Below are 72,089 nucleotides of genomic sequence, written 5' to 3' on the forward strand. Positions count from 1 at the left end.
GCCAATTTCGAACAGTCTCAGTCGAAGATTAAGGAACTTGAAGACGTTTAGAAACAAATGAAAGAGGATCATGCAAGACAAATGGAAGAAATGAAAAAAATGATTGAAGACATGATACAATCACAGAGAGGAGACCCATCGAATTAGATATGATTACTACATTATTTAGTTGTCTAATATGTTGCTATTCTGCAGTTATGGTAGCAAAGTAGTTATGTCTTAAGTAGCTTTAGAATAAATAATTGTTGGCTATCCTGCAGTTATGGTAGCCAAACAACTGGATTTTGATGTGTTTTTTAATGTGTTGGCTCTTCATCTTACTCGATTTGTGTGTTTTTTATGTTTGAAAGGTTCCATGTTTGACGTGGGGGATGGGTAGAGTTTCATTACACCTGTCTTGTCGTTGAACTTGGAGTTCTTGTGTGTTTATGAATGTTTACGAAGTTTAATGTGTTGTTGGGAGGGGGAAGGGGGGAGGGGGGAGGGGGGGAAGGGTTGAGATTGGGTTAAACCATTTTGGGGACAAAGTTTGAGTTTTATGTGTGTTGGTCCTTGTTTACTCGTTTTCTGTATTTTTTTATGTTTGAGAGGTTCCATGTTTGTCGTGGGGGGTGGATAGAGTTTCATTACACCCGTCTTATCGTTGAACTTGGAGTTCTTGTGTGTTTATGAATGTTTACGAAGTTTAATGTGTGGTGGGGATGGGGGGGGGGGGGGGGGGAGGGGGTGGGTGAGATTGGTTAAACCATTTTAGGGACAAAGTTTTAGTTTTATGTGTGTTGGTTCTTGTTTACTCGTTTTGTGTGTTTTTTATGTTCGGAAGGTTCCATGTTTGTCATGGAGGGTGGGTAGAGTTTCATTACATTCGTATTGTCGTTGAACTTGGAATTCTTGTGTGTTTATGAATGTTTACGAAGTTTAATGAGTGCTTGTAACTCCCGACGCATTAAATAAAACCGTCGGGAGTTTCAGAACTCCGGATGCATGGAATAACCGTCAGGAGTTCGAAAACTCCCGACGCACTTTAAAACGGCGTTGGGAGTTAGTCGGGGAACTCCCGATGAACATCTAGGGCGTCGGGAGTTCTAGAACTGTCGACACCGTACTCCCGACGGGTTTCTCCCTACCAAACTCCCGACAACTCTTTATTAGCCGGGAGAGTCTCTCCTGACGCATTTTCCACACTTTTTTGACGAATTGTGACATCGGGAGAAGTCAAATTTCTTGTAGTGAGTTATAACAAAATATGAGAGAACTCATCATCTTTCTATACATCAGGATTCAATATATATAAGCATACGTGGAAACCCTAACTTAGAATAATAAATTATAATAAATGACAAAAGACTAATAAACTCCTATAACTACACATATACTATAACAATGTCAATAGCAATTTGCGTGCATCTTGGAAAAATCTCACAATGAAACTTTGACTATATTAAATCATAGGTAGGTGACTACCATAAATTATTTTATGCTAGTTAATTTTGAAATTAATTTTTAATGAATTCAAGCAATTACAAAACAAACAATTCTTTTTAATTGCAACAAAAATAGGAAGATTCGAACCACAAATCTCTTGATTACAAATACATTTGTATTTCAGTTGAGCAAATAATTTTTCTTAATCATTTACTTGCTACGTATATATTTACATTGAATATTTAGAATAGCATGTAGGACATTAACAATTTAACATCTTGCTGAAACTATCATGAAAAATTGAACAATGGAGACCAAGGAGGAGTTCTGCATGGTTTTCAAGGGCTTAAAAACACTTTCTTTTTTCTTATGAAGACTTGTTAAGCACTTCAAACATCCAAACATACTATAACATTCAAAAACTAACAAAAAAAAAAGTATTATTTATTTATTATTTTCTTGATTTTGGATCTAGTATTTATTCAATAAGAAAATATTATTAAATTTGTATTCGTCTAGAAATAAATAAAAATAAAACTTTTAATCCATTGTCCAATTGAACCATTTATTATTCATGATTAAATACTGTTTGATATTAGCCAAAGACCAATAATCTTTGTTATAAATTTAGCGTAAGCAACCATTACATTCATTTATTAGTCTTAGTTAGTTGGACGTACTAAAATAAACTATAACTAAATGTTACTCAATTATGAACTTGAATGTTTCTTAGTTAAAGAGTTTTTAAGTAAAATAACTTAGTACAGGTTTGTTTGAATTGGCTAGAAAATAAATATCTTTTGAGAGAAAATTATTTTTATTTAAATTATTTTGATAAAAACGGTTTAAAATACATTTTTAAAAGTGTTTCGAATTTTATTTTGCAACAATTATTTTTAATTAAACATTTGAAAATTAAACCAAATACATCCTAAATTTCGCTTAATCTACATGAATTATAGTATTATGCTCAAATCAACAAACTACAAAGCAATAAAGTAGGTTGTGACTCAATCACATGATGTACAAAAAATACAAAAGTTAGCATGGATAGCTCAATAAAATGAACAAAATTCACTAGTTTAGGGTGTATATGAGTTGGGTTAAATTTAGTTGAATTGTGAGATTTTTTTGACAACCTGAAAACTCAAACAGGATCTCCAAATTTGGGTCAGGTTGTGTTCTCAGATTATTATTTCTATTCTTATGAATTTAAAATAATTAAATTTATGTACGACACTTGTCTAATAACTAAAATATCATAAAACTCAAATGTCAAATACGAATATTCGTGATATTTATTACAAACTTTAAACAAAAACTAAAAACATTAAAGGTCCACAAATTCGTCAATCTTAAAATAAATTTATATATTTTTATTAATATATATGTAATTTGGTTTGGTTTAGGTCAACTTTGAAAAAATTTATTCAACTTGAGATACAACTCAACCCAAACCGAGAATAATAGAAAAAAAATTAACCCAATCCAACCAAAAAATAAAACTAACCTAATCTAAGGATTGAAATATTTGATTTCAACATCGATATCTTAAATTTTATGAATATAGATAGAATAATATATATATATATATATATGTATATGTATGTTTGTATGTATATGTATGTTTGTATGTATGTATTTGGTTAAATTATAATAGATACCCTTAAACTTTCACTTTTGATTACAAAATAATACCTCAATACTTTCAAAAGTTGCAATATTACCCTTGAACTTTCATAAACGTTCTAAAACTATCCTTAGAGTATAAATTATTTAGAATTTGGACGAAAATTGAGATGTAAAATAGTGCAATAATAGGTGACGTAGAATGAAAATTTGAATCACCACATCGTTTTAGGTTATCCTCACACGGTTCCAAGTCCCAATTTCTATTTGAAATTCTATAAAATTTATATTCCAAGGGTAGTTTTGAAATATTTATGAAAGTTGAGGGGTAATTTTTTGTAACTTGTAAAGGTATAGGGGTATTTTTGAAAGTTCAAGAATATTTATTATAATTTAGTCTATATTTTTTTACACAAAAGAATAGTGAGATTTGAACCACCTATCTTTTGGTCGTTAATATTTTAAACATAGAATATAAGGAGGATTAAAGTTAAAAGTTAAAAATTGGAAGTAACCCTAATTTAGAAAAGTGGATCTCGTAGTTTACCCTAATGGTAACAATATATATAATATATTAAGTATATAAAACTTGAGGAGCGGTTTTCGCGGCTAAAGAATCACATTCTAATAGATAAGGGTTGGGGATAGAGGGTTGGTAGTTGGGGCTGACTTTCTCTACTCCCACAGCTCACAATTCTCTTCTAAAGTCCAGCCCCAAATGCCCCAATATATAATTTTTTTTCTTATTATTTTTTCAAAAATAATTACATAATAATAAAAAAGAAAAATACAAATTGCTTTTTTTTTTTGAGACGATCCTTCGATAAATAAATAAATACCCAAAAGAAAATAATAATAATAATAATAAAAATATAACTGCATCTTCAACTCGAGCTTCCATTTTGGCTTTGGTGCTGAACGAGTCGAGTTTTTGCGAGCGCTCTGCCACACCCAATTCCCCATTTCTCAACTGCTTTGCAACTCTCTCTAGCCGCCGCCGCCGCCGCCGTCGTCGTCTCCGTCGTCGTCGTGAAGAAGGATAATGGAGTCCACCGAGTCTTCATACGTCTCGTCTCCGGAGGCTCCTGCGAAGCGATCTCCACCGCCGCCAAAATCTCCAAACTCGGGTATCTGATCTGATTTCAATCGATTTTTTACTCTCATTTTCAACAATTTAATCCCTACTCTCACTGTTTTGTATGATTTTTTTTTTTTTTGTATGCTTGGTGTTGTTCATGTATGTGAGTGTTTTTGTTTCAGATCGGTTTGTTTGAGGAATGATGCAATTGCGTGTTTCTTTTTTTGTTTTTGTTTTTGTTTGTTTTACCTTCTTATTTTTCTCCTTTTGTTTTGAATTTAAACCCTAGCTTTAGGCGTTTTGTTTGATTTATTTGTGACGGCGGAGGGAATGAGAAATCGTGCAATTTCGTCCTCCAATGGCCTGGACTCCTGTTTCTTCGTCTGGAAAGCTTAGAAAATGAGAGCGTGGCTTCAGGAAGGGTATTTTTGTTTTTGGTGTGGGGGAAGGATTTGTCTATGGAGATTTATCACAGTTGACCGAATGGTTTGGGAAGCAGTTGTCATTTTATTGAAGTGCCACTGCCACCGACTCACCCGTCTGTTGCCAAGTACCGCACTGCGTCTCCTGATGTGTGTCGTAATTGTCAAAAGTTCGGTATCTTTGGTGATTGGACAGCGAGTAGAAAAATGAGTAGTCTCAAGTTTGTTCAAGCAGAGCATTCTAACTCTCTTTCGACCATTGGTTCTTCTATAATTTCAAGAAGGCAGCTGAATGTTGAATGCTATTTGGTCGTAACAAACCTTTTTTTTTTTTCGTGTATTTTTCATTTTAATTCTTGAAATTGCTCCAATGAGTATATGTGCGTCAATTTCTTCTAATAGGGATTGGAATGAAGATAAAACCTTTCATCAATTCTTTTTCAACATTGATGTTTATCATTTTGTCTTTTGGCAAAAACGCAGTAAAGGGATTTATAAGTGACGTTCTTTATTACAATTTACACTGGTAATGTGTAGGTTTCTTTATGATATATGACTATGATTTATATCAAAGACTTTCGTTCTGTCACATTTTCAACCTTCTTGATTACGTTTTGAATAAGATCTCTATAATCTATATACTTTTCCAATTGATAGTACATTGTGCCTGAACAATTTTGTGGTTAAATGTTTCCGTTTCTGCCTGTGGATATTGTCTTACTCATCAGAATTGCTATTGTCAGATAATATGGAAAAGGCTACATACATAAGGTTTCTTGTATCGAATGCTGCGGCTGGTTCTGTAATTGGGAAAGGTGGTTCAACAATTAATGATTTCCAGTCACAGTCTGGTGCACGAATCCAATTGTCAAGGAATCATGAATTTTTTCCTGGAACCACTGATAGGATCATTATGGTATCTGGATCAATTAATGAAATATTGAAGGCCATGGAACTCGTTCTTGCTAAGTTGTTGAGTGAGGTAATCTCTATGCAGTTCAAGTTCACCCTAGAATTAACTGTTCTATTATTTGTGATTGATTAAAATTTTGTTTACTGGTAGCTTCATGCTGAAGAAGGAGATGATGTTGAACCAAGAACAAAAGTGAGACTAATTGTTCCCCATAGTTCATGTGGAGCTATAATTGGCAAAGGAGGATCCACTATAAAGTATGATGCCGATATTTCTTCTATTACCATTTTATTGGCTACTAATTGCTTTATAATTTATTAACTTACACAATTTATTATCATTTTTAATTTGGTTAAATTACAAGTTTAGTTGAACTTTTAGGATTGTTTATAGTAATAGGTTCCCAAGATTTAAAAAGTATCTAACTGTTCCATAAACTTTTAATTATGAGTTTAACAAGTCCATAGATTTTCAATTTTGTGCCTTTAGGTTTGCGAATTTTAAAGAATGTCAAATAGGTGCTTTGCCCTTTGGGCACAAAATGGAAGTTCAGGATCCTATTAGACACAAAATTGAAAGTTTAAGGACCAATTAAACACAAAATTGAAATTTTGGGGCTTATTAAACAACTTTTTAAATTCTAAGGACCTATTAGACATAATCTCGAAAGTTTATGGAGTAAAGTTTACCTTTTGATTTTAAGGTTTTACATGTATGTGTGTAGATATATGTATTATAAAGCAGAAAATAAATAATAGCTAAGTGAACATTTTTCTCAAGACACCTGGAAAGTATTTTCTTTCTATATTTGTATTAAAGGTTCACTTTCCTTGTGAAGATTGTTAAAGAACCGTGGCTTGTTTATCTAGGAGTTTTTCCTTTTAACACTATGTCTTGTCTATATAAGAAACTTTGTAGAATTCAGATTTAGATCCTACTATGCTTGTTCTTATTTACAGCTTTTACTGAAAACGAGGTACACATTCTCATCATAAGCCATTGCTTTCACATTCATGTCCAGGAAGAAAGTACCACCTGATAGAATCGTGCTATTTTCTATTTGGAATCCGCATAATTTTTAAACCTTCTAGACAAGGTTGTATAATCTTATATAGACCAGATTCTATTCAAGTAAGGTCACTATTTTGTTCTTGTTTTTCTTTTTTAAGAAATGAAGTCATATTAAGAGAAAAAGAGGGGAGAATATATCCCAGGGGCGGGAGGTAGAGTGGACCTCCTCCCAAAAGAAACTAAAGAAAGCTTTCCAACTGTTTAAAGATTGCAGAAGGATTGTAATTTTCAAAAAATATTATTAAAAGGAAAACTCCACCAAAAAGTGGGAAGCTATACACTTCTACAGAAAGACCTGAAAACGGAGGACGTATCTTTGAAGGTTCTCTAGTTTCTTTCCAGCCAATATTTACCTTTTTGAATAACTTTGACCTTGAGAAAAATTCGAGGAGCCAACCATCAATCGTCTTTGGCAAACGGCCATCCACACCAAAGATGTTCATAAGGGAATTCCACCCAGTGACAACAAAGGAGGAGTGGAGAAACAGATGATCGAAGTATTTAGACCTAGGGCTGAGGAAAACTGAGCCTGACTTTTACAATTTCTTTGAACCCAATCTTGAGTATTTAAACCTCTATTGACCAAAGACAACAAAGTGACTGCATAATGTGTTCATTTTTATCAACTCATAAATGGTGCATGTTAGATGTTGATATTTCCTCACAGGAAGCAAGTAATGGTGCTGTAACACTGTTGTATAACGATTTCAGAAATACTGCAAGTAACTTTTGATTTGGATAATAAAATGGATTACCTTAGATTTTCAGATCATGGTTAAAGAGTAAATTTTTATATCAGAGTAAGTGTTATGCTAGTGAAGTTAAAAGATATATATGGGGAGAGAGAATACTCAGAAATAGATGATCTCCGCTTGTTGAGATTCGAGATTTGAGGATGGAATAGAAGTTTAAAGGGTGAAAATAACTATTTCCTCTAAGATGGTAATGAAATGGTCTTGTCTATTTCTTTCCTTTCACCCATTGATTCGATGAGTATCCATCTCCTACACATACGGGATATGCATAAAATGATTCCACTTTACTTAATTCAGGAAAATGAAAGTTCCAGAATTTTATGAAGAAAATTTGTCGCATCGGATAATTGACCAGTATATAAATGAGAAAAAGAAGAGCGAAAAGAAGAAAAGTAATGGGGAGAGTTACCATAACAAGGGGAATCTGAAATTTACACATATAATGGTTTATTACTCTGTCACCTTCTTTCTTTGGCTAGAAGGTGACCTATCCTTTACCTTTTGAGAGCATCAAACAATCATTCAATTGTCTTCCTATTCAGTTTGAAATTTTTGCCAAATGTTTGGTAATTTCTTAATGATTGTTTTCATCTTTAACTACCATGAGTTGGCCAAGTGGTAAACTAAAAAAATCCAGGTAAATAATAAAAGACTTGGAAGGAATGAGTTCAAGCCATGGTGGCTATATTCCAAGGATTTAATTATTTCAATATCTGACGAGTTACCTTTGCAACTAAATGTTGGTGGATCAGATGGTTATCATGTGAGAATGGTCAAGTTATGTGCATGCTAGCCCAAACGTTCATCGTTCATGGATATAAAGAAAAATGTTTGCATCTTTGTCTTGCCCAGTGGCTTCTTCTTTATCATTTTTCATTTGTGCACAATCATGTATTTGAATTCCAAATTTCATAATTTTTATGAGGGAAGTTTATGATTTTTGTGTGAACAAAATATCATTTGATATTTGGAGTGACAGGCCAACTTTTGCTGTTGCTGAAGTTTTGAGCCTTTTGAAATATCTGATCATCATACTCCCAGAAGACAAAATTCTCCTTACTTCATGTGGTGGTTATTAGTCTTTGATGACATTTTTCATCTCATATATTTCTTTTGCAATCTTTATTTTTAAAACTTGTCAGCTATTATTATTATTTTTGATAAAAAACAGAACTTGTCAGCTGTTACTGGTTTGGTCAAATTCCAATGATCTTTGGTGTTCCTTGATTTGTTTTGTATCTATGCCTCCTTTGTAATTAACGTAAGTACGGTCAATTCCTTGCGAACTCCCAATGGAGGTACATTGTTAGGATATATCTTGAGGTAACTTTTCATCAAATCGATTGAAGATCAGTCCTATTGAAAACTTGTATCCTGTTATTTATGGTTGCCAACCTCAAAAATACCATAAAAGTGCTTTTTCCCCCCTATTTTTTGGATGCTTACATACTTCTACGATTATCCAGGTCATTCATTGAAGATTCTCAAGCTGGCATTAAGATATCCCCCCAGGATAATAACTATATGGGATCCACTGATAGGCTGGTGACGCTGTCTGGAACCATAGAAGAACAGATGCGAGCTACTGACTTAATTGTCTCAAAGCTTTCTGAAGACCCACATTACACCCAGTCAATGAATTATCCATTTTCATATCCGAGTAGGTCTTTGTTAAGGTTTTCTATTTCATTGTGGTATCATATTATTCCCAACAAAATCTATTAAATGGTGACTTGCATTTCGTGGTTCACAAAATGTTCATCTTATTTGGGGCACTTTCTTTCATCTGCTATATGCGATGCTGTTGCCTTATCTTGGTTTATGACGTGAGTAATTTATGTTTTATGCAAATCAACAAGTAGTGTATTTATAGGTTTAAATCACAGCATATGGTATGTTAGAAGAAATGTATTGTTCGGCCTTTTCAGTAAAGAAAACCAACTTGTCCTTGTTATGAGTGGTCAAGTAATAAGAAATGTCCGATAGATACTGCTAAATGCTACTCTTTTTTTTCTTTTTCTTTTTTTTTTGCATTCCATCATTTATTTCCAATCTCGTTCATTATCTTTTTTTCTCCAACTGGAAATATAATTATTGGAATGTCAAATTGTAAAAGTTTGATGTAGTATAAATATGGAATTCTGAAGTTAAATACAACTCAAGGAGTTCATTTTAGGCTTATACTTTTGAGTTTTGAGGAACTTCAGTGTTCATAGATTTGGGTCAAAAAAGAGCTGGGATAGTAGTTCATGACCTTTTGGATTCATTCACGAATTTGAAGTGCAGCAAACCTTTCAAGTTTCTAACCTACCACGTATACCAGACTAGAGCCAATGGTAAAGTCTGGTTTCTATTATGAAATGATGGCGGGTCAATATGTATTATTGTTATACATTTTATTTTTTGGGGTGGGGTTGGGGGTTTACTTGTTACAGAGAGCTCATAGTTACAAAAATTATCTAAAGAATTCCTAGGAGGAAATGGAAGCACTGTACACCCAAACAAGCCGCACTTCTGATTCAATTGCTGAAGTTGGTGTATCAGCTTATGAACTACGAAGGGAGCTGATTACAGAGTATTGTGTTGTCCTAAGATTTAAGGCAATTGTTGAGAGGTCCAAGTCCTCTTGTCTCAAAGAGAGAGAGAGAGAGAGAGAGAGGTCCAAGTCGAACTGAAGGAAAATATTTGTACTTAAGAAAAGAAAGGAAAAGATGAATGAATAGTTTTCCCACTTGTAAATTCTTTCTGTTTTTGTTATTTTCCTTATTTAATCTTTTACTTGCTTTTGCTACAGCCTCATACAATGCTATGAACTATGGATCCAACGGAGGAACTGGAGGGAGGTTTCAAAACAACAAGGTTTGTCCATCAACTGTAGCTTTGCTATCACTACTACTGCTGTCAAAATGAGTGATCTCTGGAAATAACTGGTTTGGTGTTTTTATCCACACACACACACACACACAAAAAAAAAAAAAAAAAAAGAGAAATAATTAACAAATATTGTCTGAACAACATTGCCATGCCATGCGTAATATTAACTAATATGGTTGATATTGACGGTAAAACAACTGAAATCCCAACAACGTGATGCTTCTATTATTTAATGAATTTCATGCATTTAAGAATTTCAACCCCTCTCTGAGGACTTCAAAGAATCTAGATACTGGTTTTCTCTTTTAACAACTATTTTTCTCCCGCCCTCCTCCTAACTGCTGAAAAAAAATGTTAACAAACTGCATAAAATTGGGACTTTATGCAATTGCATATATATATTGGATATTTTTATCCTCCTCTGTGACTATATGATATTGCTGACATAAGATCTTCTGAAATTGTCCAGGAGGAACGGAATAACTCCTTGACTATTGGCGTTTCAGACGGCCACATCGGATTAGTTGTTGGTCGTGGTGGAAGAAACATACTGGAAATTAGTCAGGTTTCAACACCTCCACCTCCAACACTTCCTGTTTTCGTTCCGTGCATGTGGTTGATAACATCCAGGTCCACAAATGTAAACTCCATAAGTTATATTACTTCTTTACATTCAAAAGCTTTTCTTATTACAGGCAAGTGGAGCCAGAATTAAGATATCTGATAGGGGAGATTTCATGTCCGGAACCACTGACAGGTACAGAATTTCTTTTGGTATATTTCCTCACTTTAATACTGTGGGTCTGCTAGTTCTTCATGGTAATGGTTGCATAGTTAATGGGGGAAAGAAATAACATGATATTTTTTAGAAGGGTTGAAAAGACCCGCAGAGGAGTTTTGGTCCCTTGTCAAATATCACGCCTGTCCTTGGGTCTCGTATGTAAAATTTTGTATTAATTATCCATTAGGTCTTATCTTTGTTTAACTGGACCCCCTTTTTAGGTTAACATCCTTGTGGTATTTTTTCCGGGTTAAATTATAAGTTTATGGGCTGTTTGGACAACCAACTTATTAAGTTAGTGGAAACAACTTCAATAGTAAACACTATTGAACTTGCACATTTATAGAGTAATTCCATCTTTGGTTTTTTTTTTTTTTTTTTTTTAATATATTTCACATTACCAAAGAACTCCATCTTCCTCTCTATTTCTACTTCTACTTTTCACATCTGCGCTAAGTAACTCCATCTTACTTCTTAATCTACTTTTCACGACTATCGAGAAACTCTTATAACTCTAAGTCCCCACATACAAAGTTACTTTACTAACTCCAACATTAATCTTAACCCTACGACTTTTTAGCTGGCCCCCTTAATCTTTGAACTTTAGAAAATGTAAAATAAGTCTTTGAACTTTTAGTTTTGTGTCTAATAAGTTTTTTTATAAATTTGAAAATTGTAAAAATTCAAGTTCAAACATTGAATTTGTAATTTTGAAAGTTTTACTCTATGCATACTTTCTTTGTCCATACTTTGCAGGAAAGTAACAATTACAGGGTCACAAAGGGCAATCCGTGCCGCTGAATCAATGATTCTACAGAAAGTAGCATATGCTTCAGAGAGGGTTAGCCTTTAAAATCCATTTAACGATGCTTTCTTTCGAAAAATTTTCGTTCATTACAATTCTCTTACGCAATGTAGCATACTTTTCTTATCGAATCGATGCAGGTTCTAGCACAGTGATAGAATGGCGAAAGATCTGAATGTTTGTAGTAGAAGCAAGGCCGGGAGATTTTCATTTTTACTATTGAGGGGAGAGAGTATGTTGATGGCAATGGAGCGGAGAAATAGAATTCAGATTTCATGAAGCGTCGAGAAGATATGCCATCATTTGATTGAGCCAAATAGAAAGATTAGCAGTTTCAAATTTGTTTATACAATTGTAGCCTTGAATTTGTTTTTATATTTATGTTTGAGTTTTTATCTTTATTAAATTGTTTGAACATGCCTTCTCTTCAAAACAGATTGTAGCTTTTTAGGATGTCCTTATTTTGATTTATTGGTGAATTCTTTAGTCTTGAGTTGTTTTTTTTCTTTACTTTGGGGTTTTCTGAGGATTTTGGTTCTTGTATGTGCTGTGTTAACAATAATCATATATGCATATACCTTCCAAGTGGGCTTCTGGGCCTGATTTTGGGCCTCATGAATTTGAGCCCAACTTTAGGAGTCGTTTTTTATTAACGGGGGGAGCTTCTAATTTTCCTCCCAATTTTTTAAAAAATTAATTGCTTGTGTGTGGTTGTATATATGAATTTCACCCCATCCATCAAATTTTTTTCTCAATACCATATTCATTTAATTAATAGTTATGTAGATAAAATTCTTATTATCATTTACGGGTGGATAGCTTAAGGCATCGTTTCTAATTTTTTTTTTTTTTTTAATATATTGTTTAATTTCAATCAGATTAAACAGCCTTGTTGAGAAAATGTGAGTTTTTGACATGTTGAAAGGGAGTGTCGGTTTTTAGTTTTAAGACTAGTGAAATGAAAACCTCAACATATATGGTTTCATGTCCGAACGTGTGAACGTGAACATTGCCATTCATAGAAGGTAAAAAAATCACAGATTATAATTCATTAAAGGATAATTCTTGGTGTATTTTAAGATGTATTTATCTATATGTTTTTCCTCTCATCACTTATACTAACAAATAATTAAAAATAAAAAAATAAAAGAAATTTTTTGAAATATTATAATTAAACAACTTAGTAGGATGAAAAAAATAGAAGATGCTTGAGATGCATGTAAGTATTTTCCTTTGTTAAATTGTATTTTGATGAAGAAAAGGTCGAGCACTTTATTCATATAGAAGAATGAAGATTTGGTAATAATTGGAAACAACACCCCAAATTTTAATATCATGCTTCTGAGTAGAAGTTGCCATTACACTTTATTTCAATTGCTTTCAAAGATAAATTCATTTGTAGGTATCATCGAATTATATTCATGGTGATTCTTCATCCCCACCTCCTCCATATCCCGACCCATATCCAGAACCGTACCCAGACCCTCCACCCATCCCTCCTCTTCCGCCGCCTCCACCGCCACCTCCTCCTCCACCACCCCCACCGCCACCTCTACCTCCACCACTTCCATAGCCCGAGCCATATCCCGATCCACTTCCAATTCCCGAGCCTCCGCCTCCCCCTCCACCGCTGCCACCACCGCCACCACCTCCTACTCCACCACCAGACCCGTACCCTGACCCACTTCCCGATCCAAACCCACGCCCATACCCGGCTCCATTTGCGCCACCACCACCGCCGCCGCCTCCACCTCCTCCTCCACCTCCACCTCCACCACCACCATATGGTCCATAGCCTTCATCTCCATATCTAGAGTAGCCATCATCGCCATATCCCGAACCATAACCCGAGCCATACCCCGAACCATATCCCGAACCCGACCAAGGCCCCGAACCTTCTCCGCCACCTCCACCGCCACCACTACCACCTCCTCCACCACCTCCATAGCCTCTGAAGAACCTAGCAGCAAGAGTGAAGTCCACCATTAACAAAACAAAGAGCACCAAACCAACCGCCCTGGTGGTGGCCATTGATGATTATAAATAACAATGTGGAGAGAAAATCAAAGCTTGGACGTAGCCACAGGTTGTTTTTGTTTTTGTTTTTATTTGAGAATATGAAGAAAGGGAAGTGGTAATTGGGATGCTTTACGTAAACTTGTTGTAATGCATTGAAAGAAAAGGGTTGGTTTTTGATGCGTGGAATTGGTGGGCTTTAGGAGCCCCTTATTTATAAGCATGCAAAGGTTATGTGTGTTACAATATAATTCTAGTAGCTTCTTTTGTCACTTTGAAGTATGATTTTTAGTGGAGTTGGTGGCTGTATGGTGGTCATCATATTGGAGGTAGTGCCCTTCCTACTCTCTTTCTTCTTCTCTCTCCCCAAATTATTCCTTTTCTCACCCCAATTATTCCATCAAGTCATCACAATATAGTTCGCAGAAGTTTATATATATATATATATATTTTTTTTTATTATTACAAACATGTCAATTTTTTAAGAGAAATTTTCACCAATAAAAAAAATTCCAAACTATTTACAAAAATAACAAAAAAACACTCACAAACTTCTATCAACGTCTATCACTAATAAAAAAAATATTGATAGACTTTTATCAATGTCTATCACATAGTATCAATAATAGACTTTTATTAGTTTCTATCATTGGCAGATATTGATAGACGTCTATCAACCTCTATGAGTTTCTACCAAAGAAGATTAAACTTTGAAATTTTATGTGAATAATTTTTCTTATTTTTCTATTTTTGAAAATCCCCAATTTTTTAATTTACATCCAACTATTATTATGGATAATTATATGTTAAATCACTAATTGATTTAAAAACTTAAGCCGATAGATTATGGTTCCTATATAGCTTGAAGACTCATAGAAGCCTCAATCAGTGAAAATTTAATATTAATTTGAGAGGAAATGACATTATAGGAGTATGAGCATAGAATCTTCTACTTTGATTCCATGTTAAATCGATAATGGGTTATGGTAAATTTAATTATATGAACATTTTAACAATATATTATAGCAATTTTATTGAATAATTTCTCTCTTCCTACATTTTTCTCATATAAAAAAGTGCATTTTTTTGCTCTACTTTTGTCTTTCATTACAAAAGTTATTTCTTTAAAGAGAGATGTGATATAGAGACTTTGTGGTTTGTGTTCATACGTTGAAAAGATAATATATTAAAGAAAGTTCTTTCATTCCATTGAGATTCATGTGCATACCATTACTATTCTTTTTGTGCATGTAAGTTCTTTCCCGGTGAAGTTTGGTAAGATTTTTTTAATTTTGGAGTTGTAAATTTGAAGTTATTTGGGGACTTATGAACTCCAATTTATTGATCTATGGGTTATATGAGATTAGACGAGTTTATGAGGGAAATTCATTAGGGTTGTTTTGATTGTTTGGTTACTTCAACTAAAAATACTTGATGTCACGTATCTTTGTGCAACCCAATCTATTGTCAAATAAAAGTTTGTCATGTGATAATTTTTTTTAAAAAAAAAGATATTTTTTTTTTTTTTTTGTGTGCATAAAAGAAAGAGATGCATGACATTAGGTGCAATTACACCTAATCATTGTCTTACTTTAATTTGTCCGAGTTGAGGTTTTATTTTCTAATATAATAATTTGAAGTATGGATTCGGATCTTTGACCTCCTGTTATTATATATCCACATTGAAATTAAATACTAAACAAATAAATGTACATTAGTTAAATTATTTCTCTCCCCGAAATTAAAATAATGGATGAAAATTTATTAGAGAAATCCACCCTTTATATAATTGGTAGTATGAGAAAAAAAAAACAACAAAAGTATTTCGAATATCTTATAGTTATTAAAACGTATGTTCATTTTGAAATTTGTATTCAATGTAGCAACCTTATTCAATAGTTTTTCGAGATCAACATTAATGACATTTTAGACTCAAAATGAAAAATTCAAAGACATATTAGAGGCCTATTAGATAAAAGGAAAGAAATCAAAGTGACCTTAGTTCAATGATAATTAACATGATCTGACTCGCTAAAAGTTAAAGGTCGATTTCCATCACCAAAATTGACAGTGACGGATCCAAGATTTTATGCAAGAGGCACAAGTTCATATAAATATAACTTTAGATGTATTCATATAATATTCAAATCATATATATGGTATCGCCAAACGATCATAACTAACTGACATACGGACAGTGGGAGATCAAGAATTTCATGTTAGGGAGAACAACTTTATATAAGATTAAAATTTTAGCACATTAACGTAAAAAATTGTATCATAATAACTAGTTGATATATGGACAGTGGACTATAAAAATATGACCATTGACATGATTAGCGTGTTTAATATGTAGTACCGGACATTTAAAAAAAATAAAATAAAGTAACCATTGACTACAAAATTGAAATTATGAGATTCAATTAGAAATAGAAATAATTGTTTGTCTAATACAACCATTAAATTTTTTAATAATTTGTGAGACTTTTAGGGGATGTTTGATAAATGGGTATGAGTTGAGTTGAGTTGGGTGGGTATTTATTACCCATGTTTGTTAAGCCCATAAAGAAAACCTATGGATTATTAAAACCCTTTTTTATCCACTTAAAACTCTCCTTTTTTATCCCCTCAAAACTAGAACCTTTTATATTAATATGATTGTTTTCAAAACTTATTATATTAGAGAAATATTAGACCTTTTATATTAGAAAAATATTGTTGTTTTGCTAGAAGTCGAGGGTTGAGGATTGGATTAATGTAAAGGTCGAACGTTGAGAACTCGATAAACAAAGAAAAACTTAGTAACAATGTGTATTAGGGTTGTCGTAGGTTGAAGTTTCGACATACATAACTCGACAAACAAAAAAAACTTGGAAACAATATGTATAAAGGGTTGTACATAAGTCGAAACTTCAACCCTGTATAAGTGAAATCTCGCTAATTTTGTGATGAGGATCTCGCTCTAGAAGGAAATCTCGCTAGAAATGTGGGCTGAATCTCACTAATTTTGTGATGAGGATCTCGCTCTAGAAGGAAATCTCGCTAGAAATGTCAACTGTTGAAATGCAGAGCACACACATGGGTAGATTTGCATCGTGGCAAAAGGAGAAGTATGAGCTAAGAGCGAGATCATTGAGAGTGAGATCAGTGAGATCGTTGAGAGCGAGATCATTGAGATCGAGACCAGTGAGATCATTGAGAGCAAGATTTTGAGCGAGAAAGTTGGAGAGAGCGAGAGTGGAGAGAGTGAGACCAGCGAGAAAGTGGGAGAGAGCGAGAGTGGAGAGAGTGAGACCAGCGAGAAAGTGGGAGAGAACGAGAGTGGGGAGAGCGAGAGTAGCCTCATGAGCGAATCTCGCTAATTTTGTGATGAGGATCTCGCTCTAGAAAGAAATCTCGCTAGAAATGAGGATCTCGCTCATGAAGATCCTCATGAGCGAGATCCTCCTCATGAGTGAGATCCTCATTGTTTATTTATTTATTTATTTATGGAAATATGTTATTTTTATTTACTTGACTTTACTACCAACGTGGCTGCTACTTACTTTCAACTAACGCTCAAATTAATTTCACTCTTTAATTAATGAGGTTAAATTAATTTCACTCTTTAATAAATGCACCAAACTCTCTCCAACAACCACTTCTTTCCCCTCTTCTATTTATAGATGACTTCCCACTCATACATTTTATATTTCCACTGTCTTTCTCCACTATATTTCCACTGTCTTTTTCCACGTTTCATATTTCCACTGTCTTTCTCCACTAAAAAAGGTATGCTTTTGTTGGTTACTCTTTAGTTCAATTTATTTTTTTTGTTGTTACTTCTTAGTTCAATTTATTTTATTTTATTTCTAATCTAACTATCATTATTTTGTGTTTCTTGTGGGGTCCAAATCTTTTGCACAAATCATTCCTAATTAGTTTGAGGAGGTTTGTTATTTTGAGGTTCAGAGTATCTCCTTTTTTTTGGACTTTTTTTTATGGAAATATGTTATTTGTTAATTGTTGGTCACATTTTTTTGAAATACTAGTTCACAAATTTTTTTATTAATGGTTGGCGACATTATATTTTTTAATCTAATACTTCTCAAATTTTTTATGAATTATGGATGAAATAGTACTATTATGTAATTTTTTTAATCTAATAATAGTTCATTTAAATGGGTGAAAAACAATGAGGATCTCACTCATGAGGGGGATCTCACTCATGAAGAGCGAAATCCTCCTCATGAGCGAGATCCTCATTGGGAAATAACACCATAAATCTAAACTATAACCCAATATGCCCAATACTGACGCTTGACATCGTTTGCTATTCTTTCTTAATCATGAAACATAATCCGCCAAATACCTTACCCTTTCAGGAATAACTTGTGTATCCCTTTCCCTATAAAGATGGATACTGTTGAAGACCTCTTTTCGATCATGAGAATTATTTTGCACTCTCAAATACAGTTGTTCATAACACTAACCACGTTATTGAATAACTACCAAAGGATAGAGAGACAAGCGACATATGCTAGGCACTGCATTAGGCAGTTGACCTTCTTTCGCCTAATTTATGAGAGTGACTTGGTATGTCGTGAAAGCACCCAAATGGATAGACGTACATTTACGATTCTATGTAATATGCTACGGTCGACTGGTTGTTTGGAACCAACAAGATGTATGGGCGTCGAAGAGATGGTTGTAATATTCCTACACATTCTTGCACACGATTTCAAGAATCGAGTGGTACGCAGAAACTTTTCGAGGTCTGGTGAGACAGTTTCGAGATATTTCAACGCAGTTCTTAGGGCAGTCTTACAACTTCACACTGTTTTGTTAAGAAAACTAGAACCGATAAAAAATACACTATTTTGTTAAGAAACATGTAGACTGACCACACCCCTATATTTTGTTTATAGTTCTTTTGGATAACAGCAAATGGACAATGGATTGTCATGTCGAAAAGAATGATAACTTTTGCATACTTGAAAATATGTAATTTTTGTGTTTGTAAATGTAACTAATATTATAAGTATCGAAAAGAACATATAGTTTGTGAATTTTTTTTGGATATATATACATACAAACATTCAATATGAAATATATATACCTTCAATATATATACATACAATATACAATATACCAATTAATTGAGCAGCAATATGAAATATATTTTGTTGGTATGTTTTACCGATTGAAGAGAATTAGAATTAATACAGTTTTTGAAAAGAATATATGAAAAATAATCTATTATGTTCTACAAATTGAGAAAAAAATTGAGATCGTCCAGTTTATGTCATAAATGATTTGAGAAAATACGTGTATATTTGAAAATTAATCAACAATAGCAAAGCATAAAACTAAAAAAAATAAAAGAATGAAATAAAAAACAAACAGAAAAAAATAGAACTAATCTCATTCATAAAAAACTGCATCAGATCCTCCAACTCAACTTAACTCAACTCTGCACAACAAACACAGACAATAATTACCAACTCAACTCAACTCTGCACAACAAACACAGACAATTTAACTCTCCAGACAAAAATTACCAACTCAACTCAACTCAACTCTCTACTTTTATCACATACCAAACACACCCTTAGATATTAATTGAAAGTTTACATATATTTTTTTTTATACATTTTGAAGGGACTCATTAAAGTTAAAATTAAAAGTTTAGATATTTATTAGTCATAATTTTAAAAACAAATAATTATACTTGTATCGACTTGAATGTAATTTTAAAATAATGGTAAAGTAATTAGTAAATAATAAAGCAAAAAAAAAATTATGTGAAAATGGTGTTTATATGCCTTAATTTTCAAAAACTAAAAATCAACAATCAAATACTTACCAAATTAGTCTAAATTTTTTTAAAAAATATTTGTATATGTGATTAGAAACAAAAATAATTGTTTGTCTAATCAATGATCACATTTTAAAATATTTTTAAGATTTTATGAAGTTTTTTAGATACTAAATTGAAAGTTTACATATTTTTTATACATTTTTAATGAACTTATTAAAGTTAAAATTAAAAATTTACAAACTTATTAATCATAATTTTAAAAACTAATAATTAAACTTGCACCACCTTCAATGTATTTAAAAATAATAGTAAAGTAATTAGTACATAACAAAGCAAAAAATTAATGTGGAAATGGTGTTTATATGCCTTTATTTTCAAAAACTAAATATAAATAACCAAATAGTTACTAAATGACCTTAAAATTTTAAAAAGTATTTGTACATAAACATGAGCACATATGTGAAAAATAATAAAAATGGAAAGAAATTTCTAAAGCTATGATGTAAGTATGTATGTATGTATGTATGTGTGTATGTATATATATATATATATCTTGGGGCACATCGAAAGAGATAAATTGAATAAGTATGGTCACCTTCTATGGTCCTGAAAGCTAGCCAGGATTGATTATTCTATTCCAACTTCGGCGATTGCCAAATCCAAATGAAATTAATGCACTTGCATTGAGTGTATGACCCAAACCTAAGACAGTTGTATCGTAGTTTGTTTTTATCATCTATATGAAATAAAGAATTTCACAAAGAAAATACATATAGATCCGAACATCAGGCTTGTTAAATGTATAACTAGTTAGAGACTTAGTCTTTATGGTTAGGAAGGTTAGAGACTTTGAGGGGTTGGTTGATGTCTAGTCTTAGCTCATGAAGTTGTATTTATACTCAACATACTCCTTTGTATAATTTGTTGGGGTTGATGCCCTAAAGTCTCATGTCCTGTAGTTTGTAAACAGTTTGTACGAACGCTTGTATTGTGTAATATATGATATTTACTTCACATCTTATATTTTGTTCAGTCGTCCGTCTAAAAGAAATAGAGAAGAGCACGTTGGTGAAAAAAAAAATGATCGCTTAAGAAAATCGAGAGCCTATATGATAGTCCCACTCCGCTAAATGATCGTCCACCTCGTGCCTAAACGAACGCACACTAGTTCCTATATGATTGCATAGCTTTTCTAAACGATTGTAGTGTGTGCCGAGTTTGCTAAACGATCGTATACCTTTTCTTAAACGATCGTTCAGTAAAACCTACACAATCGTGTAGTGGCTCCTAAACGATAAGCATTTTGCTATGCGATAGCGTTTTTTTCTTCCCACTTGCTTATTGCCTACATGATTCGTGTTTCCTCCTTCCTCTACCAAATTCACCAAAGACCACGCTTTGGGCTTTCACTCCGAGAATACCCGGGGTTCTTTTCTGGTGGTGTCGTCCCCGCGGCGTTCGTGTTCGTGCGATTTTTCGTGCATCTGCAGTCGACGTTTCTGTTGGGCATTAGTAAATCGCGTGGAGGTTTTCTGCTGCGTTGAGTTCCGAAAATTGAAGATTGTCTTCAACTGGTATGACAACTCATTCCTTTGTTATGTTGTTGTTCATAGCATGCCGATAATTACTATTTGTTTGCATAACTGTACGGTTGAATGTATATTGTTGTATTTCGGTCACTGTGAGATCGGAGCGATCCAAACGCACTCATGGAACTCTTTGGTAAGAGATCCTTCAATTGGTATCAGAACCAGATTCTTATACTTCGATTTCATATGGTGCAATGAAATGACATTTACATTCATGGTGGGTGCATTTCTACACTGTTTAATAGTTAAATTTGTTATGGATGTGCGGATTAATGAATGTTTTTAGGATGATTAGCCTTGGTTTGATATAGATCCTTTTACATTTGCGATTATTTGTAAAAGCCCCTGCATTTTTAGACATTAATAATTGTTATCGAGTCTGTATTCAAAGTTTGTTTGAAGTTTTGAGTCGTTTAGAGAAGCAGATCTATGCAAGCATTGCGGTTCTTCGAGGAAGAAGGCGATCTAGGGTTGATCGCATCGTACAGAAGATGTGGTACACGATCGCTGTTGATCCCATCATAAAGATGATGGAGTACGCGATCGCTATTGAACGCATCGATTAAACGATGAGGTATGCGATCAAGAGCTGATCGTATCGTTTTGATGATCGGGTAAGCGATCGTAGAGTATCGGGTCGTGTAGACGATGAGATGCTCGCATATCGTTTAACGAGCACACGCACTAGACGATCTTTTAGGTCAACAAGCTTCATCGCTTAGTAACTGACTAAACAATCGCTTAGTAACGCACGGTAAATCGTTTACCTGTCGCCGCGCTATGTGATTGCATAGACGATCAGGCTTCGCAGCCTCGTCGTCGTCTACGCAATCGTTTAATTATGCTCTTATCATCTAATGTGTGCTGAATGATCATCTACCTGCGACGTTTACTACACGATGAAGGCTTCCTAGCGGTTCAAGGCCCTGTTCGCCTGTGGTTTTCTCGATGAAAAATGTAATAGATAGGATTTTTTTCGTTCGATTTTTGTAAAGGCTTATCCCGGTCCATTAATCTTTTATTTATTACATGCGATGTATGTTTTTTATATGTCATATGGTATGCACATATAGTAAATCCCACCTTAGGTTATGCAATGGTCATGTATCATCTCTTTATTGTAATTGTTATAATTTAGAGAAGCATGATTTAATTATGTAAGAGCATGCTCATGCATCACATAATATAAGAGTTATATTTATGCATGCATAAAAAGCATTGACATGCATCATCTTTATATTATAATTGTTATAGTATAAGGGTGAATGATAGCATGTTTACTTGGTTGTTAAGCGTTATATAAAAGTTATATATAGTAATGACCAGAAATTGCATGAAGCATGACACATAGGTTACTTTATAAATGTTATAAACGCCTCGTTGTGTGCAATGGTTTTAGTTGTTTCTTTTAAAAAGTTAAAGAGAAATTAAAACTAAAAGAAATAAGAAAGACATGCATGCTCACTTAGGTTTAATTAAGGTTTTAAAGTGTTTAAAACTTGGATCACATAGACCTAAGATCACAGTTCCAATACGATTAGCAACCTTAAGGCTTTAATCCTTTAGTCAGTTTAATAGGATTAAATTGGCTAATCAAAGGTTAAAGTGTAGCAAATCTATCTATAAGGGACCTTTTGTCTAAGGCGGGTTTTGTCTAGGCTGGGGTATTTAAGTTGACGGAAACGTAACACCCCTATCTGAGAACTTACTTGGAAAGGTGAATTAGATAGATTTGATGCATGCAAGCAAGTTAAGGACAGTCCATTAAAGTGTTTAAATGTGACTACTTGAACTTGTTCATATTTCATAAACAAACGTTGTTTATAAGCAGAGTAAAAAGATGACTTAGACTAAAATCAGTAGCCGGATTGTCTAGGTTAATGAACCCCTAGGTAGAACATTCAGTGTGAGGTACTTGAGGCATAAGATGCTTCACTTAAACCTTTCACATTTCTCCTAAATAGTCCACACCATGAGATCTATCCTCGGCCTCGCGGCACCTTTGGCATGTCCCCCTAACGAATGGTGTTTGGGTAGGTCAATATCAAGGTGGATGGAGAGAGTGTTCATAGTAAGTGAGAGCGGGAAATGCGACAACATATCCCTCGGTCTCCCTTATTAGGTTGAATAAAGTTACTGTGCATTGCCTCGAGGCACCCTAGGAATGTCTCCCTAAAGGATGACAGTTTTGCACGTTTCTTTATTTGATCTCCTGTAAGAGGATAAGGTAACTTAGTCTCTTGTCCTAATCTACTTCTTCCCTACGGTGGGCTCATTAGGGCAGGACTCTGGCAACGAAAGCGAGGGGTTACACTTACACGGAATAGTTAAAGGTTAATGATTATGGACCGAAAAATGGTGGCTATTAGGTTCAGTTCCAAGACTTGGTTCTGCCTAATGGTTGAGAATGTCTCATCCCAGAGAAGGGGCAACTGATCATCCCACTAGTGACGTTTGTCCTGTCTCACTGGGGCATCATTGCAAAATAGAAGTCTATAACTTAAGGTACTTGAAACTGTTTTGCAAAACTGATTGGTTTAAAAGTGGTTTAGCAAATTCTAATAAAGTTTTGTTCGTATTTTCAACAACCTTTTCAAAATGGCAACAACCACGCTAGCATTGTTAAACACCGAAAAACTTACTGGCGATAATTTTTCAATTTGGAGACACATGATCACGACGATCCTGATCATCGAGGATCTCATATTCGCTCTCACAGAGGCTTGTCCTCCTATTCCAACTTCGAATGCCGCTCGAAATGTTTGGGAGGCATACGAGCGATGTACAAGGGCGAATGAGAAGGCCCAAGCCTACATCTTGGCAAGTCTTTCTGAGTCTTGGCCAAGAAACATGAGCCTATGGTCTCAGCGCGTGAGATCATGGAGTCCCTACGGGGGATGTTTGGACAACCGTTTGAACAGCTTATGCATGAGACTCTTAAATACATATTCAACTCCAAAATGGAAGAAGGCACCTTTGCTCGTGAACATGTGCTAAACATGATGGTCCACTTTAATGTGGTAGAGTTGAATGGGTCTACCATCGATGAGGGCAACCAGGTTAGCATAATCCTGCAATCTTTGCCGGAGAGCTTTTTGCACTTTGTTAGTATTGTGATTCTTAACAAAGTGAAATATAACCTTACAACTCTCCTCAACGAGTTGCAGATATACCAATCTTTACTGAAAAGTAAGGAGAGGTAGAAGGGTGAGGAAAATGTTGCTTCATCCTCTAGGACGTTCCATAGAGGTTCGACCTTAGGAACGAAGTCTGCACCTTCTGCTTCTAACTCTGCAAAGAAGAAGAATAAGAAGAGTGGTAAGGGAAAAGGAAAGGCGCCTGCTAACCCACCGCCTGTCGCCCTAAGGAGAGTCCACAGGTTGCTAAGAGAAATTGTTTCCACTACAACCAAGATGGACACTGGAAGAGGAACTGTCCTCGGTATCTGAAAGAAAAGAAAGTAGCCAAGGCTAAGGACAAGGCTGATAAAGGTAAATATGATTTACTTGTTCTTGAAACTTGTTTAGTGGAGAATGATGATTCTGCCTGGATAATTGATTCGAGCGCCACTAACCATATTTGTTCTTCTTTTTAGGGGATTAGATCTTGGCGACAGCTGGAGGCTGGTGAGATGACGATGCGAATAGGCATCGGACATGTCGTCACAACTGTGGCAGTGAGAGGACTCCAATTAGCTTTACAGAATAGGTTTCTTATTTTACATGATGTATATATTGTTCCTGAACTAAAAAGAAACCTCATTTCTGTAAAGTATTTATTGCAATGTAAATATACTATATCGTTTAATGTGGATAAAGCGTTTATTCATAAAGATGTTGTTTTTATTTACATAGCAAATCTGGAATCGAATTTATATGTGCTAAGGACGTTAGCCATTAATTCCCTCCATAATACTGAATTGTTCAAAACTGTTGTAACTCAATCAAAACGTCGATGAATTTCTCCAAAGGAGAATATCCAACTTTGACATTTTCATTTAGGGCACATCAATCTCAATGGGATTGAGAGATTAGTGAAGAATGGACTTCTCAGTGAGTTAGAAGAAAATTCTTTACTAGTGTGTGAATCTTGCCTCGAGGGTAAGATGACCTAACGACCTTTTACTGGAAAAGATTATAGAGCCAAGGAGCCTCTTGAGTTAGTACATTCTGACCTTTGTAGTCTTATGAATGTGCGAGCCCGAGGTGGCTATGAGTATTTTATCAGTTTCACTGATGATTACTCCAAATACGGGTATGTTTATCTTATGCAACGGAAGTCTGAATTCTTTGAAAAGTTCAAAGAGTTCAAGGATGAAGTTAAAAACGCATTGGATAGACCGATTAAAACACTTCGATTGGATCGAGGTGGAGAGTTTTTGGACTCGACATTCCAGGACTATTTGATAGAACATGGAATCGTTTCCCAACTCTCAGTGTCGGGTACACCTCAGCAGAATGGTGTAGCGGAGAGGATAAATAGAACCTTGTTAGACATGGTTCGCTCGATGATGAGTTACGCTTCCTTACCCGACTCATTTTGGGGTTTTGGAGTGGAGACTACGGTATATATACTCATCTGTGTTCCCTCCAAGAGTGTTGCAAGAACACCTCTGGAATTGTGGAACGGGCATAAAGCTAGTTTACGTCACTTCCGTATTTGGAGTTTCCCTGCACATGTGCTTGAGGCTAATCCCAAGAAGTTGGAACCACGGTCGAGGTTATGCCTCTTTGTAGGCTACCTCAAAGGTACACGAGGGGGTTATTTTTATGATCCGACGGAAAATAGGGTATTTATTTCAATAAATGCTACTTTCCTGGAGGAGGATCATATAAAGGAGCACAGTCCACGAAGCAAAGTCGTGTTGCGTGAGCTTTCCAATGAAACTACTGAAACTTCAACAAGAGTTGTTGAAGAGCCTGCTACATCAGCAAGAGTTATTTATGGAAGTTCATCCAATAGGTCGGTTCCACCTCAAGAGTTGAGGGAACCTCGACGTAGTGGGAGGGTTGCGAACCCACCCGTTCGCTATTTGGGTTTCACGAAAATCCTTGCTATGGTAGCAGATGGCGAGATTGAGGATAAGAAGGCAATGGAGGATGTGACCGGGATGAATGGGTCAAGGCCATGGATCTCGAGATGGATTCGATGTACTTCAACTCGGTATGGGATCTCGTAGATCAGCCTGATAGGGTAAGACCTATAGGTTGTAAATGGATCTACAAGTGCAAACGGGTTGCTGATGGGAAGATACAACTCTTCAAGGCTCGACTTGTGGCAAAGGGTTACTACCCAAGTAGAGGGAATCGACTATGAGGAGACTTTCTCGCCTATTACCATGTTAAAGTCGACTCACATCCTTCTGTCAATTGCAACTTATTATAATTATGAGATCTGAAAAATTGATGTCAAGATGGCTTTTCTGAATGGCAATCTTGATGAGACCATTTATATGGTGCAGCCCAAGGGATTCATAGCCCAAGGTCAAGAGCAAAAAGTTTGCAAACTGAATCGGTCCATTTATTCACTGAAACAGGCGTCTCGATCTTGGAACATACGGTTTGATAATGCGATCAAGTCATATGACTTTGACCAAAACGTTGATGAACCTTGTGCTTACAAGAAGATCATCAACTCTTCAGTAGTCTTCTTAGTGTTGTACATAGACGATATCCTACTTATTGGGAATGATGTAGATCTACTGACTGCAGTTAAGAACAGGCTAGCAACCCAATTCCAAATGAAAGATTTGGGAGAGGCTCAATTTTTTCTAGGTATACAGATCTTTTGGGATCATAAGAACAAAGTGCTAACACTGTCTCAGGCATCGTACATTGATAAGATGTTGCTCAAGTACTCGATGCAGGACTCCAAGAGGGGCCTACTGTCGTTCAGGCATGAAGTCACTTTATCTGAGGACATGTGTCCTAACACGCCTCAAGAGGTTGAGGAGATGAGATGGATCAGTCTAAACCAGGCCATTTTAATATTGTTGACCCGTTTACGAAGGTTCTCATGGCTACAGTGTTTGAAGGTCACCTACGAAGCATGGTTCTACAGGATCGCCCGTGGTTGGACTAGGGCAAGTGGGAGATTTTCTTGTACTGAGCTTTTATGCCCTAGTTTATTATTTTGTATTAGGTTTTTGTACACCCCACTTCGCTTTAGGACAAGTGAGAGATTGTTGGGGTTGATGCCCTAAAGTCTCGTGTCCTGTAGTTTGTAAACAGTTTGTACAAACGCTTGTGTTGTGTAATGTATGATATTTACTTCACATCTTATATTTTGTTCAGTCATCCATCCAAAATAAATAGAGAAGAGCACGTTGGTGAAAAGAAAAACGATCAATTAAGAAAATCGAGAGCCTATACAATAGTCCCTCTCTACCTAAACGATCGTCCACTTTGCACATAAACGATCGCACACTAGTTCCTATACGATCGCATAGCTTCTGTAAACGATCGTAGTGTGTGCCGAGTTTGCTAAACGATCGTATTCCTTTTTCTAAACAATAATTCAGTAAAACCTACACGATCGTGTAGTGTCTCCTAAACGATAAGCATTTTGCTATGCGATAGCGTTTTTTTCCTCCCCACTTGCTTATCGCCTACATGATCCGTGCTCCCTCCTTCCTCTACCAAATTCAACAAAGACCACGCTTTGGGTTTTCACTCCAAGAATACTCGGGGCGCTTTTCTGATGGTGTTTTTCTCGCGATGTTCGAGTTCATGCGGTTGTTCGTGTTGCTGCAGTCGACGCTTCTACTGGGCGTTGGTAGATCGCGTAGAGGTTTTCCGCTGCGTTGAGTTCCGAAAATTGAAGATTATCTTCAACTGGTATGGCAACTCATTCCCTTGTTATGTTGTTGTTCATAACATGCCGATAATTACTATTTGTTTACATAACTGTACGGTTGAATGTATATTGTTGTATTCGATCACTGTGAGATTGGATCGATTTAAATGCGCTCATGGAACTCTTCTGTAAGAGATCCTTTATAATTTACTTGTGTGAAATAAATTTGAACATGGTATCAGAGCCCAACTAGGGAGCTATCACCACCGTCCATTGGCCCTTATTCATCTTTCTCAGATCCGACAACCCAAATCCAACCCCTGTCTGTCGTGCCTTGTCCCTGCTCGTTTATCCTAGATCTAGCAACTCAGATCCAGCTCTATTTCCATTTCGTGCAGATCCGGTGACTTAAACCCCAGATCCGTCCATCCGTGCCTTCATTTCTTGTGTTTGTCCACCCAAGCATAAGCTTCAGCCGGTGCCAGATTCGTTGAGCGCTTGAGCACCAGAGTTGACCCATATCTGCTCGACAAGCCAAACGACGTCAATCCCATATGAAAAGACGATCCCTGCTCGACCGGTCTCAGTTGCAGATCCAGCTGACTAAGATGAGAAGACGAGCCGAGTCGATCTTACCTGAGCCGTTAAGTAGATCTGTTGTGTGCCGACTAAGCCGAGCCGAGCCACCATGCCACTTAATCGAGCTAAGTCATTCTGATTCAGCCGAGCCAAGCCACCAAGCCACTTAATTTGAGCTGAGCCAAGCCTTTTTTTTTCCTCTCTCCTCAATTAAGCCAAGCTCCCCTTACCGTCAAGCCGTATAGAGAAAAATCATATGTTTCGCCCTGTTAGTACTGTCCTTAATGGGACAAATTATCTTACCTGGGTCCATCAAATGAAGAGTTTTCTAATAGGATGTAAGTTATGGCGCATTGTCACTGAGGATATTCCTAAGGCAGTCAAGATACCCTCTGAGGATGATGTTAAATTTATTGAACAGTCAGAGGATTGGGATTGTAAAAATCATCAGATCATTACTTGGCTCGATAATACGTCAATACTTGTGATCCATGTTCTGGTTGATGCATTTGATGATGCCAAGAGTTTATAAGATTTCCTTTCTACACATTTTCAGTCTATTGAATTAGCTCGTTTTTATCAACTGCACAACACTCTTGTTGGTCTCAATCAGAAGAGTGGTCAATCGGTTAACGAATATTTAGCCACGTTTAAGCCAATTTGGACACAATTAGATCAAGCTAAAATCAGTGTTGATCATCTTCGTCTTATCAATGTTCTTATGGGACTTCATCCAGAATATGAATCTATTCATGCGGCTTTGCTGCATTGTAGTCCTCTTCCCTCACTGGACAGCAATTTAGGAAATCCTGTTTGAGGAAAAACGTCTTGACATTGCTTTTTCCAAGCAATCTGAGGTGGTGCTTACAAGCAATCATTTGCCTGGTTCCTCTAGAGCTCTCTTCTATAAAAAATGTAAACTTATTGGGCACAAATTTGTTGAATATCTAAAAGTCGAGTGTAGATATTATCACAAACGTGGGAATATTCTGAAAAACTGTCCTACACGACCACCTCGACCTCTAGGACATTCTTCAAAGACAAGACATGTTAGTAAGCTTGGTTCTGCCTCTGCTGCTGTTGCCGCCTTCTCTCTTGATTCTAAACCTTCTCAGTCTAATTTTTAGCTGAGTGATTTGCAAGACTTGCTTAAATAGGTGATTTCGTCCAATTCCTCAGCCCTTACGGTTTCTCCAGGTAACTGGTGGCTTATTGATTCCGCATGTTGCAATCATATGACTTCTGATTTTTCCCTTCTGACCCATTCCTATCAAATCCCTTCCTCCTATCTATGTTGTTGATGGTAATTGTATGACCATATCCCATGTTGGTTCCATTGACACTCTCACACTTCAACTTTCCAATACTTATTGTGTTCCAAACCTAACCTTTAATCTTGCCTCGGTTGGACAGTTGTGTGATCTTGGCTTAACACTATTTTTTTCTTCCATTGGGTGTCAAGTTTGGGATCCACGGACGGGACAGACAGTTAGTGTGGGTCGCAAAGTAGGAAGATTGTTTTAAATTACATCACTTCAGGCGCCTGCTTGTTTTCTTTCTGCTCCTATTAGTAACTCTGCTATATATCAGTGGCATCTTCGTCTTGGTCGTGTTTCTCCTGATAAACTTCGTCATTTGATTTCTAGTAAAAATTTGAATAATGTTTCCAAGTTTAGTCTCTTTGATTGTGTGAATTGCAAACTTGCTAAACAGTCTGTATTATCATTTTCTCAGTCTAATTTTATATGTAATCAACCTTTTGATCTAATTCACTCTGACATTTAGGGTCCTGCTCCTACTTCTACTGGTACTGGATACCGTTATTTTGTCCTATTTATTGATGATTACTCTCAGTTCACCTGGATATATTTTCTTAAACATCGTTCTACCTTGCCTCAAATATATATTGATTTTGCTAATATGGTTCACACTCAGTTCTCTCGTACAATCAAAGCTCTTCGTACAGATAATGCCTTGGAGTATAAGGACTCCAAACTTCTTTCCTTTCTCACCCAACAAGGCACTCTTGTCCTGCGCTCTTGTCCCCATACCTTTCAATAGAATGGATGAGTGGAACATAACATCGCCACATTTTGGATACTGTTTGAGCCCATCTTCTGTCTGCCTCTTGTCCTACCAAATTTTGGGGAGAGGTCGCCCTTACTTTTGTCTACATAATCAATTGTCTCCATTCGCCTGTCCTTCACAATGTCTCTCCATTTTCACGTTTATACGGTACTTCTTCTAATTACTCTACCCTCAAAGTCTTCGGTTGTGCGTGCTTTGTCCTTCTACATCCCCATGAATATACCAAATTAGAACCATGTGGGCGTCTTTGTTGCTTTCTTGGCTAAGAAACCGAGCATAAAGGTTTCCGCGGTTGGGATCCTCTTTCAAATAGATTGCGCATCTCTCGTCATGTCACTTTTTGGGAGCATACAATGTTTTCTAGTCTCTCGACCTTTCATGCTTCTCTTTTAGGTCTTCCTCTCTTTCTTCCTGATGAGTCTATTGATTTTTTTCCTTCATTTGTACCTTCTTGTGATGCTGAACTTGAGCAATCTGAGCCCGTCTCTGTAGATCCTGATCCATCATTTGTCTCACCTGTGGAGTCTGAACCTGCTCCTGATCCTGCTTCTCCTGTTCGCCGCTCCACTCGGGTAAGGGCACATTTTACTCACCTTCGAGATTTTCATGTTTTTTCCACTGTTAGTTCCTTAATTGAACCTACCTCTTTTCATGAGGTGAATACTAACCTCTTGTGGCAGTAAGCTATGAGTGACAAACTCCAGGACTTAGACAAGATACATACTTGGGACTATGTTGACTTACCTCCTGGTAAGAAGCCTATTGGTTGCAGGTGGGTTTACAAGATCAAGACTCGCTCTGATGGTTTTATTGAACGATATAAAGTCCGACTGGTGGTACTCTCAAGAATATGGGATCAATTATGAAGAAACTTTTGCACCTGTGGCCCAGATGACATCCGTTCGGAGTCTTTTAGCCATTGCTACAGCTAAACAATGGTCTCTTCGCCATCTCAGAAGGCGTGCCTTATTTGTCGAGCATTGTATAGGTTGAAACAAACCCAGCGGTCTTGGTTTGAAAATTTCAGTTCCACCATTGTTTATCTTGGGTTTACATCGAGTCCTCATGACACGATACTTTTTACGCATCAGACGAACCATGGTATTTTTCTTCTTCTTCTATATGTTGATGATATGATTATTATGGAGATGATCCTTAGGCTATTTCTGATTTACAACACTACCTTGGCGAACACTTCGAGATGAAGGATTTAGGGTCCCTTAGTTACTTTCTTGGTCTTGAGGTATCAATGAGTTCTACTGGCTATTCATTGTCTCAAGCGAAGTATGCTTCAGACTTATTGGTGCGTTCCGGGATCACTGACTCTGCTACAGCCCCATTACCACTCGATCCTAATGTTCGTCTGACTCTGTTTGATGGCATTCCTCTCAAAGATGCCACTCTCTACCGTCAACTTGTTGGTAGCTTGATTTAGCTAACAGTGACTCGTCCATACACTGCATATGCAGTTCACATTGTAAGTCAATTCATGGTTGCCCCTCAAACCATTCATTTTATTGTTGTTATCCATATTATTCGCTATGTCAAAGGACTTTGGGATATGACCTTCAGTTTTCATCCTAGACATCCCTGGTTTTATCGGCTACTCTGACGCTGATTGGGTTGGTGATCCTACTGACTGGCATTCTACTTCAGGTTATTGTTTTTACCTTGACAATTCTCTTATTTCTTGGCGGAGTAAGAAACAGAGTGTTATTTCTCGCTCGAGAATAAAATTTGAATATTGCGCCTTAGCTGTTGCTACATCAAATTTATTATGGCTCCACTAGCTTCTTACTAATATGGGAGTTCCTCAGCTATCTGCCATTATCCTTCATTCTAACAATCGTAATGCCATTCAGATTGCTCATAATGACGTTTTTTTATGAATGCCCAAGCATATTGAAAATGACTGTCATTTTGTCTGACATCATCTTCAGATTAAAACTCTTCTTTTACGAGTTGTTTCTACTATTGAGCAACCTACTGATATTTTCACCATGGGCACTTCCTTTCGCTACTTAACAAACTCAAGTTGATTCCTATGTTACCACCTTGGGTTTGAGGGATGGTGTTAAACCTATGTTACCACCTTAAGTTTGAGGGATGGTGTTAAATGTATAACTAGTTAGAGACTTAGTCTTTATGGTTAGGAAGGTTAGAGACTTTAAAGGGGTTGGTTGATGTATATTCTTAGCCTCTGAAGTAGTATTCAATATACTTGTGTGTAATACATTGAACAAGGCTAACGGTTTATCTTAAGGCTTTCCTTCGAACAGACATAGGAAGAGTTAAGCATAGTATAGTAACATCCGGAATTAGCTTTGTTTGTAAAGAAAAAGGGAAGGAAGAAAGGTCATTTCATCGATTCTTAAACATTTTCAGTAAATAGATCGACCCGATATGGAAGATACAAAGGAATTGAATTAGAGTAGTACCAACCATACCAATGTTGGATCCGGAGTAAAATATTCAACCTGGATTCCAAGGTCTTTACCATTCAGGCATTTGACTTTTTCTTTGATTTTGAGTCGCAGTCGAACTGACTGAGATCACAGGGAGTGAACCCCATAGTCGCTAAAGGTAGTTTGAGTCGGGTCTTTTTTCGATGTTTTTTCTTCCATACTTTCGCTGCCAAAAAAGGCCATGAGAAATCCACTTTGAAAGCCTCTTCTCCCGTCCAAACTCTCTTAATCAGTCAAGCAAGCAATTTGAATAGGGATTATGAACAGGCCCTTATCTTAGCCTTACTCGTTTGATTGATTGTTCTAGTGGATGTTGTTTCGTTTAGTCAAATTGAAAGGTTGGTTTTGTTGATGAAATAATGGAAAGGGGGATCATACAACCTTTTGAACTTTTAGTTGCCTATTCACCTAGACAACCAACACTTAGACATTTAAAGAAACCTTTTCCTAACCATAGTTGTGATAACCCATGAATAAACTCAAACCTTTCGACCAACTGTACCCAAGCTAAGTCAGTTGAGAGATCAAGATCCAATAACGTCAACTCAGGCCCAAACCCCTTAAAAAATGCCATGTAGTGAACCATTAGCCACATAAACTTCTATAACCCACCCAATTCGCCCTATGTCATCACTCAAAACCATGCTGCTCAAACTAATGCTGGCTAGGTTGTGAACTTTTAAAGGGCAGATAGCAATCCAAGCCAACTACCCCCACTTCAACCAATAGAAATGTTGCAAATAACTTGAGAATGCCTATAATACTTTTCTTTAGTTAACTTTTCAAATATGATATTGATAGTTGACTTTATACCGCCTACGTACTTTAAACTTTAGGCGAAATACTCTCCTTTACTATATGATCACTGAAAAAGAAGTGTTTTATATAGTTGTGAGATCTTGCAAGTCACTTTCTGCCCCACCCAATTCCATTTTTTGCATCTCACATAGCTGTCAAATCTGACTTTTTGTTTCCTTTCAAATTGAATGAGATTTTTTTCATACTTCTATAGATGCAAATTTGAGCCATAGAATTTCTCAATTCTGACACAAGGTACTTATTAGATATAATAAGTACATTAGATCTAATAGAATTATTTTGTATTTGCTAGTTATATCATCTGCAATCGCCTAAATTTCAAGACGTTCTTCGAACCAATCATACACTTTATTGAGATAGGTAAACCAATGGAGCAGAAGAACTAAGAATAAGAAAAGGGTTTTAGAGCTCTAGTCTTGGAAGTCTTATAGCTAATGTCCTAAATGAAGGAACTCTTATACAAGAGTACCAATGAACGGAAGCGGATCTTTCCAATTTATTGTGACAGAATTTACAAATATACATTCAAACAAACAGATACGCATTGCTAATACTAAATTACTGGCATGTTTTAAAAGGTAAAAACAAAAGATTGAGAGAACGTACCAATTGAAAACTTTCTTTAAAAAAACCCGGTCTCTCCGTGAAAGAACTCCTCTCGCTCTTTCTCGTCCAGCAAGTGATTACCTAGCAACACCACGGTCATCTACACGAACAACAGCGCACGAATAACAAGCAATGGGAACGACACCACCACTCGAAGCCCTTAGTATTCTCGGAGTGAGAATCCAAAGGGTGGGCTTTGATGGAATTGGTAGAGGGGAGGAGGAAAGGCTATCGTGTACTACGATCAAGAAAGTGGGAGAAAGAGAAGACTATCGTATAGTCAGATACTTGCTCGTTTAGTGCGGGGTACACAATCGTGTAGTAAAAGCTAAGTGGTCGTCTATGAAAAGGTAAGCGATCGTTTAGATACATTCAGGTGCTAAGCAATCGTGAGGTAAGTGATTGTTTAGGAAATCACGGGTGATCGTTAAGAAAAGTGCGGGCGTGCGATCGTTTAGTAAACAGTTGCTATCGTATAGGCTCTCAACACTAAGCGATACAATACTTATCACACCGTAAGTGATTATGCGTCTCTTTTTCAAAATGAAAACTATTTTCATTTTATTTTCCAGTTACTAAAGCTGAATTGAACTTCCCACTATTGCACGAATTCGGCGAAAACTTCGGCCAATTATCTCATAACCACCCAATTATTAAATTAATAAATATAATCATATTATATTCATAACCTATAGTTTGATATCATATATCAACTATGGTGTTTTCTCCTCTACTTGATATAAATCATATTTATATCCAATTTCTTCCAAAAAAAAATGTATCTCATACATTTAGTCAATCATATCATATATAATTAACCAGTTCAATTATATCATATATAATCGAACTCCTTCTTGTCAATTTAACCTTTTTAAACTGACCCAAAAACTGACTCTTAACTTTTATCCAAGCTACAAATGGGACCTTATGGATCTATGGCTCGAAGCTCCAATGGTACATGATTAGCTGACTAAACTCTTTAGCCACGAGATCCACCATCTGTTAACTTTCAAGCATTCTACTAAAGACCATCGGATATATTTCTGAGTCCATTGGATATAACGAATCATGAGTACGATAACCCTTCACAGATGCTCATAAGTACAGTTGGGCCAATTTACTATTTTTTCCTGTATTACATCTCACTCCTTAAGTACTACTGATCCCTTTAATGAATAATACAACATAGTCCAACTATGTGTGAACACCTCTCGGGCATGAGAAGATGTGTAGCGCCACATCGTTCAAACCCTAGAATCAGCCTTTAAGGGAGTTATCTATTTGCTTGCCACTGCTTCGGGGAATGAGTGAATTCCATCTTATGTAGCTGAATTCCCAGCTCCCAAACCAGATGAATCCCCAAAGTGGTAGGTTTGAGTCGGCGGCCTGGCCACTCGCACCCATGTAAATCAAATGACCGCCCTCAATAAAAGGAGCTTCCAACTCACTCAGGATTGAGGTCATGCTACCTATGGTCATCCTAGTGAAGTTAAGTCTCTGTCATGAACGGTGTTATATAACAAGACGTTAACACTTCGTAGTCAGGTCTTATACAAACTATTTGTATAGGACGCTCCCGCTCGCATGTCCCCTACACGAATGATCAGGATCAGACCATCTGTGACAAGTCACAACACTTGTAACTATTCCACAAAGCGGGCCGCATCCGTAGCGTTATCAGGATAAGGTTTCCCTTCTATATCCATATGCTACAGGCCATTTTGGTTATCACTTAAGACATGATCCACTTGTATGTCACCACATACATGCTTAAGTTACATAAAGACAACCAAGGATTTTAGTTTATTGGTTTGTGGTAAAGTAAATAAAACATCCAGATGAGCAAAATCAAGAAGTGAAGTAAATATCATATATTATACATCACAAGCGTTCGTACAAACTGTTTACCAACTGCAGGACACGAGATTTTAGGGCATCAACCCTAACATTAAACCACTAAAGCCTAGTAGTGTGGAGTAGTTTACTTTATCATGTATCCTTTCGTCAGTATTCCCATGCTTTGTTACACCTTTCTTGATGAGGCAGACGAAGTGCAGGTATGCATCCAATGATCTGGAGGATTGTAGGAAAACGAAGGAACTACTTGGGATTAGAGGAATGTTGAACGCATTGCAGACATGCCAATGGATATGGTTTCTACTTCTTAGATTATTCTTCCCATTATCTTCTCTAACCTAGTAAAAAAAAAAAGTACGACTAATTCTGAAGTAAAATCTGATTCTTTGTTTAAGGGGTGGCACGCGCTATATATTCATTACATAAATAAATATTATATATATATATATATATATATATATATTTAATAAATAACAATACATATATTTTTAAAATGACACAATGTGAGGGGACACGTACCCCCTTGCTCTTTCATAGATCTGCCCCTGATAATTGATGTACAAAAAACAATAGATAAAAAGAAAAGAGAGTTCATAAATCTATTAGTCATCTTTAATGATTGAATTGAAATAAATTTGAAATTTAGAGACTAAACATATAATTTAACCATCGTTAAAATAGTGAACCACGTGTCATCTTCTTTAATTAATCATTACATAAATTCTACATATTATAATTCAATTTAGAGGAATATTTTACTATTATTATTAGGGTAAATATCAATTTATACTTCTAAACTTTGAAAGTTGTATCAATTTAAACCCTAAACTAAGAATTGTATCAATTTATTTAAACCCTAAACTTTAAGAGTTGTATCAATTTTAACTCTGAACTTTTGAAATTTTATCAATTTAAATTTCAAACTAATAATTGTATCAATTTAGACACTGAACTTTCATAATTATACCAATTTAAATCTTGAACTATCATAAATATATCAATTTAAACCATGAACTTTCATAAGTATATCTAAATAAAACATAATAGAGGATTTAAGTTGATACAATTATGAAAGTTCAGAGTTTAAATTGATACACTTATAAAACTTCAGGCTTTAAATTCATACAATTATTAGTTTATGGTTTAAATCGATACAATCCAAAAAAATTCAAGGTTTAAATCGATACAATTATAAATTTAAGGTTTAAATTGATATAACACACAAAGTTTAGAGGTATAAATCATGATCATGATCATGATGCACAATATTATTTTATTTATGATCAATAGACAATTGACAGAACATTGAACATTCTAGAGAGCATTATTATTCTTCTTTTTCTCGCAGCTGTGTGCAATATATGAATGAATAAACAACATTAACCTATGCACTTGTAAGTAGACTTTCTGTTTACCTTTTTTTTTTTACGACTTATTGACCTATTTTTATTATATTTAATAAATAAGCAAACCCTTCTTCAAAAATAAATAAATAAACAAGTAAATTGTTGGGAACCACGGACACCTAGGTATTTGCGTGATTGGTACGAGATATATTGAAGATAGTCATTTTCCTCCTATATCTACGATCATCTCTTTTCTAACAAATATAAGAATTTGATCACATTTTTAGCATAAATTATACAATTTTCTTGAATTATTAAAAAAATAATCTATCAAGAAGTAAGTTGAAGGTTCTTTCCAATAAAAAGCGTAGCAATAATTAGTCAACAAAAATTATTTATCTTTTATTATCATTTTTTTTTTTTTGTATTTTCATGTATGATCATGACATTTATATATATACACACACATTCATATACATATACATACAATTTTAGAACAATTTAAATTGATTTCATTTTCACACGTTTGAAGCTTGGGAAGTTTATGTTTGAGAGAGGGGAGGAACTGGAAGCTTCCAAAGGCACATAATTAATGGACCATAAAGCCACTAAGTCATCTTCCTGGCTTTGCCTTAGTGGAAAATTACAATTTTCTTCATCTTTCTTCAAATGTAAGCTTAGATTGACAAATGGCAGTTTCTTCTTGCTTTTGCCCACTTTCTTTCTTCTTTGTATATAATATGTTTCTCAACCAATAAAATGCTTACATGCATTTCAAGTTTGCACTTACGTGTGATTTTTTTTTTTTTTTTTTTTTTTTTAAAAAAAAATATCATTTTAATCCCTGTATTTTTTGTAGTTAATCTTTAAACTTTCAATAAATCTTAAAAATGATAATGTGATCCCACCTTAATCATTTGAAAATTTAATTTTTGAGCTAGTGAAAGAGAGAGAGATCAATTAACAACCATACACTTGGGATCTTTTGGTGAATTTTTGTTATTAATTATTATATGATAGTTACAATGCATTTGTTGTCTCTCTCTTTGAGGAGGTAGAGAGAGGGTTCAAAAAGATTGCCCATCATATACCATAGATATAATAATAATAATAATAATTTATTTGAAAGGCTCTTTTAGAGTTTGGACAAAAGTTGTTGTTGTTTGAATTGTGAGACAAGATCCTTCCTCAAGATTTTGCCTGCAAGGGACCTTGGAATGGAACTAATGAATCTCACTCCTCTTACCTTCTTGTAAGCTGCAACCTGAAAATTTTTTTAGTTTAATAATTACTTTAGATGATAAAATTATTGAAAATATTTTTAAATATAGTAAAATATTACTATATATCGATGTTTATTATGGATAGAAAGTGACATTTTGCTAAGTTGATTCATCTTTTTATATCTTTTGAAAATTCGTTAGTTCTTTACCGTCTATCTCGCGCAAGATTTCTACCAAGATTTACATGAAAATTTAACTTTTTCTAACCTATCAATTGTTTTTGGTGAAATCTCAGACAGTTACCATCAAGATTCTATCAATTTTTTTAAATATTATATAATCTTTTCATATTTTATATCAAATCTTACCTAATTTTTCAAAATTTTCAATCCAAAGATCAAATTTTGCCAAAAATTAAGTAAAATTTGGGAGATATAAAGAATCTCAGTACATCTTGGACAAAATTAACATCGAGATTTTATATAATTGGGCTTTCTTGGTGAAATCTAGGACATATTAGCACCGAGATTTTTTATGTTATCTAAATTTTTTTTTATTTGTAAAATTTGATCTTTTACAGAAATTTAAAAATCACACTGCACTTAAGATCCATTTGAAAAATCGTAATGGGGTAAATTCATTTGGAAATTCATATGATCGTGGAAACAAAAATTAGAGTACAAATTTGAAAAACCATATAAAAATTTGATATAAAATTTGGTAAAAATAATCAAAATTGGAGAAAATTTGAAAATAATATAAGATTTGGTATAAAATTTGGAAGAAAAAAAATAGTAGAATCTCAGTGTTAATATTGTATGAGATTCCATATTGAAGGCCTGAAACAATGAATAAATTAGGAAAAGTTATAATTTTCTAACTAAATCTCGGTAGTTGATCCACCTGAAGTGGGCGGTAAAAAACTTAGTTTAACAAATCTAAAATTTCAAAAAATCATGTTAATTGTTTGTTGTACCCTTTTATAACATTACATGCCATCCATAATTTCAAGTCAACTTTTCAATTTAAGATTAGATCCATGTTGATATATTACTTAATTTGGAGTTTAATAGTAAGGGCGCGAATGCAATTCAACTAATAAAGTCCCTAATAATAGGTCTCCTCAGTTAGAGCTAAAGATTATAAAACTTATATTATATCTCCAAAAAAAGAAAAAGGAAAAAACATTATACTATACCTTATCAAGTTTAGAAATTGAGATAAGCTTCCATTTCAATTATTAAACTAGGTTAGCAAATTTAGTCCTTCACTTTTGAAATTTATGTCCATTTTGGTGCTAAATTTTTAAAATTACAAATTTAATTTGTGAACTTTTGTACTTTTCTTTTTATAATTCACGAATCTACTCAACTCAAATTCAAAATTTTAAGATTTTATTAGTTATAAAATTCAAGTTTGAATCTAATTAAAATGAATTAATTTTTCAAATAAATTAAATTTATCAGGAACCTATTAATTAAATCATTGAACATTTTAAAAAATACATGACCAAATAAACATATGCCTCAAAATTGATAAACTCATCTTGTTATTTAAACTTAAGCGTAGAAAGTTTGACTTTAAGGTAATTTATGTTGAGATTGTTCATGAGAAATAAGCAGTAAATTTTAAAGTTATGTATTGCGATTGATGGGTAGATTTGTGTGTTAGGTCAAAATGGGTATTTGGGTCAAAGTATTGAAAGCCTAAAAGTATGTAATGTAGATTTATATATTTCATGAAAATAAACAAACTCACTAGAGATTCAATTTCACAGCTTCAAACTACTTGAATAAACTCTCAATAAGTCTTAATAAGTCTTGACAATTCGCTAATAACTAATATAGTAATTGAAGATATATGTCCTTACACATGAATAAATAAACTAATTTTCAAATTTGATCCTAAAAGTTAAAATTTAATTCCTATTATTTTAAAACTTAGAATTTAATTTCTATATATGGTTTGATAAACTAGAAAAACATAGTCCATACTAGAACTATTTAGGAGGAATTTATCAAATTATAAGGATTACATTTAAAATGTCTACAAATTATAAGGACCAAATTTGAAATTTAACCTATAAAATATTTGATAATTTTTCAAGGTTAAAAAATACTTTTGATCCAAACTTTTATAAAAACGATAATTAATCTTCTAAACTTTATTTTATATTCTATTAAAATTTATAACAATTTAGTATGTACTTTACAAACTGTAACAATTTAGTCCATATCGTGAAAAATATGATGAAGATGACTGATTAAGGATCAACTTTCTAAACTACAAAAACTATTTTTTTTTTCTTTTGACAATATGTGGGAGGGGAGAGATCGAATCTTAGGATCTTGAAGTTGATAGTACAACTTCATAGGGGTACATGGGTTGGGTTGGGTTGATGGTATTTTTTGGACCAACCCGAAAATTCGGGTTGATTGAGTTGGCAACCCAAATGACTTAAATAAAGTCTCCAACCCAACTCTTAAAATTCGGGTTGGGTTGTCGAGTTATAGCTTATATACGACACATGACTAATAACTGAAATCTCATAAAATTCAAATGCTAAATACCAAATATCTATGACATTTATTGCAAACTTTAAACGAAGATATATATATATATTGTTGGGGTGTATGCCCTAAAGTCTCATAGTTTTATGTTAGTTGAATCAATGGTTGATTAATTTTATTTTATTTGTGCAATAATCCATTAACTTAAGATCCAAGGTTATCTGATCTAACTTAAACATGTATGTGGAGACATACAGGTGGATCATGTTTAAGTGATAACCTAAATGGTTTAGTATATAGATAAAATTGTGTATCTTATCCAGGTAACACTACTGATATGACCCGCTTTGTAGTTGTTACAATTGTTGTAAAGTACTACAAATGATCTGATCATGTTCATTCTTGTGGAGACGTGTAAGCGGGGTATCTTATACAAAAGAGTTTGTATAAAGATCGGACTACAAAATGTTAAGTCTCTTTTTATACGTCATTGTTGGAAGAGACTTACATTTCACCAGGACGATCATAGGTGATTTGATCTTAATCCTGAATGAGTTGTGAACTCTTGCTTATAAGGGCGTTCCTTTGATTTGTATAAGTGAGGGTGGTCAGATTTGTCAACTCAATAAACCTACCATTTTGGGGATTCATCTAATTAAGGAGCTGGAAACACAACTACACAAGAATAAATTCACTCATTCCCTATAGTTAGGGTAAGAAGATAAATTGATCCCTTAAGGGCTGATTCCGGGACTTGAACAATGAGACGCCTCATCTTCTCCTGACCCGAGAGAGATTCAGTTATAATTGGACTATGATTAATTGTTCATTAGAGGGATCAATGATAAAACGGTAATTTGACACAGTTGTACTTACAAGCAATTTTTGAAAGGTCAGCACACTGTTGATTGGTTATATCCAATGGATATGGAAATATATCTATAGTGCGAAGAGTTCAGCTGCCAATCTTTAGTGGAGTGATCAACAATTAATGAATGTTGATTAATTTAATTAATGAATATTAATCAATTAATCTCGTATCATTAGAACTTCAATCTGTAGGTTCATAAGCTCCCATCGTTAGCTTAATGAAGACTGATGAGACTCAAATTAATTTTGGTTTAATTTGAATTGTTCAAATTAATTAAATAATGTATATTGATACATTATATAATTTTATGAGATAAATAAATATTTGAATATGATTCAAATATTAATTGTATGAATATAATTCATATTAAATTTATATATTTTTATGAGAAAATAAGTATTTGAATATGATTCGAATATTAATTATATGAATATGATTCATATAAAATTTAATGTGAATACGATTCATATTAAATATATATGTTAAAATTTAATGTGAATACGATTCATATTAAATATATATAGTTTCATGAGAGAAATAAATATTTGAATATGATTCAAATATTACATATGTGAATATGATTCACGTAGAAACTATATGTTATAATTAATATGAATATGATTCATATTAAATTTATATAATTGGTTGAGAGAGATTATTATTTGAATGTGATTTGAATATTAGTTTATATGATTGTGATTCATATAAAAACTATAAGTTAAGATTAATATGAATGTAAACCATATTAATAGCTTAGGTTATTTGAGAGAATTATTAACTATAAGTTAAAACTATAGTTTTATGTTATATGTGATATAACATTAACTATAGGTTATCTATGTTATATATGTGATATAACATATAGTTTGTATATATTAAGTGGTTTATATATATATATATATATATATATATATATATATATATATATAAATTCAAATATTTGAATTTGAATTTAATTATTATTAAAGAGGAAGAATTTATTACTTCCCTACCCCTTATTTATCTCCCTCTCTCACGTAACAAATGGTAGGAGGAGAGAGAAATGTCATTCTCTCTCTAATTCACCTTCTCTCTAAGTTTTGCAAAATGTTTAAAACTCTCACAATCTTTTTCTTCCCTCAAGCCAAAATTGAGTGCAAGTCCACACCTCTGCACAATTCTCGTCCTTGAGAATAATGAGGAAGACCCCCTGGTCGTGTCCGATTGCGGTATTCGTGAGATCGGGAGAAGATGACACGAATTGGAGAGGAACACGAAGAATTGATCTTCAAGGATATGTGAATCCCTTCCTCTCTAATTGCACGGTAGAAGCATGCTTAATAGGCTTTGTTTACCTTGTGTTTCTGTCCTTTAATTATTGTTCGATAAAATCTAAATTGGGACACGATCTTTTCCACTGCGAGTATTCACCTACTTCTTCACACATATATAATTCAAGTTGGGTTCGCTCAACCCAATTTTTGTTAGTTGATCCATGACCCAACCCAACCCAACCCAATAAAAATAGAAAAAGTTTAACCCAATCCAAAACCAAAACTAACCCAACCCAACCATTACATTTTGGGTTGGATAGTCCGAGTTATTTGAACATCCTTACAATTTCATGTCAATTGAGCCATACATACATACATACATACATACATACATACAGGGTTGGGTCAACCCAATTTTTTTAGCCGACCCATAACCTAACCCAACTAAACAAAAATAGAAAAAGTTTAGCCTAACTCAAGCCGAACAAAACTAACCGAACTCAACCTATACATTTTGGGTTAGGTAGTCCGAGTTGTTCGGATTGTCGAGTTATTTGAACACTCCTACAACTTCACGTCAATTGAGCTATACTCACGTTAGGATAAAAATTAAGTTGATAATTTTAAAAATTAACACTTAATTTTGATGAGATTTATTATCATAAATGATTATATCGTTACAAATTATAATTAAATTGTTATTTCTATAAAAGTCAAGGCTTTGTTTGGTAACCATTTTGTTTTGTTTTTTTTTTTTTTTTTTTTTGAAAATTAAGCTTTGTACACTACTTCCAACTCCAAATTTCTTCATTTGTTATCTACTTTTCACCAATGATTTAAAAAACCAAGCCAAATTTTGAGAACTAAAAAAATAGTTTTCAAAAAGTTGTTTTTATTTTTGGAATTTGACTAAAAATTCAACCATTGTATTTAAGAAAGATGCATTTCATTGTAAGAAATATGGATGACATATACTTAATTTTCAAAAGCGAAATTAAAAAACCAAATGGTTACTAATCGGAACCTTAGTTTTTTGTTTTTTATTTTTGAAAATTAAGCTTAAAGATACTACTTTCACCTCCATATTTCTTCTTTTATTATCTACTGTGGTTTAAAAAACTAATTCAAAATTTGAAAACTAAAAAAATAGCTTTTAAAAACTCATATTTGTTTTTGGAATTTGGCTAAAAATTCAGCAATTGTACTAAAGAAAGTGGCAAATCATTATAAAAAGTAGAAATGGAATATACTTAACTTTCAGAAACTAAAAAGAAAAAAATGAAATGATTAGCAAATGAGATCTAGAGATCGTGATTCAAACCTCTTACTTGTTTGTCAGTTTTTTTTTTTTTTTTTTTTTTTTTTTTTTTTTTTTTTTGTACTACTATTATTTCCAAGATATAATTCACATTTCATATTACGCTAACCGTCTCTTGAGAAAATGAATATGACAGATATTTGGACGGTTGCGTGGGCTAAGGCAGGCCCATCTGGACCCATTAAGGGCCCATGAAAAATTAGGAGGCGGGTGCAAAGAGAAAGTACCTGAGAAGCGACAAATTGAATGACTTGTTCTTCTGTGAGCTTAGAAGTGGGTGCTTTCACCACACAAGCCACCGGAATCTGTCCGGCGGCTTCATCCTCCATTCTGCAAACACAGTCCATTCTCAACGTTCAATGCTGGATCCCTTTGAGGTTTAAAGAGAGAATTAAGAGAAACAGACTAAACAACTCACGGTATAACGGCAGCATCTAGAATTTCTGTATGGCTCAAAAGAATTGTTTCAAGTTCTGCTGGAGCAACCTGAAATTCAAAAGTTCTTGCCCTTAATCAGATTATGATAGGATAATTTTATAAAATTATAAATTCAGTCATGTGACTCGTCTCTCAGTTAAAACTACAAATCTAGTCCTTCAATTTAAAAATTTTTAAATCACGTATCTACCTAAAACAAAATTAAAAATTTAAATCACGTTTGATAACTATTTAGTTTTTTAAAATTATATTTGATTTTTACTTATTTGTCATAATTTTTATCTGTCCGGATTAAACACTTAACTTAATCCAATTTTTTATTTTTTATTTTTTATTTTATTTTGTGGTTTTCAAAATTAAGCTTATTATTAAAAATACTCTTATAAAAAAATAGATAATAAAAAAAAGTTAATGTGTGAAAATAGTGTTTAGTAAACAGTGTAGTTTTCTTAATTTTTTTATTTTAAAAATTAAATCTATTTTTTCTAAATTTCTTACCATGATTTTCAATTTTTAAATAAAAGAGTTGAATTCTTATCTAAATTTAAAACTATTTTGTTTAATTTTTTAAAACTTAACTTGGTTTTTTAAAAACATTGATAGAAATTAGATAATTTAATGGTGAAAAGAGTGTTTATAGACTTGATTTTTTAAAACTAAAAATAAATAAACTAAGGTCCTATTTGGTATTTTATTTTTTGTTTTTAGTTTTTAAAAATTTAGTCTATTTCCTCTTTACAATGATTTACATTTTGAGTACAATATTAGAATTCTTAGCCAAATTCTAAAAATAAAAATAAAATTTTAAAATCTATTTTTTTTTAGTTTTTAAATTTTGGCTTGATTTTTTAAATTATTGATAAAAAAATAAATTTAGAAGTGAAAATAGTGTTTACTTAATTTATTAAAAAAAACAAACAAACAAAAAATCAAATCTTATCGAATGCAGCGTAAATGGTTATGAATTAGGATTCCAATTTTAGACAATTGAGGGTTTAAATACATAAAACACGAAATTAAGAATTTGTAACTTAATAAACACTTTTAAAAGTTTGAAACTCAATAAACACAAACGTGAAACTTGATGCTATACTCATAATTTGACTTAATTTTACAGGATTGAAATTGATGTGTTTGTTTGTACCTGATATCCATTGTGTTTGATCAGTTCTTTGATTCGATCAACTATGTAAAGGAAGCCATCTTCATCTATGTACCCGAGATCTCCTGTTTTCAACCATCCTTCTTCATCAATGGTGGCTTCTGTTGCTTCCTTGTTTCCAAGATATCCTTTCATAATCGTTGGACTCTTCAACCACAACTCGCCTTCCTTCATCGGCGCCACTCCCTCTCCTGTTTCAACGTCCACAATCTTTGCAAAAAAACTCGGCATCAACATTCCACACGAACCTTGTAATTAGCAATGTGAATATCAATGGTTAGATATAATATACCACAATTTGTTCGATCTATACGGCTAATACTAATTTTCAGATCCACAAATGAAAGAAGATTACGAATTAATATGAATTGTAGTACCTGGATGAGCTTTGGCGTCTTTGTCTGTGATCATCCATGTCGCTGCACCGGTACTCTCCGTTAAGCCATATCCTGGACGAAGCTCCACCCATGGAAATTTCTCTCGGAAAGCTTCTTCTACGTCTTTTCCGAGCGGTGCAGCACCAGATCCAACACGTCTTAGCGATGAAAAATCAGAACCGTCGCCCGATTTCACCAGCCCTAAAATCACTGGAGGTACTGCCGGTATGTTATTGATTTTGTGCTTTTCAATTGCGGCGATCATGGACTGGAAATTGAATCTCTGCATCAAAACTGTGGTGATTCCTCTACAGAACAGTCCGAGCCCGAAGAAGACGAGGCCATAGATGTGAAACATCGGAATGAAGCACAAAAACACGTCGTGTTGAGAGGAAGTTGAGTCGACGCACCAGGTCAGAAGTTCGATAACAGAGATGATATTTGAATGAGTTAGAACTACTCCTTTACTCGTCCCGGTCGTTCCTGACGAGTACAAGATCGCCGCCGGATCCGACTGAGTTACTTCTATTTTCGGCAATGGCTCAAACGATTCGCTACAGGATTCGATCAACTCTTCCACTGATAAAGTGTCGCCATAGGAAGACCGAGTAGTTAGAATTGTCGGAATTCCAGTTGGACTCAATTTGTGAAGCTCCTCCGGTGCCGAAACAGCGAGTTTCGCACCTGAATCACGCACTTGCTTTCCGATTTCCGATGCGGTATTGATTGGATTGGCTGTCGTTATCACCGCACCAATCGACATCACAGCCAAACAGATCACTGGATACAGAACAGAATTCGCCGATAAAACGAACACCACATCGCCTTTTCGAACTCCGAGTGCGTGATAAAGTCCGCAAGCAAGGGAGCGAATCGACACACTGAGTTGTCCATAAGTAACTCGCGAGCTCGTGACTGAGTCAATGAGAGCAACTCGCGATTCGGCCGTCGGAAACTGTGATAAAACGAAAGTGGCCGTGTTAAGGTCTTGTCTGGTGGAGATTATAGGAGCTTCATCAAGCTGTATGAGTGAATGATAAACCGCCGTTTTCACATTGTAACCGCCAGGAGAGTTCTGCGGCTGAAATTCCACGGCGGCCGGCGCAGTGCAGGATTCTTCACCGGACATGTTCTTGCGTTGATGACTGAATGATCAAGAATCGGTTCGTTGGTGAAAGGGGATCAGAAACGGGCGGGAATCGGGACGATAAATTTGTGTTTTTAAACCGTGCAATTTGCGTGAAATTAAAGTTATTATTATTTTAATATATACAAAAAATAGTTGTTACTATTTTATTATTTTTAAGACTCCATTTGGCTTTTAGGCGACATAATCGATGTTGTTTTTCGTCTTTACTTGATTTTTTCTTAAAAACTTTTTTTTTTTTTTTTTAACACAAAATTGGATCTAATTTGGCCGGCTAAAAATCGTGGATAAATTGCTTAAAAAAGTGTCTGCTTTTAAATATAAAAAAACGAACTAAATTATTTATAAATATGATAAAACATTAGAGTAGATTACATCTAGTAAATATGGATAGAATTGAAAGTATTTTCAATCGGTTTTTATTATTTTAAAAAAATATATGGATAAATTAAAAGAAATCCACTAAATAATGGGTTCATTATAATAATGTTGATGTAGTTTGAAAAGTGTGGGACCTTGAACTTTAATTAAAAAAATAACTAGTGTGAACATTGATAAATGATTGTGGAGGTAATTGATGTAAAAAAAAAAAAAAAAAAAAACATAGTGCCATTATTTATAATATTATTTGATGTGACAATCAATAATGTAAACTTTAAAAAAAAAAATGTAAAAAAATAGTTATGTGGTACTAGAAAAATGTTATGCGAACAATGTCTGTAAAAGATGCTAAAATATCTTTACAGTTAAAAGTGGATGGCAACGATGAAAAAAATTATACGTATATTAAAATTGAATTATATATTAAGTCATGTACTTTTGAAATTTTAGAAATATTTTTCACACAAATCATAAAAATATTTTTTATTTTTTTTAATATATTATCAAATTTTTTCGAAATTCAAGATTATTTTTTAGATAAAATAAAAAGTTATATTCAATTATTTAGATCTCCTAAGGAACATCTATCAACTTTGTATCAAAACTTTAGGTTGATGTCTCTATTGTCTATGGTCAAACTTTTGTACGCTCACTAATAAATTTGTATTGTTTAATAAGAGTATATAATTCAATGGTAATAAACAGGATTTGAAAAAAATGTATAAAGTGTTTAATGACGGTTGTTAATTGTAATAATGTCTTCGAAACCTCAATCTCCTTTCATTGACCACTACAAATATTTTTTTCAATGTTACTGTTTTCAATTCAATAAATATGATATAAATTAGGGCGGAAATAGTTTGGTTCGGTTTAGTGGTCAAATCGAATTTTTTATATGTAAAATCAAATCGATTTATTGGTTCAAACCGAATCGAATGCGGTTCAGTTCGATTTTAAATTCGGTTTTGGTATTTTTAAAAAATCTATGTTATATTTTTTTAATTAAAAAATGATTCGGTTCGGTTTGATTTTAAATTTGGTTTTGTTCTTTAAATTAAAAATGGTTCTGTTTTACTCTTTTTTTTTAATATATATATATATATATATATATATTATAGTTAAAAAGGGTTCGGTTCGGTTTCAAATTTGGTTTTCAAAATTGAAACCGAACCGAATTGAATTAATTCGGTTTCAAAATTTCTTCAAACCTAACCGAACCGCATTTTTGGTTTCACTGAGTTTTCGGTTTGGTTCGATTCGATTTCTAGATATGATTCGATTTTTGCGATTTGAATGGCCACCCCTAATATAAATGATAATAATTGCCTCATCGAATTATGCTCAAACGAGCTACTACGAAGAATTCATGTCAAAAAATTTACAAGGGAAAATATTAATTTATATCCTTGAACTTTGGGTGTTATATCAATTTAAATCCTAAACTAACAATTGTATCAATTTAAACTCTGAACTTTGGGAATTGTATCAATTTAAACTTCAAATTAATAATTATATCAATTTAAACCTTAAACTTTCATAAGTATATCAATTTAAACCCTGAACATTCATAAATATATCAATTTAAACCCTGAACATTCATAAATATATCAATTTAAATCATAAACATTCATAAGTGTATCCAAATAAATAAAATATAATAGAGAGTTTAAATTGATACAATCCCCAAAGTTTAGGGATATAAATTGATATTTATCCAATTTACAATATTATATATATAGAAATGAATTGTAATCTTAATAGGTAAAGTAGTGAGAACTCGTCAAAATAATTAAAACACAATGATTTTATATAGGTTAAAATGTTATTTTAGTTCCAATAGTTTGAAAATTGTTTAATTTTAGTCTCTATACTTTTATTTGTCCAATTTTAGTCATTGTACTTTCAATAAATCGTAATTTCATTCCTAATGCTAGTTTATTTTTTGTTTTGTTTTTTTTCTCAAAATTTTATATTATTTAATTATATTTTTACTATAAATTTGAAAAATATATTCACATGTTGTATTTTCTTTCATGAAAATTGTTGCTACTATTTAATAAATTTTGGTAAAATTTAACTCTGAAGAATCAAAATTAAGATTTATTGAAAGTATATAAGGATTAGAAATGAATAATATAAAATACAGAGACTAAAATTGAATAAATTTCAAAATATGAAGATCAAAATGATATTTCAATATTTTATATATTATCATATGAGAATTTGTAAAAGAGAGAGAAAAAGACTTTAAATTAAGAAGTTAGCATGGGTGAGACAAGGAGTATAATGAGAATTGAGAATATACCATATACATCATGGGCCTTGAAATGGAGGGTGACACCCATATTTTATCTTGTAAATTGATATTTTTTTGGTCATTACTTTGAGGATGAAATGAAATCAAATGTCACTTTTGAGAAAATAAATGATAGGATATGATGGAGACCTTCCATTGGAATTGTGCTTTTGTTTGCATTACTTGACTTATTATACTATGCACTTTTGTAATTCAACCCCTAGACAATAATTGAAACTTTGGAAGAATGGTGTTCAAATAACCCGACAATTCGAATAATTTGGATTATTCCATCCGAATTATAAGAGTTGGATTGGATTTTGAGATGAGTTGGATTGAATTTTTCTATTTTTCTTGGGTTGAATTGGGTCAAGAGTTTAAAAAATATATATATTTACATAAGTTATCATCTTTGGATCATATTTTTCAAAAATGTCTTTCAAGTTTGAATTTTTTTCAAAAAAGGCTTTTAGTATTATTTTGACAAATTTGTCTTTTTTTATTATTTTTATTTTCGATTTTTATATATATTTCCTTATTTAGGAAGTTTTTTTAATGATGGAGAGAGAAAATGCATTTAATATGATTTTCTAACATTTTCAAATGGAGAGATAAATTTTGAGATTTTTTCCTTTATTTAATTTAATTGGAAAGAGAAAATGCATTTAATGAAATTTTATTTTCTATTTTTGTTGGTTTCACGTATTTTTTTTTCCGAATTCATGGTTATTTAAAATATACCTCAGAACATTTTGTTAAGTATTTGAAAATATTCTAACAAATATATGAAATATACCACAGTATATGAATTAGAGATTTATTCGATTCTTGATATAAATCACCATTTCGTTTTTCATATTGATTTTTGATATTATGTGAAATATTTCATTGTTTGTTCATTTGTGCATGTAATATATTTAATTGCTTATTTGAAAATATTCTAAAAAATATATGACATATACTAGTAAATATATTTGATATCTACTCAAATATGTTTTGATATGTATGTCAATACATTTCATTGTTTATTTGATGTATATATCCCAAGTATTATGATATATATGCACTTCTAATTAGGTATCAATATTCCGTTGCTTTGATATGTACGTCTCTGTACCTTAGAACATTATGTTAGATGTTTGCAAATATTCAAACCAATATATAAAATATACTAGTAAAATGGTAAAACGTTTTTAAATATTTCAACATATTTTTAAATATACTAGTAAAATGATTTTTATATATACATACACCATAGTTTAGATTCATTGTTATTTTTAAATATACGTTAGAACATTTTTTTTAAATGTTTGCAAATATTACAATATATAAAATATACTATTAAGATTGGAAACAAATATATATACACTACAAGAAAAATGAGCTCCCCTGACGCCTAAATCGATCGTCGGGAGACAGGGTCTCTCCCGACGCCGTAATGGACTATCGAGAGTTCCTAAGGAACTCCCGACGACGTAAAAACCCGTCAGGAGTTTATAACCTAAAGAAACCCGTCGGGCGACGTTGGGAGATTGGATCTGGTAAAAACTAGATCATTTCTTCTTCAATTTCCCCTTCTTCTCATTATCAACCCTAGTCGCCCGCCCTTTTTCCTCTTCCCTTCCCCTTGCACTCGCCGCCGCTCCCCCTTCCCTTTTCCCTTCTCCTTTACGCCGTCGCCGCTACCCCTTCCCCCTTGCGCAGCCGCCTATTCCTTCTATTTCCCCTTTTGCTGCCGCCCCTTCCTCTTCCCTTTGTTGCTTCGTCGTCGCCTTTCCCTTCCCCCTTCGCACTGCCGCCTTCCCCCTTCATTGCTTGCGAATTTGTTGTTCTTTACAAGCTTTCAACAAGGTTCGCTCACATCCCTTTCATTTCCTTTCTCTTATTTTTTGAATTAATTTAAGCCATTGTTTAATTTCTCATGAATTTGAAATTCGATTAGTCTTTGAAATCCGATTACTATTGCTTTGATTTATTGTCATTTAGCATCTATCTCATTTTTTGTTCCTTAAATTAAATGTAATGTTTCTAGCATCTATCTCATTTGTTGTTTTTAATTTTTAGCATATTGGTAATATTGGTAATATTGGTAATGTTTAATTTCTAGCATATTGGTAATGATAGAGTTTGAGTTTTATGTGTATTCGTTCTTGTTTATGAAATTTGAATATGTTGCAGGGGTGCGTAAAGTTTGGTTGTAATCGTTTTGGAGTTGAATTTGTATGTTTTTGTGTGTTTTTTTATGTTTATGAGAAGTTTCATGTTCGTCGTGGGGGGTGGATAGAGTTTGATTATACTCGTTTTATCATTGAACTTGGAGTTTTTGTGTGTTTATGAATGTTTATGAAGTTCAAATGTGTTGTGGGAGGGTGGGTCAAGATTGATTTAGATTGTTTTGGGGAGAAAGTTTGAGTTTTATGTTTGTTCGTTCTTGTTTATGAAGTTTGAATATGTTGTAGGGGTGCATAGAGTTCGGTTGTAATCGTTTTGGAGTTGAATTTGTAAGTTTTTGTGTGTTTTTTGTTTATGAGAAGTTTCAGGTTTGTCGTGGGGGGTGGGTAGAGTTTTATTATACTCGTTTTGTCTTGGAGTTTTTGTGTGTTTGAATATTTATGAAGTTCGAATGTGTTGTAGGGGGTAGGTCAAGATTGGTTTAGATTGTTTTGGGGAGAAAATTTGAGTTTTATGTGTGTTCGTTCTTGTTTATGAAGTTTGGTTTAGATTGTTTATTTATGAAGTTTGGTTGGGTGATTATGACATTTGTAGATGTTTTGTTTATGAAGTTTGAACGTGTTGTGGATATTTAAAGATTATGACATTTGAATGTTATTGTTTTATTGTAAGATGCTGTTCGGAGATGAGGTTGGACGATTGTTCAAGATGCTGTGTTTCAGACATTGTTTTCTTTTTTGTATTTATTGACGTTGTTTTCATTTTATTTCTTCCATGTATTTCTTTAAAAAAAAAATATTTTATTTAATATTGACTTTGTTTTATTGTAGGATATTGTAACTTTTCATTTATTTGTTATAGTATGGATTCGTTTTCTTTGTTTTATTTATTATGTGAATTTGTTTGAGTTGGTTTTATGTTTTACAAGTTATTTAGATCAAATTTTTTTAAAAAAATTACAAATTATAAATTAAAAAAAATTAAAAATCCAATATTCAACTAATGAAGGAACTCCCCACGCATGTTTTAGTGTGTCAGGAGTTCCTGTAACAAATCGTCGGGAGTTCGAGAACTCCCAACGCATGAAACAAACCGTTGTGAGTTCAAGAACTCCCGACGCATAAAACAAGGCATCGGGAGTTGGTCAAAGAACTCCCAACGCATGTATAAGGCATCGGGCATCGGGAGTTCCTCGACATACTCCCGACGCCTTGTTTTATGCGTTGGGAGTTCTTCTCCCGACAGATTTTTCTCGATCAAAATCCCGACAATCCATCTTTCGTCGGGAGAGGATCTCCCGACGCATTTTTCACCCTTTCCCGTGTTGGGTTTTATGTCCTAAAACTCGTGATTTGTAAACAATCGAACTTATTCTGAAAATTCAATAAGGTGTTATTGAATAGATATTTTGCTCAATTGAAATCCAATAAACCTAAAAGTCCCTTAACTATTAGATGAGTACTTGAACTTTATGTGGAGACATAAAAGTGGATCAGGTTTGAGTAAATAGTCAAAATGATCTATAGTATATGAATAAGATTGCGTACCTTATTCTGGTAACACTATTGGATGCGGCCTACTCTATAATTGTTACAAGGAGTTGTAAAGTGCTACAAAAGAAGTGACCCTAATTCGCTCATGTTGGGACATGAGGAATGGGGGTATCCTATGTTGAAGTGAAGGAAATTTCTAAGTTTTGAATAGATTTTCCTTGAGTAGTTTTGAGTTAAGCTTTAATTGATGAAATTTGGCTAAGTGTAATGTCAAAAGGACCCATGCGTTAAGAGTTAGGAGACATTAACGCATAAGTTGAAAGGCAACCATGCATTTGTAAGGTTGGACGCATGGTTGGCCAAAATATTGGCAAGAGGCATTGCCAAAAGTAACCATGTTTGGAAGCCAATGAGAAAAATGACTAAGTGTTGGATAATGCGTTGGTGTGGTGCCATGCGTTGGCTATGAAGTATTGGGAGGTTACTTGGGCATGGAGAGAGGTTGAAGTATGGCCAAGAGCAGCGCATGCGGTAGCCACTATTTTTGGAGGTTAGATCAACACATGGGGTGCGACGGCTGCGATGGATGCGATGGTTGCGTTGGTAGCATGCGCTGATGGATGGCATGCGGCAATGGGGGTATGCGTCGATGGTATATGGCAGCACTATGCGTTGGTGTCACACGGTGATGCTATGCGTCAATGCTATGCTGCAACGCTATGCGTTGATGACATGCGACGGTGCTATACGTTGATGTCATGCGACAGTGCTATGCGTTGGTGGCATGCGGCGGCCTTGCTACGCGATAGTGTGCGGCCGAGGGCATGCGGTGATATGGCCGATGGTATGCGTATATACGGCCGAAGGAATGCGTTGGTAGTATGCAATGGAGGCATGCGGCCGAAGGAATGCGTTGGTAGTATGCGATGGAGGCATGCGGCCGAAGTAATGCATTGATAGTATGTGATGGAGGCATACGGCCAAAGGAATGCGTTGTAAGCATGCAGCCGAAGGAATGCGTTGGAAGTATGTGATGGCATGCGATGGATACGATGGATGAGGCGGCCTTGCTAAGGTATGAGCTAGGCGATGGAACGAGCTAAGGTGGACGCATGGTGATTTGTCCTTGTGTTATTAAGGCTTACGGTAACAAGGTTAATGAAGTGAGTTGCGTTGGTCATAAGGGATGCGTTAGCAAGAACCTAGGTGATGGTGAGCTATGCCTTGAGGTGTTAAGTCGAGAACCAAGTCAACCCAAAGGTTGGTATGCGTTGGTAATGTGCTATGCGTTGGACATGTGCTATGCGTTGGACATTCGAAGGCACGTGGGCGCATAGGACAAGCTAGTAGTATGCGTTGAAAGAGTGTTGGTCATTATCCTAGTTGAACGCATATGAAGTTGGATGAACGCATAGGAAGGATGAACGCATATGAAAGATGGACACATTCAAGGACGTCATCCGGACATGTGGCTTGTTGGGAAAAAATCTTAAGCCTTAAGAAAATGAAGTGGATGCATGATAAGACATGCAAAGTTGAGGGTTATGCGTTGGTAAAAGGAGAGCAAGACACCTTGGGTTGCGCTGACGCAAGATTACGTTAATAGTGTAAGGAAAAGACACTTGGACATGCGGCCAAGTAGAAGGTGTCGACCTTAGAGAAATCTTGGACGCCTATAAATAGGGCCAAGGACTTCAGTTGGGAACTCAAATTCTCATCAAAGGACATAAAGAAGAGTGTATTGAGAGGAGACTATGCGTTGGTAGCAAGACCATGCGTCGGTCAAGAGGTTCCAAGAGGGGAAATAATATTGGACAGAAAGGACAGGAAGTAACATCAACTTGGGACGAGAAGTTCTCCCATAATACTCGTGCGTTTGATGTGATTTTAAATCCATCTAAAAGCTAAAAGAGTCTAGTTTTCAGGGTAGGGTTACCAGAGAAGAAGTTCCAAGGATTCGGGCTGGAGAATGAGGAAAAGACAGAGGGGTCGAGCTATCGGGTAAGCTGGGCCAGTCTTGATGTTTTGATGATTCCGGTCAAACCACAAGGAGTTCTGAGCTAAGATTTTATGATAGCTTCTTGAGACATTTTAGAACATGTTTTCAAAAGGAAGTATCTTAACATAATTCTGGAACTCTGAATAATCTAAGCTGATAATTGAATCTGGAATTTAGGGTTCAAAAGGGAAACCAAGGAAACCTAAGGAACTTTGGAAAGGAAAGTTCCTAACCAACCAAGGTGAGTAGTTATTGTGTTGTTGTATTGTTAATGTAATTTCTATATATAGTTTAATATATATAGGGGATAATGTAAATTGGCATGATCAGGGATATATGTTTATCTTATTACTATGTTTGTTAAGATATTGCTTGTATGTTTGTTTTGGAAACTGAAATTGTACCCGGGATGTATAGCATTCTTGAAAAGGTACTTGGCGAGAAAATATAGTCGGCTTCGGTCGGCGGAAAATTATAGTCGGTGATGACCGGAGGAAAATATATAGTCAAGTTACCTAAGCATAGCTAGCGGAAAAATAGTTGATGTGCACATTGGCGGGATAATAGGGTACAGGGAAAGTTTCCACAGGAATTGTTGTTGCCTTAGTATACATGTGAAAGTGCTGGGGAAAATGTAGGGTCATGTCAGGGATAATCAGCGGTAAAGTTGGGGATGTTCATATTATGTAATAACCAGCGGTCAAGCTGGGGTTGATTGTTTTAACCAACGATTGAACTGGGGATAATCTAGTGGTCTGGCTGAAAAAATAATATTGAACTTGTGGTAATGTTCTTGTTGACTATTAATTGATTTCCAACAAAAGGTATATTTTAGAAATCAAAGTTATTTTTTTATCTAAAGGTACCATTCACTGGGCTTTATAGCTCATGTTTTCCATGTTTTATTTTTACTCTCCCCCCCCCCCCCCCGGTAGCGGAAGGTAAGAAGTTCCAGTGTGCTGCTAAGGTCAAGGTCTGCCACATGCCACAGTTACACTTCCGGAGGGTTTTACAGTTGTTGTTGTAAACTTTGCAGTTAAGTCTTGGAGTTATATAAACGTTACATTGTTGTAATATAAAATGGGCCTATTAAATCAGTTGTTGTTTTCCTCCTTGACTTAATCAGTTTGTTGTTGAACTTGTTCATTGGTATCAGAGTTATTTCTGCAAGAGTTATTAGGCAGTAAGTGTCAACAAAAGGATTGATAACTGTTGCAGTCACATCCTTTCCTAGGCTCAGAGGGTAGTCTGGGACGGGGTGTGACAACAAAGAAGGGCACTGGAAGAGAAACTACCATCAGTATCTTGTCGAGAAGAGGGCAGAGAAAGATAAACAGGCAAACTAGTTCCTGGGGACCGTTTGCTCAGCTCAACCAATTGGAGAAGTTGCTGCTTAATTTTACTATTTTTTGTAAATCTTGTAAAGAATAAATTGTATATATTTTTGTTGTGAATGAAATATTCATTTTCAAAAAATTATGTTTATTCTATCAAAGCAACTTCTGTTAAGAATGAAACTGTTAAAAGCCATTTGTAAATATTCAGATATTTAAACGGCTAGATCAAAGTATAGAAAGTTTAAAGATTTCTAGATCTGACTATTAACAAGAGTTGTTAAGACAAGTCAGACGCGTCTTACTCAAAGAATTGAGAGTACCTCAATGTAGTGGGAGGAAAATGTGTTTCCTGGCCATTATTGAGAATAAGATGCATCCCCATATAGTTTAATTAAAAGCCTATTGTATACTAATAGTTTACATTAGTTATCTCGACTAAAGTGTTTGAGAATCACCTAGTAGAACTAGGGATACCAAATTAATAACCAAGGACAAGTAGGAGAAATATCGGGTATGGGGATACCGAATGGTAAACGATCGGTATGGGATGCCCTAGTTTATTAGATTTCTCTATAAAACTCAGAAACTCAGTCTTATATATTAGATATATAATTTACCACTGGAGTTTTAGTCCAAGTGGGAGTTTGTTGAGTTTTATGTCCTAAAAATCGTGGTTTGTAAACAATCGAACTTATTATGAAAATTCAATAAGGTGTTATTGAATAGATGTTTTGCTTAATAGAAATCCAATATACCTAAAAGTCCCTTGACTATTAGATGAGTACTTGAACTTTATGTGGAGAAATACAAGTAGATCAGGTTCGAGTAAATAGTCAAAATGATCTATAGTATATGAATAAGATTGGGACCTTATTCTGGTAACACTATTGGATGCGGCCTACATTGTAATGGTTACAAAGAGTTGTAAAGTGCTACAAACGAAGTGATCCTAATTCGTTCATGTTAGGACATGAGGAGTGGGGGTGTCCTTGTGCAAAAGGGTTTGTACAAGATCGGACCACGAAATCAGTCACTCTTACTTTATAACGCTTTTTACTGTTTAAGACTAACTATTTCAAAATGATGACCTAGGTAACTTGACCTTAATCCTAAGCTAACTATGAACTCCCATTTATTTGAGATTATCCTTAGATTTACATAGGTGAGGGTTGGCTCAACAGCACCGGCTCAATAACCTCCCATTTTAAGGGTAAGACCAGATAGATAACTGAGGACATAAGGTGCAAGATGAAATTCACTCATACCCGCTTTTAGGGATAGTAGAGAGGTTGTTCTCTTAAGTGCTGATTCTGGGTCTTGAACAAGGGACCCCGCCCTCTCACTAGCTCGAGAAGGACTCGGTTTTATTGATTGGGTCACAAAACAATTGTTCATTAGAGGATCAGTGGGACTTAAAGAACAAGAGGTAATTTCAGAGGTAAAACAGAGATTTGACCCAACCGTTATTACAAACAACCTGTGAAGGGTTAACTTACTAATCATGGTTATATCGAGTGGACATAATATATCTACAGTGAGGGGATTCAACTATGGGCTTTAGTGGAGTGACCCATTAGTTAAAGAATGGGGGTTAGTTCGGTCTATTGAATTTAGTCGTTTAATCTCGGATCGTTGGAGCCCATGATCTGTAGGTCCATGAGATCCCCCTACTAGCTCGAAAATGGATTAGCTCTAGAGTAGCGTGTTAAGTTAATTTGAAACGTTCAAATTAGAATTAAACAGAATTGGAGAATATATATTTAAATATAATTTAAATATATGAAGATGGATTTGTGTAAAATTAATTTAATGTTGGACATTAAATTAATTAGAATTATTTAAATTGTTTAAATAATTATTTATTAATTTTATTAGAAAATTAATTTATGAAATTAATTTTGATTTTTAAATCAAATGTGATTTTAAAATCAAATTTGCATTTTTGGAAATAGAAAAACACAAAATGGAAACATGGAATTTTCCATCTTTATCTTGAAGTAGCTCACACTAAACCCACCATCTTCAAGTTTCAATTACTTCAAGCATGAGCTGCATCTTATGCAACTATTCTCTTTATATGATCGTCTGTAATATATTGAAGAGATTGGAGTGATTTTGAGGTAATGCAATAAAAAAAATTTTGTTGAAAATTCGGTTGAAGAAGGAGTTCTTCATTGGGTTGCTGCTGTGAGCATTCTCCAAGTTCCCTTAATTCCAACTTATTTTGAGTCCCACAACTCAATCTAGAACACCAAAAGAATAGTACGGAATATCTTGTGGTGGTCTACACAAAGATTTGGAGGAATTTGCAGCTGGAAATCGAGATTTCAAAGGTTCTTCAAAGGTATGACTTGAAACTCATTAATTTTTATTTTAGCATGCTTTTGTTTCTGCCAAAATCAATCAATTAGAGTGCTTATCGATTCTCGTCGCTTCTGTTGCGTGCTAGTATAATCCCACATCCCGGCGAATTGTGGCGTCGGGAGAAGTGTGATTTCTTGTAGTAATAAATCATAGTATGTATAAAAAAAAATCACCATATATATCATAGTATATATTGAAAAATCACCTTATATATCAAAGATATATATATATATATATATATATATCACAATATATATAAAAAAATCACCCTATATATCAAAATCGAAAAATCACCATACGACAGTATATATATTAAAAAAAAAAACCTTCCATATGACAATATATATCATAGTATATATAAAAAAAACCACCCTATATATCACCGTCGACCGTCATCATTCAGAATCCCACGCAGACGGTTCATCCCGCGTTGGATCTGCTTGCCCCACATCGAAAAGATGCGTCGGGTTTGCTTGCCTCGCGTCGTAAGATTCTCTCCACGCACCGGATCCAAGGAAGAAGGCGACGACAGCTGGTTAGTAGCCCAAACGGAGGGAGGCAGCGACTGGATCTTGGCAGGATGGTGGCAAGATGGATGGAGGGAGAGAGGTAGCGATGGAAAGATGAGAAAGTGACCACAGACGACGAAAGTATAGTTGGTGGTGTGCTGAATTCGACGATCGAATCCAACAAGCGAATGACGACAGTGACAGTTAGCCGAATGATGGCGACAAACGGCGGACTGGTGATCCATGGTGGCGATGGTTGTCAAATTTGACGGGAAGGAGAAAAGAGATGGAAGAGGAAGGAGAAAAGAGAGGGATGAGGAAGAAAGAGGAAATGGAGGAGTCAATGATTTTTCTTTTTTAAAAAAAGAAACATTGATGAGCATGAAGACTTGCATGGAAAAGAGAATCACAGTTATATATATATATATATATATATATCGTGTGTGGGACTAAGACCAATTGTAAATAGCCTTAACATCAATGGAAAACAAAATCCAATAGGTTTTTTTTCTTTCTTTTTTTTCTTTTTTTTTTTTGTTGTAAAAAATGAAACATTCAAAACATTATTGTAATATAGCCCCTATTTTAAGGTCCAAAAAAAAAAAATTTAGGTTGATCCAACCCAATCCGAATTACATATAGATTAATAAAAAAGAACTACATATATTTCTTTTAGAATCGATTAATTTGTGATATTTTTATGTTTTTCTTTTAAGAATGTTTTTTCTTTTTTTTATAAAGTTTGTAATAGATATTATAGATACTTGGTATGTATGAATTTAGTTTTATGAAATTTTAGTTATTAGATATCTGTTGTAAATAAATTTAATTATTTTAAAATAAGAAAAAAAAAATCCGACAATCAAACCTAACCCTCCAAAATTTGAGGTTAGATTGGGTTGGGTTGAGTTAGATTGGAGACCATATATGGGTCATTTGGATTGCCAACTTGACCCACCCAAATTTTTGGATTGGTCCAAAAAAAATATCACAATCCAACCAAACCCAATTAATGTATACCCCTATTTTAAAATATTAAAAAGCATTTGATTTTTAGTTTACTTTGATCTAACCACTGATCTTCGAAATGTCTTAATTGGTAAACTATCCTGATTTTCAATTATTTAAATAAGTTTACTATCTTTTTAAAATATATGATTTTATTATATCGAATATTAAAGAAATTAAATGTGCTGTAAAGAATAATAAAAATTGATATGTTAAATTAAGCTAATTCTTACATAAATTTTCATGAAAATAACTTAGTTGCTGAATTTTAATTACTAAAATTTTAGTTTTTGAAAATTATGTTTGTTTTCTTATCCACCTTTTAATCATTTTCATATTTTTTAATCAAATATTTTAATTTTTAGTAAAAAAAAAATGTACTGTTTATTTTATTTTAATTTTAAAATTTAGCTTGTGTGTTTGAAAATACTATTAAAAAGTAGACAACAAAAACTAAATAATTATCTAATAGAGCATTAATCATTAAATCTTAGCATATGTAACAATTTTTTGTTTTCAAATTTGTTAAAATTTAATTCATATACCAATAAAAATTATAATACAATTGAGTATCCAACATTTTAACAATATAAAATACTGTATTGTTAAAATATTTGATAAGAAATCGAGACTTGAAACGAGTGTAGTGGTGATTTTGAATAATGCGATATTGTTTAAGTCTCGATTTTCATTTTGGGTTACTGCTTTTTAATGTTTCAAGTCCCAATTTTCGTCCAAGATTTCTATCTTAAAACGATAGTTTGGAAACATTTTATAAAAGATTAATATGACAGTATTGCAAACTTTTGGAAGAATAAAAGTACCATCGAATGAAATGACAAAAAATATTATTATTATTATTAACTCCAAGTTTTTTTTTAATACAATAACTATGGAGATGGAAGTTTGAACCTTAAAAAAAAGTCATACCAATTATCATTGAGCTAAGTTCATTTTGACAATCTTTAACTCCCAAATTCACGGAAAGGATAAATTTATAACATATTAAAATTTGAGCCAGACTAGTGGAAATCAATATTAATCGGGGAGAAAACAACATTGTAGGGGACTGAAATAGGAACTTCGGAACCATCTGTTCTGACACCATCTTAAATCATCAATTGACCCAAAAATTTAAGCTCGTGGATGAAGATAAATTTAATATTATATCTAACATAATACTTATAAAACTTTAATACCAACCCATTGACAAGATAAAAGATCAGGTAATGAAACTACATTATTTAAGTCAATGATATTCTTATATTGCAATTGATTTAAAATCATTTGAATCTAACAGATGAATATATTCATATTGTACTTCACAAAATAAAATATTCGGACTATATATAAATAGGTTAATATTATATTGTAAGTTCTTATATTTTTCAAAAGTTGTGTGAATAGATTTATAAACTTTTGAATGTCATGTTTTTAAGTTCAATGATGTATTTCAAAATAAAAGGATCAAATACAACCTTTGATATCTCAATGACCTATTTGAAACTCTTTTAAAAAAAAACTTACGGATGCATAAAAAAACAACAACACTCAACACTCCTTCTCGAGAATGAGAGAGGAAATAGAAGCATGAAAGTCATCGTTTTAGATCAAATAGAACATAGAAGAAGATGTCAAATCTATTAAATCATGAACAACTCTGTTCTCCTCTCTATTGATCTTACAAAACAACAAATAATAACAAAATCAACGATATGAAAAGACCTCATCCATAAAAGTATAACTTCAGAAAGATTAGATTTTGAATGATTCAAAAGCTTCACGACTTCAAGTAAATTTGATTCAACTTCCACAAAGAATTTTGACCCTTCCACGTAGCTTCAGGATCTTTGAAAATTAAGCTTATTATATTGAAACTTCTTAAAGTACATGGACTTATTGTTTTTAAGTTCTACAAACGTGAGGAAGAATTTTATTTCAACACGTTTGACATAGAGCAGAAGTGTTTTTCCATAATGGTATTAAGTGTTGTATATAGAATGAATAGACATAATTTTAAAATTTCAATTATCAAACTTTAATCATGATATTTAATTTCATTGAAATTTCGAAAGATTCAACATCAACATATGAGGGGTCGACATTTTCTATTGTATCAAACTAAACACAATATTGATGGCAAGAATATTTTTAGCATATTTAAAAATAAAAAATAGTAACTTTTTAACAATAAATAAAAATTTTTAATGAATTTTTTAATTATTATATTCTTCTCTTCTTCTTCTTTTTTTTTTTTTAAAAAAAGAAAAAAAAATACCCTTTATCATCAACATTTTATCGACATTTCATTGACATTACCATAAAATTGAAATATCAACATTTCCATCAATATTAACGTTCAGATCTTTATTTGTAATTTTATGAAAAAAATTCCATACTCTTGTAATACATACTCGCTCAATTTACGCTATAAATTTTTATTTATTAAATAACGTGTTAATGTCACTAGACTCTGTATCATTCTTAAATATGTTGAAGTGATTTAAAATAAACAAACAATATATATATATATATATTCAATGAATCATCACAATGTGTCTGTCTCATAAATACCTTGTGAACATGAATATTAAAATTTACATGTACCTAATAACTATTAGATACAAGCCAAAATGAGTGTGGTTAAGTAGTATTGACATGACCTCCATTCTAAAAGATTGAGAGTTCAATCTTCCACCTTTTAGTTGCTCGGTTGTTATACTAAAAAAAAAAAAAAAACCATTAGATATAAATCCAAGATACTTTTATAGTTTTTCTCTCATAAACATTGTAGTAGCTCCATCGAATAATAATTCTTTTTCCCCTAAATTTTGATAGTACCCTTATTGTGAGGAAAGTTTTCCATAATTTAACCCCCCAAAAAAATCTATGTTAGAGAGAGGAAAAAAATTGGTTGTTTTGAAATTGACGAGCAAAATGAGGTAAGAGAAGAGAACGAATATCGAGGAATAATAATAATAATAATAATAATAAAATAATAAAATATATAAATCTAATAAAAGAAAATTAGAAAATCAAAGTGAAAATTAGCAAATCATGAAAAGTGGAATACCTCTCTATTTTCCTCTCGAATCACATCTCTATTTAAACTCACCAAATGTTACTATTTACAGACAATTTGCAAGTTGGGGGTGGACTTATTCGGACACCAATAATGTGTAATTACAAGACATGTGGATAAAATGTACTAAGCCATATGGAGTAATGGGGGATGAAACATTTGTTTTTCTAGGACACATGGGCAATGGAAGAATAGGCCATTTGTTGTTTTTAAGACACTAAGTTTAGGTACTAATGACATCTATTTTTATTATAATATTTATAATATTCCTACTTAAATGCTCCATTATATATATGAATATGTCTCGTTAAAACCTTACTAAGAAAAAAACCCAATAGGAAAAAATCTTAATTATGAAAAAAGAGTACATATTTATATAATTTATACTCCTAAAAGAATGCAGTATGTTTGCTCCTCCTCTTAAAAACATAACTTGAGATTTTTGAGTCATCGCATTCCAATGTTGTGCACAAATTTTTCAAAGGTTGCGGTTGGTAAAGATTTTGTATATAAGTTTGTCAGGTTATCCTTTGAACAAATTTGTTATACAATGATGTCGTCATTTTCTTCAAAATCATGAGTGTAGAGGAGCTTTTGGTGAAATGTGCTTTGTTCCATCTCATTTAATATATCCTCCTTTGGTTTGGACTATGCATGTTGTATTGTATTCATATATTAGAAGACAAACTACATGTTTCACAAATGTGCTAATTCATTGATCTTAGCTACACATATTCTCGACTTGCCTCGTGAATTGCAAGAATTTCAACATGATTTGAGAAAATAGTTGTTATGGTCTGTTTCAATGATCGTCATGATGTAGCAGTTCCCCCACATGTAAAAAATAATCTGTTTGAGATATAGTTGTGAGTGGATCAAATAAATATCCAAAATCTGCATAACCAACTAAATCAATTTTTGTTTTATTTAAATAAAATAAACCCATATCAATTGTTCATCGGAGATAATGGGGTATATATGCTTAATTCCATTCCAATGTTTTTTTTGTTAGAGAAGAACTATATTTAGCTAATAAATTTACTGAAAATGCAATATCTAGTCTTGTATTATTATTAGCAAGATACATAAATGCATCAATTGCACTAAGATTTGGTATTTCAGGACCAAGTATTTCTTCAATATCATCTCAAGGTTGAAATATAGCTTTCTTCACATCTAGTGAATGAACTTCCATTGGAATAATATTCAATGGGTGTGTTTTGTCCATATAAAATATTTTAAAATTTTTTCCTATATTTGACTGATAAACAAATATCTCATCTGCTAAATACTCAATTTCCAAGCCAAGACGAAATTTTATTTATTTTTAGGTCTTTCATTTCAAATGCTTTCTTAAGATATTCTATTGATTTTTTCAGGAGTTCCAATTATATTTAAATCATCAACATACATAGTTGTAATAACAAATCCTTACTGTAATTTCTTTATAAAATACATGGACATATTGGATTATTTTGATATCATTATTTCAACAAATATCCACTCAGGCGATTATACTACATCCATCTTGATTGTTTCAATCCATCTTTGTAACTTTATTAAATACAATTCCCGAGAACTTGATTTATATGTTTCAGGTATCTTAAATGTTTATGGAATTCTCATATAAATATCATTATCAAAAGATCTATATAAATATGTTGTGATACATCAATAAGATGTATGTCCAAAATTTCATACACAGTCAGACAATTAAAAATCTTAGTGTAATTGCATCCATTACTAAGAATATGTCTCATTATAATCAATATTAGGTCTTTGTGAAAAATCTTGTGCAACTAATCTTACTTTATACCTTACGACCTCATTATTGAAGGATCTCTTAACAAAGAGCATCCATGAGCACGTTCAGATCTTTCCGATTTTACGGTGACCGAAATACAACATATACATTCTAACATACAGTTATTCAAATTAACACTAATTAAAGGCATGCTTTGAACAATAAAAATACAAGGAAAGAGTTCTAATACCAATTGAAGACGCTCTTCAAGCTTTGGAACTTAGGTACAGTGGAAGAACCTCCACCCGTACTCTATCGCCCAGCAAATGCGTCGGCTGCAGTAGCACGATCAGCCACGAACAAGTTAATGCAGCGGGGACTACACCACCAACAGGAGCCCTTGGTATTCTCGGAGTGAGAATCCAAAGTGTGGACTTTGGTGAGTTTGGTAGAGGTTGGAGAAGGAAGTAATCGTGTAGACGATAAGCAAGTGGGAGAGAAAAAGAAGCTATCATATAGCTAAATGCTTATCGTTTAGAAGAAGTTACACGATCGTGTAGGTTTTACTAAGCGATCGTTTAGAAAGAGGTAGACGATCGTTTAGAAAACACAACACACTATGCAATCGTTTAGGAAAGCTAAGCGATCGTTTAGGGACTAGAGTGCGATCGTTTAGGGGCGAAGTGTGCGATCGTTTAGGTACTGAGAGACTATCGTATAGGCTCTTAACTATGTGATCGTTTACGTTTCCACACCGATGCCAAATTTTTCCGAACCTTTTGTAAAATGAAACTAATTTTCATTTTATTCTTTGGTTACCATAACCGAAGCAGCTGCTTCCACTAACGCACGTCCGAGAGAAATTTTAGGCCATCATATTATTAACCAATTAATAATTAATAAATATAATCATATTATAACCCTATAGTTTGATATCACATATCTACTATAGTAATTTCTCCTCCACATGATATAAATCATATTTATATCTAATTTCCTCCAAAATAATGTATCTCATACATTTAGTCAATTATATCATATATAATTAACTAGTCCAATTATATCATATATAATCGAACTCTCTCTTGTCAATTTGAACATTTCAAACTGACCCAAACACTAATTCTCGACTTTATCCAAGCTACCCATGGGACCGAATGGACCTGTGGCTTGAAGCTCCAACGGTACATGAATAGCTGACTAAACTCTTTAGCCACGAGATCCACCATCCGTTAACTGTCAGACATTTACTAAAGACCAACAACTAAATTCTTCTTACCACAGATATATTTCTATGTCCATTAGATATAACCAATCATGAGTACGATGACCCTTTACAGATGCTCGTAAGTACAGCTGGGCCAATTTACCGTTTTGTACTTGTAGTTACATCTCACTTCTTAAGTATCACTGATTCCTTTAATGAACAATACAACATAGTCCAACTATGTATGAACACCTCTCGGGCCAAGAGAAGGTGTGTGGTGCCACATCGTTCAAGCCCCGGAATCAGCCCTTAAGGGAGTTATCTATCTACTTACCTCTGCTTCGGGGAAGGAGTGAATTCCATCTTGTGTAGCTGAGTTCTCAGCTCCCAAATCAGACGAATCCCCAAAAAAGTAGGTTTGAATCGGCGACCTGGCCACTCGCACCCATACAAATCAAAGGACCGTCCTCAATGGCAGAAGTTCCTAACTCACTCAGGATTGAGGTCATGTTACCTATAGTCATCTTAGTGAAGTGAAGTCTCTGTCATAAACGGTGCTATATAACGAGGCGTTAACACTTCGTGGTCAGGTCTTATAAAAACTCTTTGTATACGACGCTCCTGCTCGCATGTCACTAATACGAATGATCAGGATCAGACCATCTGTGACAAGTCACAATACTTGTGATCATTCCACAAAGCGGGTCGCACATCCATAGCGTTATCAGGATAAGGTTTCCCTCCTTTATCCATATACTACAGACCATTTTGGTTATCACTCAAGACATGATCCACTTGTATGTCACCACATACATGCTTAAGTTACATACATATAAACAGGGATTTTATGTTTATTGGTTTGTGAGCAAAATACAAGATGTCAAGTAAATATCATATATTATACAACAAAGATTCATGATTTTCTTACAACTCCAAGTGTTCGTACAAACTGTTTACAAATTTCAGGACTCGAGGCTTTAGGTTATTAACTCCAACAATTATTTCATTTTTTTTTCTTACAAATACTCATTTGTATCCCACAAGTCTGACATCTTCTAGTGTTTGAACTACTGACAAAAAAACTTGACGTTTTGAAAGTGAGTTTAATTCTGCTTCGATTGCTTCTTTCCACGAAAACCATTTTTTCTATGTCGACATCCTTCAACTGATTTTGGTTCAAGATCCTCATTTTCAGATATAATATCAAAAGCAACATTATATACAAAAATGATATCAATAACTACATTAGTTCGATTTCATATTTAACATGTCAAGACATATTTTATTAAAATCTCATTATTATGTTTAGATATTTCACCTTCTTCTCTAGTTATGTCAATGATTTTTTCATGGGTATTTATATCCTCTACAAAGTCTTTGTCACTATTGTTTTTTCTTTTTCAAATATTTTTATCTTTAGAATCTATTGGTCTACCATGCTTCTGGCATACTCCAGACTCATTAGCAACATCTTGTTGTGTTAGAATATCAATTTTCTATGGAACATTTGTAGTATCTATAAATGCATATGGTAATTTATTTGTTATATTTTGCAAAGGAATTATTTTCTGAACTTCAAGTTCATATTGATCTGTACAGGAATCTAAATAAGATAATAACAATGCATTCCATGTAATTTCTTTTTCCAACTTCTTAATTCCTCCGTCTAATATTAAAAATTTTGTCTCATTAAAATGACAATCTACAAATCGTGCAATAAATACATCACCCTTCAAGGGGTTCATGATATTTAATAATTGATAGGGAGTCATATCCAATATATATTCCTAACCTCTTTTGAGGACTCATCTTAGTATGTAGTAGTGGAGCAATTGGAACGTATACTGTATATTAAAAAATCCCAAATGGAAAATATTTGTCTCATGGCCATAAGCTAATTTTAATGGCTAAGTACTTTTGATAAGTTACTGCTTAATGCGTACAAGTGAATCAACATGCAAAATAGCATGACCTCATACAGCTATAGGAAGCTTAGCTTTCATAAGCAATGGTCTAGCAATTAACTACATACTTTTTATAAATGATTCAGCTAAACCGTTTTGTGTATGAAATGAGCTACATGATGTTCAACACTTCTCCCAATTGACATACAATAATTATCAAAAGCTTGGGATGTAAATTCACCAGCATTATTAAGACAAATGGTCTTAATGTATAATCGAGAAATTATGCTCTTAACTTAATTATTTAAGCAAGTAATCTTGCAAATTCAAGGTTTTGACTTGATAATAAGCACATGTGTGACCATATGCTGGAAATGTCTATTAATACTATAAAATATTTAAATGGTCTACTTGGTAGGTTTATAGGTCCACATATATTGTCATGAATTCGTTCTAAAATTACAAATGATTCGATCCCTACTTTAGATAGTGATGGTCTAATTATTAATTTGCCTTGAAAGCAAGTATCGCATGATAATTCATTAGATTGAAGAATCTTCTGACTTTTTAATGGATGTCCATGTGAGTTTTCAATAATTTTTCTCATCATTATAGACCTTGATGACCCAATCAGTCATGCCAAATTGTAAATATGTTTGGATTCACGAACTTCAAGTTCATTATTGCATATGTTTCAATTACTCTTATGTGAGTATAATATAATTCAGAAGATAAAGCAGACAACTTTTTCAGTATATGTTTTTTATGTGAGACACTAGATATAATATAAAGATATTCTAGCTTATTCTTTCTATCAATCTCAATATGATAACCATTGCAACATATATCTTTAAAACTCAGTAGATTTCTCTTTGATTGACTAGAGAACAATGCATTATTAATTGTAAATTTTGTTCCTTTAGGCAAAATAATATTTGTTTTTCCAAATTCTTCAATTAAGTTTGTAGAACTTGATATTATATTGACTTTTACTTTCAACATTGTCAGTTTTGAAAAATATTTTCTACTTGCATTGTATGTGTAGTTGCACAGTCTGCCAGACATATATCTTCATTGTTCCTTTTTTAGTTAATTAATATATGAAAATGGTCAATGCTTTTTCATTAAAAAAAAAATAATTATAATAAGAGAAACAAATTTTGAAATATAAAAGTTTAACCTTAAAAAATGAAAGATAAATAAAAATAGTAACATTGAATTCTAAATATTCTCAAAATCAAAAGAAGCCCCGCTATCCCATCAATTGTGTTATTTTTCTTTTCAGGAGATTCAAAGAAGTTTGTCACATCCAAATTTGTCATGGGTCAAATATATCATTATTCTGGTAAGCAAATTTACTTGTCATTATCTTGGTAGGCAATTTTTTCTTCCACATTTTTACATTTTTCTTGTGGAGCTTTTTCTTTATAATAATTTCGCATGGTTGCTTCGAACTTTGGATGATTATAATGACCAATCATAAAAGATAACTATTTCTTCATCTACCGCGGTCACAACCTCGATCACAATTGTCAAAATTCACAACATTCACTTTAGGGAATGATGTTGCTCTAGTTAGCCAATATTCATGATTTTCTTATCAATAACTTGTTATTTTCTTCAGCATCGAGAAGACATGAAATGAGTTCAGAATATTTTTAAAAATATTTCTCTCGATAATGCTATTCAACAAGAATTGTAGGAAGTTTCTTCTTTTTCATATTAGCATCAGTAACTTTCTCTCCGTGTAATTACAATTTTGAGCTAATTTTAATTAGTGTGGAGTTGTAACCACTTACTGATTTGAAATCTTGGAGCCTCAAGTGCTACCATTCATAACGAGCTTTATGAAGAATAAATGTTCTTCAAAGATCGTATCTGTATGACATCTAAGTGTATTTTGGTATCAAGTACTCATGATAAATAATTATTATCATTAATGTCAACGACTACAAATTCTAGTTTTGTAAGATTTGCCATGGTAACACTATCACAAAATATTTTATTTATATTAAAAATTTAATATATAAGCCTGCAAAATAAAATTTTAATTTATTAATTACTATCTTTAGGACCTACCTTCAACGGGAAAAACATCAGAAACTTGTGTTGATAGCGTGTTTAAAATTGATGAACGAAATGAGACACCACAGAAGAACGAATATTGAGAAATAATAATAATAATAATAATAATAATAATAATAATAATATAAATAAATAAATAAATAAATAAATAAATCCAATAAAAGAAAATTAGAAAATCAAAGTAAAAATTATGAAATTATGAGAGGTGGAATATCTCACTATTTCCCTCCTAAACAACATCTCTATTCAAACTCAACAAATGCTATTATTTATAGGTAATTTGGCAGTAGAAAGCGAGCTTATTCGGACATTAATAATGTATAATTATAAGACGCATGGGTAAAATGCACTAAGCCATTTAATGATATATGAAATTTCAATTTAATTTCGTATAATTTATTTATTTATTTTTTGTATAAAGTAGTTAAAGTTCAAGAAATTAAGATTTGAACAATATCACAAACTTATGTAATATAATGTAGACTATGATATAAAG

General features: G+C 33.5%; 3 protein-coding genes across 3 annotated transcripts; 1 reads left to right on the forward strand and 2 right to left on the reverse strand.

The window, feature by feature from the left end:
* The first annotated feature begins 3,694 nt into the window (after positions 1-3,694).
* On the forward strand, positions 3,695-12,263 carry BTR1L (binding to TOMV RNA 1L (long form)). Its single transcript, XM_039037327.2, has 9 exons — positions 3,695-4,181; positions 5,298-5,536; positions 5,618-5,724; positions 8,760-8,953; positions 10,088-10,152; positions 10,637-10,732; positions 10,863-10,924; positions 11,705-11,789; positions 11,894-12,263. The coding sequence occupies exons 1-9, from the start codon at positions 4,097-4,099 to the stop codon at positions 11,906-11,908; spliced, it is 948 nt and encodes a 315-aa protein (XP_038893255.1). The 5' UTR covers positions 3,695-4,096; the 3' UTR covers positions 11,909-12,263.
* A 731-nt stretch (positions 12,264-12,994) lies between these two features.
* Positions 12,995-13,917, reverse strand: LOC120081044 (uncharacterized). The gene has a single exon (XM_039035722.2). It carries the CDS (start codon positions 13,782-13,784, stop codon positions 13,173-13,175), a length of 612 nt encoding a protein of 203 aa, XP_038891650.2. The 5' UTR covers positions 13,785-13,917; the 3' UTR covers positions 12,995-13,172.
* A 24,779-nt stretch (positions 13,918-38,696) lies between these two features.
* Positions 38,697-48,133, reverse strand: LOC120081159 (beta-phenylalanine coenzyme A ligase-like). Its single transcript, XM_039035840.2, has 5 exons — positions 46,866-48,133; positions 46,471-46,736; positions 45,307-45,374; positions 45,116-45,218; positions 38,697-38,977 (listed from the first exon to the last, which is right to left on the reverse strand). Exons 1-5 carry the CDS (start codon positions 47,992-47,994, stop codon positions 38,849-38,851), a joined length of 1,695 nt encoding a protein of 564 aa, XP_038891768.1. The 5' UTR covers positions 47,995-48,133; the 3' UTR covers positions 38,697-38,848.
* Between the last annotated feature and the right edge of the window lie 23,956 nt (positions 48,134-72,089).

This window comes from Benincasa hispida, chromosome 7 (genome assembly GCF_027475165.1).
Source record: "Benincasa hispida cultivar pf3 chromosome 7, pf3_genome.v1.1, whole genome shotgun sequence".
Taxonomy (NCBI): domain Eukaryota; kingdom Viridiplantae; phylum Streptophyta; class Magnoliopsida; order Cucurbitales; family Cucurbitaceae; genus Benincasa; species Benincasa hispida.

Coding starts and splice junctions, on each gene's coding strand:
- LOC120081159 (XM_039035840.2), bottom strand. CDS start 47,994: ATGTCCGGTGAAGAATCCTGCACTGCGCCGGCCGCCGTGGAATTTCAG. Junction 46,737..46,865: donor AGACGCCAAAGCTCATCCAG/GTACTACAATTC, acceptor GCTAATTACAAG/GTTCGTGTGGAATGTTGATG. Junction 45,375..46,470: donor TCAAACACAATGGATATCAG/GTACAAACAAAC, acceptor TTTGAATTTCAG/GTTGCTCCAGCAGAACTTGA.
- LOC120081044 (XM_039035722.2), bottom strand. CDS start 13,784: ATGGCCACCACCAGGGCGGTTGGTTTGGTGCTCTTTGTTTTGTTAATG.
- BTR1L (XM_039037327.2), top strand. CDS start 4,097: ATGGAGTCCACCGAGTCTTCATACGTCTCGTCTCCGGAGGCTCCTGCG. Junction 5,725..8,759: donor AAAGGAGGATCCACTATAAA/GTATGATGCCGA, acceptor ACGATTATCCAG/GTCATTCATTGAAGATTCTC. Junction 10,925..11,704: donor ATGTCCGGAACCACTGACAG/GTACAGAATTTC, acceptor CATACTTTGCAG/GAAAGTAACAATTACAGGGT.